Source organism: Rhinolophus hipposideros (assembly GCF_964194185.1).
Source record: "Rhinolophus hipposideros genome assembly, chromosome: 23".
NCBI lineage: Eukaryota > Metazoa > Chordata > Mammalia > Chiroptera > Rhinolophidae > Rhinolophus > Rhinolophus hipposideros.
This window is the reverse complement of record NC_138069.1, coordinates 40,778,470-40,849,477: the sequence shown is the minus strand read 5'-3', so window position 1 is coordinate 40,849,477 and position 71,008 is coordinate 40,778,470. Positions and strand designations below refer to the sequence as shown.

Here is a 71,008-nt window from a genome sequence, read left to right as displayed (position 1 = left end):
TTTCTTTCTCTTATATAAAGGCAGTGTGGAAGTCAGAAGCTCAGGGCCAGTGTCCTAAAGGACTCAGACTCCTGTTGTACTCTCGTTCTCAGCAGGCTTCCATCCTCACAGCTACCTCAGGGTCTGATATGGCTGCTAAGGCTCCAGCCATCACTTCTGTATTCTGAGCACCAGGAAGGAGAAAGGGAAACAGGACTCACTTCCTCCCTTTAGGAAAACTCCCAGGGAGTCCCACTCGACACTGTATTGCCCACACAATACCTCAGTCAGCGAGAACTTAGTCGTGTGGCCACACCGAAATGCAAACGAGTCTGGGAAGTGAGGCAGATGACAGCCAGATTAGACACTCAGACTGTGACTGGAATCCAGCCTGCAGATGGGATTTGCACGGCCTTGACAATTTTGAATTTTTGAAAACATGATCAGATATTTAAATATAAGCTTTGACTTTTTAAAAAATGCAGATTTCTGACTTCTTTTAAAAACTCAGGCTGTCTGACTGTCCTGGGCTCACATTCCACATTGGAACCTTCAGCTGGAACAGAAATGCTCACCCTTTAGACGGGGCCTTGGTCTCTGGTTTGCCCGACCCTGTCAGGCTGTTTACAGGGCCTGGGATTCCAACTCCAGCCTTTTGAAGGAAGACTGTCATGGGCCCAGGTCACCTGCTTTCAGAAGTGCTGTCCTGGGAGTAGTATCCAGTCCTGGCTCTTCGTGCTGGGCACAGGCTTACACCCCCAAACCTGTCTATTGCGGATGATCATTCATCTGCATTGGCGCCGTGGGGGCTCTCGCAGGACAGGCCCAGCTGCCGGAGCCTTGAGCTGCCCCTCACTGAGCACCGGCTGAATGCTGCATCTGTTGCGCTCCAATTCCCACGTTAGCTCAGTTTCTCAAAGTGCGGCCCAGCGGCCTCCTGCATCAGCACCGCCTGGGGAGCCTGTTTAAGTGTCAGCCTCTTGGTTGTGTTCCAGTACTGCGCGGTCCAGCTCTGTAGGCATGGGGCCAAGGCCTCTGCATTTCAGCAGCCCCCGGGGTTCTGACACTGCAGTTTCGGGATGACTGCTTTAGGCCTGGTCGGAGTCTGGAGCGTGGGCCAGGGATTGGGTCCTATGGCTGTCGGGGAGGCAGGGCTCAGGAGAAGCTCCTGGGTCAGGGGCCCTAGCCCTGCAGGCGTCTGGTATGAAAGGCAGGTGGAGGCAAAGGGGCACCTCCTGCCCGCAGGGCTCACCCTGGGCTGCACAGAGGGGTCTTCTCTGACTTTCTATTTCGTTTAGGTGAGGAGCCTGGGTTAGGGGAGAGGCACGGAGAAGAGAAGGCATCACACCAGGTGCCACCCTGGGCCAGTCCTGTCTCTCCTTGAGGCCTGCTTCCTCCCCTGTGACATGTTGGGTGGTAGCTGTTTGCATGTTTTCTAAATGCTGTCAATTTTCACGTTATCTATTCTGCTATCATCACTTCCCCCTTTACTGGAGGGAGGTTTCTTCACGTGCAGTGTGTGTAGTATGGGGTGTCGCCCGCCACACCCCCAGCACCAGCACAGGTCACTGAGAACCAAAACCGGGACTGTAGCTGAAACCATTGGGAAGAGACACTTTCTCCTCCTTGGCTGGGAGCCGTGGGCTGGTGGCCAGCTGGTCCCCACAAAGGGCAGTTCTGCCTGGGAAGGAAGCCAGTGTGGGGGAAAGCAGGGTTGAGAGAAGAGAGGCGAAGAAAACGTCAGATGATCTCCTGTAACCCCTGGAAAGTCAGGCCCATTCCCACGTGCACGTGCCCGTGGGCTCCTTTCTTGTGTAAGGAAACCTGAGTTGGTTTTTTTTTAAAACTGAAGGAGTGACAGAAGGCCTGACACGATAAGCAGCAACCACCTCTGAGCCTGTGTTTGTGGCTAAGTGTTGAATCACTGTTCCGCAGTCAGCACGTGGGCTCTGTTTTGTCTCTTCTTTGGCTTTCTCATAATTTGTGCTAGATATTTGCCCTTTTCCCCTTATTTCACTCTTTGCCGCTTGACCCGTGGTGAGAGCTGATAGTCAAACGCTTGTGCAGGAAAAGACATGCAGCGTTCACCCACCCAGGACTCTTTTCTAATTGGCTGCCTGGAGTTCAGGGTTAAGGAATCCGTGGGACGCAGTGCGGGGTTTGATTAGCAATGTCTGCCCTGGGAGCCGTAATCCAGTGGAGTGCGCGTGTTGCACCCTTGCCAGCATGAATAACTCTTTCATTAATGTTAGTTTTTCCAAACCAATAGGAGGGAATTATAATGGCTGTGTGCGCCATGATTTCCCAAACTGATGTCAATTCTCAGCTCAATTTAGAAAGGGGAGTGTGGGAAGATTTGTGGCCAGAGGTGAGTGAGGCACCTGTGCTGGAGGGGAATGCACCAAGGACTCGGGCGCGTGGCCAGAGGCTGCATTCAGCCTCTGCCACTTGCAGGGTGATCCTGGCCCAATCACGTCCCCTCCCTGGGCACCAGTGACTGAATCTGCAATGACAGGGAGTTGAACTAGGAGGAGTCTCTGTGACTTGTGCGAGAGGCCCTGCCCTGTAGTGTCATCCCCTGTACTTAATGCTCGGTGACATCGGCCTACTTGTCATTCCCCTAACACGCTTTGCCTCTGTGCCTTTGAGGACGTTTGTCCCCCGTGAAGTGCCACCCTCATGCACTCCTCATTGTTCTTCAGTGGCCTGCTCACATGTCCCCTCGTCCTCGGGCAGAGGGCCTCAGAGCCTGCACTTGGGTTGTTGTTGTGCTGTGAGCTGCTTGAAGGCAGGTCTGATTGGGCGTGTGCCTCCCAGCAAGTGTTTAGACAAGGTTTGTTGAATGAATTAGTGATCCCTTTTCAGAGGCATGAAGCTGCTGAGAAATGGAGGGAAAGACCAAAAATCCCAAGGAGTTTCGCCTGTTTTTCCTCTCTCCCTCTTTCTCTCTCTCTTCCTCCCTCCACTCGCTTCTCTCATCGCCCATAGAATTTCCAAGCACAAGGGCCTGCCTCTGGGGGTGAAACCCTGACTTGTGGGGTGGGCCTGGGCCAGAGGGGCCGGAGGGGATGGAGGCACCCGGCGCCCTATCTGGCCCCACCTGGGAGGCGGTGCAGATGGACTCCAGAGTCCATCAGGGGCGCTGTTTACGTGCGAAGAAAGCCTATTTTCCTTTGAACTTCCTGCAAATTGGACTGAATGTGCTAAATACATAATGAATCTGCTCCACTCTTTAATGCTCTTGCGGTCTGTATTGATTTCCTCTTTGATTACAGATAATTTGCTGAACTGATTTGGCTGTGAGTTGAAAGGCATTTGGGAGAGATCTCTGTAATTTGTCACTCAACTCACCCGAGACTTAAAAATGAATGCAGAATGATGCATTAAAAAGAGTTTCAGGGTCGTGATCCAGATTATCTTTAAGTGATGGCACCACATTAGATGCAGACAGTTTTTCACCAAGTTCCTGCTGGGGTTTCACTGGTGAATAGGAGTGTGTCTCTGACCTTGGTGAGCTCAAGGTCTAAAGGGGGGAGGGGGGAGAGAAAGGCCCACAAGTGCTTACAGTTCAGACAGTGGGAGCCCAGAGGAGGAACATGTGATTCGTTTGTGAAGGTCAAAGAAATCTTCAGAGAGAATCCAACCTCTGAGCTAGGTGAAGAAAGCGGCTGGCCAGGTACACAACCGCTTGTCTGCTCAGCTTCCCTCCTCCCTTCTCTGACAACCGCACCCAAGTTTTCTTTGAGAACTCCCCTCCCCCACTGCTCATCCCACGAGGAGGGCCTGTGGGCCCCAGGTGTGCCCCCACCCCACCCCACAGCCAGGATGTGGGTCCTTCAGACCGGAAGTCCTGGCACTCTCACAAGATCACAGGCATCCCAGAAACATCCTTGAATTTCTTCTGCTGAGCGTCCTGAGCTCCTTGAAGACACGGACTGAGTCTGTTTTTATCTCAGTATCCACAGTACCCAGCAGATAGCTAGCACACAGTAGGTGTTTGATGAATACGTGTTAAAAGAATTCAAAAGTAAATGGCATTCATGGCAGAGGGAACGGGATAGGGAAAACCGTGGAGGCTGGATCTGTGTTAAGCGGAGTCACATACCCATTCTTGGAGAAGCACTGAGCACTGCTATTTTTAGAGTACTAGGAGTGTGTGTGCAGACACACATGCAGTGCTTCTGGGAACAGGTGAGGCAACAGAGTTCCATCTGATAAAATCTTTACAACAAACCCTCTCTTCTCACACAAAACAGCAGAATAGCAGTTATTTCCACGTATCAGAGTTCACAGGGTAAAAACGATGGAAGTCAGGGATTTCCATGAGAGGAGAAGGGTGAGAGGGCAAGTGGAGGCTCTGATAAGCGTCCAGGCTTTGTAAAATTACAGGGTTAAAAGGACTTGATGTCCTTCTAAGTCCAAGGCTCTCAGAAGGTAGAAAGCATTAGAATCCCCTGGAGATTGCAATAAAGGGGCAGGGTCCTGGGGCCCATCCCCAGAGATTCTGATTCCATAGGTCTGGGCTGCCGTTTAGGTCTGTGAATCTGTATTTTGACAATCACACCCTGGCGATTCTGACACAAGGGGCCATCGACCCCCAGGCCAGAGAAAACCTGAGTTGAACCAAACCCTATCTGATGCCTTGTATTCTCACTGTAACATCTTCTCCGAGTGCCTTTGATCTTGCCTGTGATACCTCTAGTGATGGGAACCCACTTTGGACACCTAAGGCTGTGAGGAACTTGTACTATTGTGGATGGGTGATGGGGGGAAGAATGCCATTTGAGGCTGAAAGTACAGCATATACAAAAGCTTCTAAGAAGGAGAATTGCTGGTTTGTTGCTGAAGGGAGAGTGATGTGAAGCAGATGGAGCATTGGATTACAGGAGGATGTGCAGAGCCTGGAAGCTGAAACTGCGGGCAGAAGCCACATCAGAGAGGCCTAGATGCCAAATGGTGAGGTTTGGACCTTATTAACAGATTTTTGTTGAAGATTTTTCAGCAGAGAGCATCTTAAACCAGCAAAAGTGGAATATGATTATTCTTTGGCATGGCTTCATCTAGGACCCAGTTTCTTTCTCTCCCTTTCTCTTGGCTCTGCTTCCTTAGTGTGAATTCCCATTATCAGGCCTCATGTCACATTATGGCTGCAGCAGCTCCAGCCCTTTCACCTTCTCTCTCTCATTCCTCCCTAGGTAGAAAGAGCCACAGTATATCTCTTTAATCCACAGGAAGGGTATAGGGCATCTCATTGGCTTTGATTGTGTCAGATGCTCAATCTCAATCACCGTGACTAAAGGAATAGGATATTCTGATTGGCCAGGCTTAAGTCACGTGTCTGTGGAAGGTGCAGAGTAAACTCTACTGGAAACAAACGGACTGCCTGTGGAGGGTGGGTGTTCCCCGGAAAGAGATTTGATGAGTCAATTTAGAATGATTTATTGTCTATCCACAGAGACCTGCTCTGCTCTTAGCTGTGTGTGTTTGGTGAGGCAGAGGTGGAAGCCGCCTGTGTGGTGGGGGCCCAGGTGCTGGCCAAGGGGCGGTGCAGTGTAAGACAGTGGAGCAGCAGAGGAGGAATGTTTTGGGGGAGACAGACGCGAGGGCACAATGCTTAGAGGGGAAGTCCTGGCTCATCCATGGACTTCCTGAGTGGCCTTGGGCATGCTACTCATTTCTTTGACCCTCATTCTTCTTCCCTGAAGTAGTACAGGAAATGCCTCCTTCAGAGACTTGCGTAGGAAGTTAATGAACTTATGTACAGTCTCTACCGCATAATAACTACTCAATAAAAAATCAGCAATTAACAGTATTTTCTAGATTCTGTGACAGCGTTGATTGTAGATGAATCCTTGATTTCAGAAATGTTAAAATGCGCGTGGGGGGGCAGTGTTTTTGACCTGAGGAAATGGACAATTATGACGGTGGTGATGATAACATGATATGGTAATGATTGGGGAGCAGGCGGTCAGGGGGTAAGAGCACAGTCACGGAGTCGACAGGATTGCCCGTAAATCCTGGTTTTGGCGCCGACCAGCTGCCCAGGGTTGAGATATGTGAACCATAAAAGGACTCAACACGTTGCACCTTCCTCTCCTTGCCTTCTCAGTGCCTCAGTTTCCCTTTGGACTCTCCTGCCCTATAAAGCCACACTTCATGATTTTTACCTTCCTTACGTGTATTTATATTCACCTACTTTTCTACATTTTAAAAAATAATCAGATTGTTTTGATAATTTGGGAAAATTTCTTCATGAAAATTATAAGGAAACGTCATCCACATTTTTTTATTCCCTTCCCCTGAAGATGACTCTTTACCATTTTATTGTATTTTTCTGTATATAAGGCTTTGCTATTGTCACACTTGTAACCATCCTGTCCTTTCCGTTCTGTGCCCTGTTCTTCTCCTGCTTATTATCGACTCTCCCTAAATAGAATCTTAATGATCGTAATATATTTCATCATGTGTCTGGAATTGGTTTACTTAATTATTTTCTATTTTTGAATGCTGTGTAGTTTCACAGTTTTCACCAGCGTTGATCACATAGGGATGAAACATTTTCTGAGTAAACTTACTTCATATTTCTGATAACATTATGAGGAAACAACCTTAGATGTAGAAATATTGGGACAAGAGTTGGGAACACATTTTCTTTCGGTCCTTGGTTGCCAATATGTTTTTCAAAATAATTTTAACAGTCGACAAACTTGTAGATGTCGAAAGGCCTATTTGAAATGCTTGGCGTGTCCACAAATGCACCTGCACAAACACACTTGTGTGTACACATTTAACACTTAGCCATGAGTCGCCCCTAGAACTAGGAAGGGTAGGTCTATGCAACCGGGAAAATGGCCCTTCAAAACCCTTTCACCCCCAGCTCAGTGTTAAAAGAACCCAAAGAGGCTGACCATGCAGGTGCCCCTTACCTTCCCCTTCTGGCTCAGACACTAAATTTTGGCTTTAACCCTAGGACTTCCATCTTAAATAGGACGTGGCCGCCAAAGCCCACGCTGTCTTTCCTCCCTTCCTGCCCAGTACAAAGCCCCTGGGCAGTTTCCTTAGGGCTTAAGTGACTATTTCCCTTCTCTGCTTCTCATCTAGCAGACTCTCTACTGGGTCCCAGGAGGGTACACTAACCAGAGAAATTGGCTCCAGAAATACCTCTCAGTCTGCAGGAAAGCCCAGTGGGATGTGAGAATAAACATTAGAAGTGCTCATCTTTTTAAAACCTTTTTTGGGGTGAAAAGTAATACACATGGAGAAAAGTACATGCAATGCAAATGTACAGCTTCATGAATTGTTCTAAAACAAATATCCGTGTAGCCACCACCCAGGTCAAAAAATATACCATGGTTGGTGCCCCGCAAAGCCTCAATTACACCCCTCTCCATCCCTGCCAAAGGTAACCATTGTCCTGACTCGCTCATCGTGATCACGCGGTTAATGTTTTTCCTAGCTACCTAGCTGTACATCGCTACACACTCTACTTTCATTTTCCCTGCTTTTGAGTTTTCTATAATAGCATCAAAAGTATGTATCTTCTTGTATCTGACTTCTTTAGCTCAGAAAATATGCTTTTAAGAGTCATCCATGTTATTGTGTAGTATTTTTGCTGCTGAATATTATTCCATTGTATGACTGTAACACAATTTATATAATCATTCTACCAGGGGCCTGCAAATGACAGCCTGTGGGCCAACTCCAACCCCACGCCTGTTCTTTGTAAATAAAGTTTTATTAGAACACAGCCATGTCCATTCATTTATATATTGTCTCTGGCTGCTTTTGCTCTCAGGCAGAGTTGAGTAGCTGTGGCACAGAATGTACAGTCTGCAAAGCCCAAATATTTACCATCTGGCCTTTTGCAGGAAAAGGTTGCTGACTGCTCCCTTCTACGGTTGATGGACAGTTAGTTGGTTTTCCAGTTTGGGGTTATCGCAATTATTCTGTGTACCTATCAGTACCTCTCTCCTGGTATGTAGGTGCCCAGGATTTTCTGGGGTAGACACGTAAGGGTGGAATTGTTGGTTCACATGGCATACATATCTTCACATTTTCCAGATAGTGCCAAACAGTTCCGAAGTGGTCATACTAGTCTGTACTCTTCACCTGGGCATGAGCACACCTGTTGCTTCACATTTTCTGAACACTTGTATGGCCAGACTTTGAAATTTTGCCAATCTGACGGGAGCGAAGTAGTATCTTGCTTTAATTTACACCTCCCTGCAACAAATGAAGCTGAGCGTTTTTTCACTTGTGTTTTGGCTTTCTGTTTCCTCTTCTGTGATTTTTTTTGTTCATTTTGCCCGTTTTTTGTTTTCTTCTCCTTGATTTATAGGAATTCTTTACAGTATTCTGTTTACCAGTCTTTTTATTTTATTTTTATTTTTATTTTTTTAGGGAGGGCACAGCTCACAGTGGCCCATGTGGGGATCGAACCGGCAACCTTGGTGTTATCAGCACCACGTTCTAACCAACTGAACTAACCAGCCAACCTTATGGATCTTATTTTGTTGGTTATGTGTATTGCAAACACCTTCTTCCTGCCTTTGACCAATCCTTTCACTTTGTGTTTGGTCATGTTTACTCAGAAGTCTAAAATTTTAGGCAAATCAACTCCTTTCACTTGTGGTTTGTGCTTTTTATATCTTATCTGGAACAGTTTTTCCTATCCTGATATTGAAGAAGATTTTCCTATAATTTCTTCTAACTTGTTTTCTGTGGGCGTTATGATAGACCTGCCTTAGTCCTTTCGACAGTGCTGTGGAGTGGAGCTTTATGTCCCCAGTTTAGATGAGGAGAGAGGTTCAGAGAGGTTAGTGAGCTGCCCGAGCGGCACAGCTGATGAATGGAGTCGGATGTAGGCGTGGCTGCCACACTTCAGGACACAGCCGTGAGTCCTTCCTCAGCAGAGGAAGGTGAAGCTCTGAGAGGGGAAGTGGGTTCAGGTGACTTGCTCAGGGTCACCCGGTCAGTGAGAAGCACCCACCTGTGTTTTTAAGGGGTAGGCGGCCACCAGGCTGCAGATTGCTGAAGCTCCCCAGTCACCCTGCTTCCTCTGGGCTGGCCTCCTGACAGCAGTGCTGTTTCTAGGTGCTGGCCGGAGGGGCCTGGCCTCAGAGCTTCTCGGGCTCAGCTGCAGACACTGTGGTCCCTGTTTTCCCATGGTGGGGCTACGAAGGTGGACGCTTTCCAAACGGTCCCTTTCTTTTCCCAGAAGTGGAAACCCTGCCTTCCTGCCTGCCTGGTCTAGGCAAGAGAATTCACAGCCAAGTGTGGGACACGCTTCCAGGAAGCCTTGTGCAGCCTTCCCGACTTCCCGGGGAGGACCCGTTTTTGAGTGGCCACTGGGGAAACGGGCCTTGAGGGCTGGGCCTGGGCCTGGCTCTCAGTGGTTCTGCCAGAACATGGACATGAATCAGGGGTGTTTTCCGCCTGCGATACCACCCTCCTTGGGTTATGACTTATGAGGCAATACCGAGTCCACAAGTGACAGAGTCTTTGATTTGGGGAACTGAAATATAAAATGTCCTATGGGAGTCCCTCCAGTATCAAATATTCTCCTCCAAGTATGGAAAAAATCCTACTTGGACATCTTACCCGACTGGGCTTTCCAGGCGTCATCTCACCAAGTTCCCACAACTGGTCCTGTGACGTCCCATTCTACAGATGAGGAAACAGAGGCTCAGGGCAGGGAGGTGACCTGACAAGGGCCCCCAGAAAGGTGCACGATGCCGCGTTTACTCATTTGTCACGTACTGTTGAGATCCTACTACGTGCCAAGTACTGTGCTAGATTCCTGTTCTCAGGGAGCGTACGTTCTAGAGGTGGAGAGAGGTACGTAATGAGTCCACGCGGTGCACAAGGTAAATGCAGGCTGTGACGGTGCCATGGAGGAGGTGGGAGGGCGAGGACGTCCACTCAGACAGGCTGCTCAGGGGGCGTGTCTGAGCAGGTGACATGGGAGCTGAGGCCTGAAGGAGGGGCCGGCCATGCGAGCTCTGTGGGAACGGTCACCTTGGCAGAGAGAACAGCACGTGAAAGGACCCAAAGGGGGAACAAGCCTGGGAGCTGGAGGAACAGAGAGTTTGCCTGGACCACAGTGATGGGGAAGTGGGGTGAGGTGAGGTCAGAGGTAGGCCACAGAGGATCGGATGGGATTCCAAGAGCACCGGGAAGCCCCTGGAGAGCTCTATCTTAGGGCGGACACGGCGTGACTGGCACTTTGACAGGAGCACCCTGGGAGCTCTGTGGGGCACAGGGGGAGCAGCAGTCTCGTCCCTGGGCATGCCTTCAGTTCAGGGGTGACAGCCAGCACTAGAGGGGCGCAGTGGAAGTGGAGAGAGAGAGAGTGCTCCGGCATCTCCCATGTTCTTTTTTTTTTAAATAGATTTTTAGTATATTCACAAGATGACTTTTAGTATAGTCACCGGTTGATTTTCAGTATAGTCACAAGATTGTGTAACTATCACCGCTAATTCCAGAAACTTTCCATCGTCCCCAAAAGAAACTTGTTACCCATGAGCAGTCACTCCCATTTCCTTCTTTCCCTACCCTCTGATAAGCAGTAATCACCAGAGACTTGTCTATTCTGGGTACTCCATGTAAATGACATCATACGGCACGTGACCCTTTGTGTCTGGCTTCTTTCGGCAAGCATCATGTTTTCAGGTGTTCCATGCGGTCGCGTGAATCAGCACTTCGTTTCTTTTTATTGCCAAATAATAACCCACTGGATGGCTGGACCCCATTTTGTTTATCTGTTCACCTGTTGATGGATACTTGGGTTGTTTCCACTTCTTGGCTACCATAAATAATATCGCTGTGAACATTCATGTTCACGGCTTTGTGTGGACATATGTTTTCAGTCCTCCTGAGCATACTCGTAGGAGGAGGATTGCTGGGTCATGTGGTGACTCTATATTTAAATTTTTGAGAAACTGCCAGACTGTTTCCTGAAGCAGCTGCAGCATTTTACACTCTCACCAGCAGTGTGTGAGAGTTCCAAGCGTCCACACCCTCACGAGCCAACACTCATTGTTCATCGTTTTCATTCTAGCCATCCTAGTGGGTGTGAAGTGGTATTTCGTTGTGGTTTTGACTTGCGTTTCTCGGACTGATGACGCTGGGCATGCTTTCGTGTGCTTATTCACCACTTGTATGTCTTCTTTGGAGAAATGTCTGTTCAAGGCCTTTGCCCATGTTTTAATAGGGCTATTTGTGTTTTTATTATTGAGTTGTAAGAGTTCTTTATGTACAAGTCCCTAAATACAAGTCCCTTCTCGGATATAAGACTTGCAGATGTTTTCTCCAAGCCTGTGGGTTGTCGTTTTACTTTCTTGATAATAGCCTTTGAAGCACAAAAGTGTATACTTTTAATGAAGTCCGATGTATCTATTTTGGTTTTGTTGCCTGTGTCGTTGTGTCGTAGCCAATATCACAGATATTTATCCCTATGTTTTCTTCTGAGAGTTTTATAGTTTTAGCTCTTTTAGTTAGGTCTCTGATCTGTTTTGGGGTTAATTTTGTATATGGTGTGAGGTAGGGCTCCAACTTGATTCTTTTCCGTAGGGACATCTAGTTGTCCCAGCACAATCTGTAGAAAAGACTATTCTTTCCCTATATCCCAGGGTCCTTGAGAGGACCTGGTGAAAAAACAAGAGAGGAAAGTGGGGCCCAGAGGGAGCTTCCCCAGGATAGCCCATCTTAGGAAGCTGCACGTCATCTTGCACACTCCTGGCCTCTCTCACTTCCTGGGGAGAGTACAGTTGACTAGAGAAATGGACTCAAGATTCCACAGAACGTTCCTCGATTCCTCAGGGCCCCAGAATGATGTCCCCAAAGACGGGGACAGGAAGACCTGCCAAGTCCAACAGCCTTGCTTCACTGGGGAAGCATCGAGGCTCAGAGTGAGTCGCCCAAGGTCACAGCCAGTTAGCGTAGCTGGGCCCAGAGCTACTTCTGCAGCCCTCAGGTTGTGATCTCTAAGTAAGCACTGATCCCCTGCAGACCCAGAGTGTCCCTAGGGCGTGGGGCTACCTCTGAAGACTCTAGAAGAAAGAGCTGCTTCTTTGGCATACACTCAGCAGGCAACGGAATAACTAAACACTAATTGCAACATGAAAACTAATCATGGCTTTTAGCAATGCAAATGTTTAAGTCTTCTCTCTCTCTAGGAGTCGGAAGCAGCTCTCCCTCCCAGCGCTCCCTGCACCCCCTCACCCCACCCTCAGGCCTTGGCATGGCTGGTGCTACTGGCCACTCAGAAACATCCCCTAGGGAGGGGAGAGGCCCAGTGGTGGGTGGCATCAAAGGCTTCCTGGAAGAGAGGGTTTAGACAACCCTGTGCTTGCCAAGAAGAGAAAGGGGAAGGCCTGTTGGTGAGGAGAACAGCAAAGGGGGAAGGCAGAGATGGTTCTTCCAGATACGTCACTAGTCTGAGACTCAGTTTCCTCTTCTGTAAAATGGGGTGTGTCCATTGAGGTGCTTTTGGCTGCAACTAACAAAACACCAACAACACTGGGATTTATTACCTCCTTACTTGACAAAAAGCCTGGAGGTTGATGGTTTCAGACTTGATGGTCGGGATTTCCAGGTGTCACTCTGGGATCTCTTTTCTTCTCCTCGTGGCTGTGAGATGGCAGCCATTGTTCCCAGCCTAGTCGGGGGAGACAGGCCACAGACTGGAAAGCAAGCACATGATGGACGTGACGTGGACTAAGTGCCATGAAAATGGGCACAGCCCAGTGACACAGAATAACAGTGGGGGGTCCACTTACCTAGGGTGCCAGAGGAGATGTCACTGAATGTTCACGTCATGGCTAAGACCCGAAGTAAGAGAAGGAGCCAGACGTGAGAATGGCTGTGGGAAGAGAGATCAGACATTTAAACCAGCACATGCAACGGCCTGACCCAGGAGGAGCTCAGTTTCTCAGCTTGTGACAACTGAAGTGGTGCCACTAGGGACCGTCATGGGCAACACACATCCAAGATGCTGGAGTCTGGTGTAGGTACCCGGTTCTAAATCGGCCATCCAGGAGGTCCACTGCGTTAATGTTTCAAGTGCAGTGAACAGCCTGGTGAGAGCAAGGGATCTGTGAGAGTAGAGTCTCTTGGAAACGTAAGTTCACCAGTCACCTCGCTTCTGCTCATGTCCCCCAACAGTTTATACTCCAACCAGAAACCAGAGAAATATTACAAAAATGTCAATGAGATAACGTCATTCCTTTGCTCAAGGACCACCCATGGCTTCCCATTGCACTAGGACTAAACCCAGAGTCCTTTCCTTGACTGGGGAAATCCTACGCCATCCAGCTCCTTGTTGTCTGTTTGATTCTGTCTCTTACCGCTCCCCTCTCACTCAGTTCTAGCCCTCCTGGCCTGTTTGCTGTTCCTGGAATCTGCCAAAGCACACCTGCCTCAGGCCCTTTGCACATGCTGCTCCCTCCACCTGGAATCCTATTCCCCAGATATCCACATGACTCACTTCTCACTTCAGCCAGGGCTCTGTGCCAAAGTCACCTCCTCAGAATCACTGTCCTCTTGCCCTGCTGTATCATGGACTTGCCTGTCTGTGTGTCGCCAGCTCCATCAGAGCAGAGACTGGCCTATTCTTGTGTTGCCAGCTCCCCGACCATGCCTGGCACACGGTAGACTCTCAGGAAGTATTTGTTAAATGACAATGTGAAAGAATGTAGACCCAAGTTTGAGATCATCCAGCTATTTCAGATCGCAACTTACAGTTTCTGAGCACGATGACCCTGTTCACAGTGACTTCAGGAGGGAGGAGTGTCAGAAGAAAGATGGCACTCCCGGTGGGAGCACTGTGAGGCTGAGGCATCCTGCCGGCCACGTGTAACCAGCAGGAGAGCAGGCTGGGCTGGGCTGGAGAGGGGGCTTTGGAGTCATTGGCACAGAGACCATAACACAAATAGTGGGACCTGCCTGTGGGAAGCTGTGCAAGGGGGAGGAGAAAGGGGGGGAGAAGAGGAGTGAGGAAAGAGCACCGAAACGGCCATTCCTGGGGGCGGAGAACCCAAGAGGCCCAGCGGCAGGTGTCACAGGGACACGGAGGAAGTGGAGGCCTGAGCAATGGTAGCGCTTTCAGGGACAGCGAGAGAAGGAGCCCTGGAAACACATTTCCAAAGTCGATCGTTGTTTTAGTCGTCCTTGGGAAAATAAACTGGCATTTCAAAAAGAGCCACAAGGTTTAAAACTAAGAACAGCTGAGTTAGTCCCAGAGCACTAAGGACAACTTTCAGTCAGAGCCCTGGGGTTGGGCATTTGTCTCCAACGTCCCAGACTGGGGGCTCACTAGTTAGACTGGATCCATACGGGGGCCCTGCCGGCTTCTTTTAAAATGCAGATTTTTAAAAATTGGAATTTTTTGCTAGAGTTTAAACACTGGGAGAGTTCACATAAAAATACAATTTCAAGTTTCTTTGAAAAACTGGAATCTCTGGAAAGAGTGGCTCCTGACTCCCACTCGGCATTAGTCAGCTAGCTGCCCTCTTTATTTTATGTTTAGTGGGAATGTTTGGTTAAGCAAATAATTTTCAAAAACCCTTTCATTATGAAAAATGTCCAACATACTAAGAAGTAGAGAAGACATTCATATACGGATACCGTTTGTTTTATCACCCAGTTTCGACCCTGAACATTGCGCCTTTCTTGTTTCCTCAATCTCTATCCTAAACTTTTTTTGGGGGGGGGCGGGGGTTGGGGGTACGGGTAGTGGCTGAAGCATTTTAAGTCAAAGTCGAGAGATCATACGATTCCACCCATAAATACAACAGTGTGACTTTCTAAGAGACGAAGACTTTTACAAATGATAACCGCATGCCATTGTCGCACTCAACAAAATTAATGCTAATTCCTTAATATTATCTAATATCCCAACTGTGTTCAGGACACTCACACATTGCCTTTTGTTGGTGTCCTCTAAATTTCTTTTAATCTGTAAGAGTTCCTTCTCCCTCTCCGTTTCCTCCCCCCCAACCCCCCCTCACCCCACCCCCACCCCAGCCCCCATTTGTTGAGGAAACTGGGTCATTTGTCTGGTAGAACTTTGCATATTTTGGATTTAACTGCTGGTTTCCTTTTTCTGTGTTTATCATGCTTGTCCTCCCTTGTATTTCCTGTAACCCAGTTAGAGCTGGAGACTTGAGTAGATTCAGATTCATTCTTTTGGTTTTTTTCTGCATGTCTTACTCCTCAGTAGTGCTGTTTACTTTCTATTGCCGTATGTCAGGAGGCCTGTAATGTCCAAAGATCCACATTTGTAATGAATGATTCCCGAGTTCAGATGGTGTCGGTAGATGTCGCCATGATAAAGTTCGCCCTCGAAGCATTGAGGTTATTGTCCAGATCCTATATTCTCAACTGGGGCGATAATGACTCCAACGAGGCAAAGGTCGGTTCTTAGAGGGGGGATAGAAAAAGTCTTATTCTTCTAATATATAAAGCATAGATACACATATAATACATAGGCATCTGTATATGTATATGTAGAGTGTATCTGTGGTATTAAAATTTCATGAGAGGTGTGATTCAAGAGAAAACAGTCTCCCATGGCTCCTGGGAGGCAGGGTGTGTGTAGTGAAAAGAAGCTTGAGAAACTCTACCATGGACGTATTCTTTCCTTGGGGATTGCCAATTGGTAATTTTCTCATGCTATCATTCCTTGGCTATTGTTCTTCCATAAAAAAGAACTTTTCTTTATCAACGATTTGATTTTCTTGAAACCCAGTCCATGCAGGGAAGGTGAGATACACGCTTGACTCTTATCCTTTATCAGTTTTCAGCACCATGAGCGGATGTCTAACGACTTCCAAAGAAACCAATGAGATTTTCTCTTGTATCATTTTGAATTTACAGATGTTACATAGTTTGTGTGATTTTTCAGTCTATTTAAGTGAATAGTCTTCTTGGTGCTCAAATTCGTCTTGCTCTGGCCATTGGCAGCCCCGGCAAAAGTCTGAGCGATTCTTGCTTTCAGTCATGACAAGATGTCCCAGATTTCTCTTTCACGTTTTTTGTACCAGACCTTCAAACACCCATTTTTCTGAGGAGCACTGGTTCCTTTTAGAGGGAAATGGTAGTTAGAGACCATACTCTGAATGCTGAGTGTTCACTGCCACTTGGTTGTCAGTGTTTCTAATTGTTTTCAGTGGACAGGAGTAGGAAAACATTTTTTAGAAAGGGAAAAAATAATGAATTCATGCAGTTATTTCCAAATCAAATGCAAAATCAGAGTTTATATTTAACAGTTTTTATATATTTTCATTTTTCCAATATGTGAATTATCTTGGCTTCTAATGAAATTAATATAATTATTTGCTTTATCCTACTATATACATATATAAGATATAATTATACACACATACATATATAGGTTTAACATAACAATACTAATCTTTTTACTAAATATCTGACTACTGAACACAGTTTAAAATATCTTTTTTTTGTTGTTACTTTTAGAAAGTAACGAGATAATTCTTCTGTGTCTAGTTATGCCACCAATTTTCTACACAGCTAGGTTTTCTCTGCTTGCTTTTCCTTACAGAGATTTTTTCCCTTTTGCTTTGATTTGAAAAAAAAAGTAAAACATCTACATGGTTACAGAATAAAAACTATAAAACATGGCACATTCAGAGAGGTCTAGCTTATATTCCTATTTCTTTTAGTACTTAGAAAGCTTTGTATTTTTATTGTAATGGTCATTCCTGAGCTTCTCTAATTCTGTTTTATGTTCTTTCTTACTTGTTGTGTTTTTTTGTTTGTTTGTTTTTTTAGTTTTCTAGCTCATTTTGAAATACTAGATTATATTTTTCTTCTTGGAGTGATTATATATATTTCTAATGTGCTACTATTTTTTGTAGATGTATTACTCTGATAATTATCCTGTTTTTTCTTATTTCTTGACCACAATCTTTTTCTGTTTGCTCGTATTTAAGTGAGATGGGTTTTTCATGTTTTCAGAAGAAATTCCTCTCGTTAAGGTAATTTTCGGAAACAGGTAAAGTCACGACTCTCATACAGATATAAATATGAACGCTTGTTAAACATTGTATTCTGTTTGTTAATCAGCAAGGGAACAAGTTCAAGGGAAAAGTCAGAAAAGCACAAATTCGGATGGAATAAAGGAATATTGAAATGAATTGCAAATGAAGGCAAACGTGTGTGTGTGTGTGTGTGTGTGTGTGTGTGTGTGTGTGTGTGTGTGTGTGGAAGGTGAGGGAAGTCAAGGAAACCTCTGTGAAACCGGTCAGACTCTTCCTGTCCATCAGCTGTGTAACCCGTCCAGACTAGTAACGCGCTCCCCCAGAATCAGAGTGAGTTAAGGCGTAGGGTGTGCTCTAGACATGGCGTAGTTACTGAGGTACAAGCCTTCTTTCTACCCGCCTGGAGGTGGACGTGAGCCAGTTCTCCTGGCTCCTGTGACTGTGGACTCCCCCAGGGCACAAAGGACTCGCCCACACTGGGCTAAGAGATGTGACCAAACGGTCACCTGGCTTCCACCCGCACTGGACCATGTCTCCAAAGGTGCCCTCAGCCCCCATGTTGAGTCTTTGCTCAAGAAAACACAACACGGCGACCATACAATGTGCATTGTCCCAACCCACACTGCCAAACCTTTTCCTGTAATTCTCCACTTACCTCCCTCTGTACTTTTCTGTTTGTCATGGCCCCTCTTTGTTCCCTCCTTGCCCTCCCTTGAAAACCCTCAGTCACTTTTGTCTCAGCCCAGAGGTGAGCTCCTTTGACACCAGAGTCTGTCTGCCTTAATGCCCTAGTCTGAATAAAATCTGTCTTGTTGCCTGAAGGATTGTCCGCTGCTATTTTTCTTTGTCACTTCATAGTTCTAAGGTCCTCTTTTCTGTTGCTTCCATAAAGTATTAAAAAATATGACCTTCCAGTGCAGCCTGGCCTTTCAAAGCACAATCTCCTCTGGCTGCCTCTCCCACAGGGACCCATACACATCCTGTCTGGTCGTTCTCTGTCCCCTCGGTGTTTTGGAGAGCCCCGAGGGTCCAGGGGGTCCTGTGCCAGCCCCTCCCAGTTCGGTGCTCAGACCACTTTCTCCAGGTGACTGAGAGTTGGCTGCTGCAGTTGCCAGCTCCTAGAACCTCTGGATGCCCTCCTCTTCCCTCCACCTGCTCTCACACTGCAGCCACCCAGGTGACCTTGCCGCCATCAGTGGTTTCACTGTAGTCTACTGTGTTCGGGGATCCTCAGTCACCTGGTTTTGTTAAATATGTCATCTGTGTCTTCTTTTGCTAGTCTACTTGTTCTGTACGCATAAGAGGAATTGGGGAGATCAGGAAACGACGCTCTCCACCATCTTTGGCTGCGTCCTTTTAGATGGACACAGGCTCTCCACAGCTGTAGGTCCCCCGCCCCAGGTGGCTTCACTTCTTTAGGACATTCTACCCCTCTGGCCCCTGGAGGTCCCTTTCCACACACCCTTTATTTTTCTGGGTCTCTTTTTCATGCTCAATTTCTGGTTCAGTGTGTGTCTCAGAATCTCTGCTTATATTTTTCTTTATATTTTCTTTGTATTTTATATTTTTCTCTTTATACCTAAGACGTTGTCCTCACCATTTCTTTGTTTGTTTCTCTTTTTTAAGTATTCCTTTTTGTCTTTTTCTATATTATTTTCTTTGCTTTGTACTAAAAAAAAAAAAAGAGATTCAATTCAGCCTCTCTATCAGGCACTTTCCAGGGACTTTCTTGAACTCACCGAACCCCACTTTCCTCATCTGTGAAATGGACACAATATAAATGCAAAAACTTTGAGAAGATTAAGTGTATGGTAGGTCCTCAATCAGTGCCTTTCCACCTCTCCAACTGGTTATAACATTCGAACTCAAGTACATTTCAACTGTTTTGTTTGCATTTATGAAACAGTTTTCCAGTTTGTTTTGTTTTTAAAAACAGATGTGTATTCAGAATGTTTTAAAATTCCTCTTTGAAGAAATACCCCCTGTTGGGGGCGAGGGGTGGGGAAGAAAAAGGAAACCAGGAGTTCAGTTCTTTTCCCTTTGCCCCTGTCAGTCACTGATTCCCCACTCCCGGGTCAGGGCCAGTCACAGGAAAAGAAAAAGAAAAAGGCTTTCCACCATGATTCAAATTAACCCCTTTTATGACATTTTTTCCCTCTGCATTGATATCTCCCTGTGCCACATTTTTTAGCCCTTTAAAAAACTGCCAGAACCGATTAGAATACAGAACAAAAGGATTGGGGAGTCTGGAAGGTAAGCACTCCAGGAGTTTGCATTCAATCACCCCTTTTATTATGCAAATGTGCCCCTTTGATTCTGCCTTCCCCGGGGGATGAAACGGAGCCTCTCTGAGGAGCAGGGGGCACAGACACAGAAGGAAAGGTTACTCGTCTCTCAGTCCCCTTTCCTCAGAAGCCAAATAACTCTCTTCTCCAAAGCCCCGTTGTTTGGTTTAGGACGTGCTCCATGTTTCCTGGGGGAAAATAAAATTTGCATTATTGTTCCCGACTAAGAGCTAAAAACAGAAACCAAGCCCCAATCCTCCGGTTTCCTAGAGCTGCCTCCATCATCCAGATTCAGACCTGGGTGGTGTTTCCTGCCTGCCAGAGGAAATAATGGCTCCCATTTGTCCTGAGCGCTCCCTGTGTGCCAGCACTGTGCCAAGCATTCTCTCCCTCCCTTATCTCCTTTCATCCTCCCCGCAGCTGCTCCAGGTGGGCACTTGCTCTCATTACCTTATCATGCTGATGAAGAGCCCCAGACTTACCCAGGTGAAGGCAGTCAGCTAGGAAGCACCAAAGCCAGGACGGAATCCCAGAGGCAAGTTTAAAGAGCTGGCACCACGGCACAAAGAGCACAGACTCCTGCGGGCTTCGGGGCGGGGGCCCAAGCCTGGTGTGGGGACAGGGCCAGGAGGGCAGTGTCCAGGTTCTCGGCCTCCCGTGGAAAGGTGCTGGCTCGGGTAGTAAATGGCCATCAGCTGTGATCAGATGGCCATCAGCTGTGGCTAGTTGGCCGTCAGCTGTAACCAGTGAGCCACTGGCCACTAATATAACTGCCCTGGCTACGCTAGCAGGAATTGGGGGCTAGCAAGAAGGTGGTGGCTGGCAAGCACTGACTGCAGTTAGCAAGGAGAGTCGGTCACTTGGCAGCAAAGCGGACAGCAGGTCGCACGTCGTGTGAATCCAGCCTCCAGTGAGACTATGGTGGTATGACTCCCCGACCTATGGCTCCGTGGGTGTTCCTTTTTGGCCTCACCACATCCGGTGTTCTGGTGTGGGGAGCAGGAGCTGAGACCCCGCAGGCCACCCCGCACGACATCTAGCTTTTGTGTCCTTCTAGTCCGTGAGCTTCCAGAACCACAGCCAAATAGGAGGACTCGCAAAATGTGCTCCAAAGAAAAGGAAAGAGCGAATGAGTGCCTGAATGAGAGAACGAATGGATGGATGCCAGACTAAGAACGATGCAGGAAGGCAGAGCAGAAAGAACGTGGGTTTGGAATTGGGCAGCTGGGTCCCAGTCTCAGGCTTCCCAGGGGCCTGCGGTGTGGCCTGTACAAGCTGTCTTGCGTCTCTGAGTCTCTCTTTGCTCATCTGTCAAAAGCTGCCAGAAACAGCTCCTTTGCAAGGTTGTGGGGAAGATAAAATAAAATAATCCACTGGGAAACTCTACTGTTAACTTGATAGTGTTTGGTAGAAGAAGACACACAATTTATTGTCCAAACCAGGGCAATTGAGAACGGAAGGGAGGGCTATTAACAATGACACCTAGTCAACCCATTGTCCTTCTAACTGCAAATTGTTAGCTGGGCTTCCCCAAGGACAGAACAAAAGTCCTTCAGGAGGAGGACCCTGAGAAGTGTCTACCAAGGTCCTTAACTCAGCCTTCTAGCACCTAACTTGGAGTACGCGTCTCTGTCCTACGCACTCACCAGGTCTCCAGATGCTTCATGGAAGTGTTCTGTTTTCAGGTGCATTCAGCAGAGGTTGACATTTTCTCTGAAGTCTTATTTTGTGCATTTGAATCCTATCGTGCCTCTTATAGGCTGTATGATCTTGGGAAGACATAACCTCTCTGTGCCTCAGTTTTGTTCCCTGTAAAATGGGGCTAGTTGTGCCCAAGTTGGCGAGCTGTGTGAGGGTTGGGTGCTGAGCACAGCCCCTGGCACACGGAAGCCCTCAGTAACTGGCAGTGTACCTCCTTCCCTGTACGTGAACCATGGAGCTTGTTCTAGTATTTATTGCTATTCAAGCATCACAGACGACAATGAAAATTAGATTGAGTTGGTTGTCATAGTCTGTTATGTTTCAGAGGTAGTGGAAGTAAAAATACCTGTTACACATACTCGTCACTGCTCATAATAATAACAGTAATTGTACAAGGATCAACGAACCCCGCTCTTCTCTAATCTACAGCATCTCTTAACGAGAATGAGGAAGATATGTATATATATATCCTTGAAAAACATCCATGGTTTATTTCTTAAGGGGAAAAATTGAGATTGTAGCATAGTATGTGTAATAGGATTGCATTTGTATAGATAAAGCCAAACCAAATACATTTACTAGTGAGCATATACATACGTTTGCATGAGCAGATACAAGGTCCGGGTAACACAAACCAAATTACACAGCAGTTATGGGGAGGTGGTGGTGTCGGGGTTGGGATTAGGACAGGGGAAGAGGGAAGTGATCCCTTTGTACGCTGCTGTGTTGTCTTAGTTTATTCTTATGAGCAGGCATTATGTTTGGCGCCAGAGCTTTTTGGTCAGAGAGGTTGAGGCATGAAAGCAGGCAGAGTGAGGAATGAGTCCATGGTAAGCAGGCCACGCTGGGGTGGGCCTGTGTGGAAGACGCAGCTGCACCCTGCAGGGCTCCAGAAGTGTCATCTTTCAAATTGCCAACTCTGCTCATACAGGAATCTGCAGAGCTGCGTTCTGCAGAACTCGGGAGCTGTGGTCTTGGGGACATCGGCCATTTGCTTTCAGGGCCAGTGCAGGCTCCTTGTGCCAGGTTGGTCTGAATGGAGTTGGGTTGTGGTTCCCTGGGCGTCAGAGGCTGGCTCCACCTTCTCCTGCAGATGGAAGGCTGGCTGAGGAGAGGGCCTGGGCAGCATGAGTTGGGCAGCGGGAGAACTGACCAGGAGGTGCCCAGGCTCAGATCTGCCTCTGCTGTGTATTAGCTGGCTGATATGGGGCACGTGGGAATAACCAGAGTGCTGTGAGAGAAAACGAGGTGATGACAGGGCAAAATAATGTCTCAGCAAACATTTATCATCACAGTCTCGTCGTGGTATCACCAGTGCTTGGATGGCTTTCCAGGAGATACTACGCGTCGGTACTTTTAGCTCTACTGGACGTCTCGTCACTGCAGTGATTAAAAACCCCACGAGGCAACCCCAGTCAGTAAATCACTTCAGAGTCCTCACCCCTGGCTGCACCTCAGAACCGTCTGGGGAGCTGAACATGCCGATTCCCACGCCACCCCAGGGATCGGGGTGCAGCTGGTTTAACCGGGCCTGAGCAGTAGGAATGGTGGGACCCTCCTTGGGAGATTGTGGAGTGAAGCCAGGCGGGAGAAACCCTGCTCTAGGCCACCAGGCGTGCCATCTAATGCCCAGCCGACTTCTAAGGATGGCATCTCCCCACTGCTGCCCCTCTCTGTGCCCCTGTCCCCAAACTGTCTCTACCCCACTCCCAGGCCCCAGACCTCCCCACCATCAGGCAGCTTTTCTGCCCACCGTCTCCTCGTCCTCCCTCCATTCATTGTCAGGATCTACGTAGCAGCCTGGGGGTTCTTTGTTTTGTTCCCCATTGTCCAGATTTTGCCTTCCCAAGGAGCGCTGGGAAGCTGGCCGTCCCCAGCGTGTCTCTGGTGGCAGCACCCTTTTCCTCCTCATCGGATTGTCATCACTGGACTTTGCGATGTGACTCAGCCCCTGGGGGGGAGGCCGGGTTGGGTGAAAACGTTCTGCTCCCTCTTCCCGCGCTTCCTGCGCCGTCAGCACCTGCACGCGTGCCCCGTGGGAAGGCCACCAGCACCCTGTGCCCGGCTGTCCCCTGCGTCACCTGACGACCCCCACTGGGGAAACGGTTCCCGGCACCTCCTCCCACATTCGGGATGGAAATTATTACTCAGAGTTTGTGTCACGGGGTTCCAGCCTTTCCTATTTCAAAATGGAGTTGACGTTTTTCATCTGTAATTGTAGCTTTTTGTTTTTTTTTTTCAATTGTTCTCTCCTGCTACCATCTTTTCTGGAGGCCGCACATGATTAAAATACATTTTCATTCTCCACGGGAATAAGAGGGCTGAACCTGTTTTTGATTGCAATCACACGTGATGAGCCGCTGTCCTGCCCCTGGGAACCAGCGGGGACCACTCCCCGGGACTACAGGCCGCAGGCGGTGGCCTTGGCCACCTGCTGTCAGCTCCCGGGAGCGCGGGGCCAGCGGCGCGGTGTGCAGGCAATGCTGCCCCCTGGCGGCGCCTCTGCACGCTGCTGCTCTCCGCCCGGCTGCGGCTCCCGAATCGCAGGGCCGGCGGCAGGCCTCGCAGTGCTCCTATGAAGCAGGTAAAGCTATGCCGGTCCTCAGAGCCTGAACGTGACGTTTCTCCGATTATCAAATGAGTGCAAGTGCATTCCAGAAAATCTGAGACCCAGAAAACTGTGAAGAAAATAAAGACATCTGGAAACCCAGGGATACCAACTGTTAACATTTTGGCATATATCCTCGTAATATGTCTTGTGTACCTATCAATGTTTTCATTATTAGAAAAAATTAAATTATCATCTGCAGAGGTTTCAAAAAATAGCATGCAATATGCCCTGAGTGCAGAAGCAGAAGAAAATCTGGAAAATCAGAAAAGCATAAAGAAGAAAAATTTTAAATTACTTACAATCCCACCATCCAGAGATAGTCTTTCTTCTCAATTCGGTTTGTATTTGTGAAAATCAACTGTTATTTATCCATATCTACCTATCTTGCAAGACTCTAAATCAGAAATTTAAAAACAAAATTCCCAAGGGAAAAAATTATTTTTATATCTTTGATTATCCCATAGTCATGTGCCCTTTCTGTTTCCCTGCCTGGCGATTGTTCTGGAAATACCTTCCAACCTCCCCCTTCCCCGTCACATTCCATCCATCCATGCATATGCTCCCCAGGGAGTAGCCAGGCCTTCTGCAAACCTGAGTGTACCCATCTGTGGGATTAATTCTTAGAGTGCAATGGCTTAAACGAAGGTATGTGGCTTTGTAAGTTTTGCTAGATACCACCAAACTGTCTTGCAGACAAATCATAGCAATGTACACGCCCACCAGCCGTCCCCAGAGGGCCGTTTCCCGGTAGGATCACCAGCGGTCCTGTCAAGCTGCTGGCCCTGGGATCCCACATCTGAAGGTTAGCCACCATGTACTGAATGTGCCCTGTGCCAAGCAGCAGGCCACGTGCCGTCTACTTACTGATACTAGATTCTTACAATGACCCCGAGGGAAGTAGAGTTAGCTTCATTTTACAGACGAGGAAACTGAGGTTTAGAGAGCGTCACCTGCCTCAGTTCACGCTGAGCCCAACACCAGCATTCCTCCAGTGGTTCTTATTCTCGAATGTATCAGGATCACTCAGGCGGCTTGTTGAAAACCTTCGGGCTTTCTGATTCGGTGGGTGTGGAAAGGGCCTGGGAACGTGCATTTCTAGTTCCTGTGGTGCGGTAGCTGCTGGCCTGGGGCCACACTTTGAAAACCATTGACCCTGTTATTCCAATAGGGACCTTCTGTGGACATGACCTCACTTGGACCTTTGTTGGATGCTCATTTGAACTGTATGTGTCCTACAAACCGTGTGTGTGTGAGTGTGAGAAAGACAGAGAGACATAGAGAGACATAGAGAGACAGAATCGACCTCATAGTCCTTTCCACAGTCCAGTTAGGATTGTGGCAAGTGATTTCACTTCTTCACGACCCTCCCCCACCTTTTTAATGGAAATGATGGAGAAGAACCCTTGGCGGCACTACAAGGAGTGATGGATGAAAACAACTTTATGCACTTTCAAAGCGAGTTCGTATTGTTGCTGTTGATGGGACGCTGTGAAATGCAGTGGGAAACACGCTGGAGCTGGACAGGCCTGGACTGAGCTGGTGTCTGGGCCACCGTGTGACATGGACAGGTCCGTCCACTTCTCTGAGACTCGAATTCCTTCTCTTTATAAATGAGGATATTATAGGCTCCTTAAGGATTAAATGAGCCCGTGTGTGTTTTTCTGGATGCTCCTCCAGCTCAAGGCCCCTGGGGCAGTGGTGGCCTTGGTGACAAAGTGCTGGCTCTGGACAATGGCCGTGACTTTTTTGCTCACAGCCATTTCCCCTTGCAATTAGCAGAGATCGTATTCATTTCCAGCTCTGTTCCCAGAAAATCTCATCCTCCCTGTTCCTTCCACATCCTGGCGATGATGACCTCTTTGTGATACAAAATGGATTCTTTTCCATGAAAGGAAATTGGAAACGTGAGGACACTTTTGCAGATTCCTGGAAAGAGCCCAGGTTGAACCCAATGACCACTGGCCCCTAAGCTGGTGCCAACAGTTCCAGATGCTGGAGACATGGCAGAGGACGAAACAGAAATCAATCCCCGCCCTTGTAAGCTTGTAGATGCTATGTCCCTAAGCATGCCAGCACTGAACCTGGGTGCTTTCTTGGAATCTGCTGAGGGGGGAATATGCAGCTCTGTGGAAAGTTACGAGTGGACCTGAAATAGACCCAGCGAAGCTCAGATCTCTGAGAACACCTGACGTGGGGATGTGTAGCCGCAATTCTTGAGCTTCGCCGTGTCTCAGGTGTGGGGTGGGGCCTGAGGACTTGCACATCTCACAAGCTTGGATGCTGCTGGTCTCGGACCACACAGTGAAAACTGAAGGTTTAAATGATACCTTTTAGCCATCAGCACCGCCAGATGTAACCTTGGTGTCCTTCAGCTTTCAGTGAAACTCTGTATTAGAGGAAAAGCTTGCCTTCATTAGAGTTGTTGACATTTTTGGACAAGGCTGTCGGTTGGGTGTCAGGTCTTGGCTCCCGCTCTGGTTTTCCAGGCACCAGGAGCAGCCTTGAGTAGCTCCCGGAAGCCCCAGTTTTCTCTTCTGTGAGCCTTGCCCTACCTGCCCCATTTAGGTAAAACCTTCATTGTTAGACAATGTAAAGGAATGGATTCAAGCATCTCCACTTAACGTTTTAATCTGATACTTTTAGTTAGGTTGAGTCATCTCTGGGGAGGTTGCCGGGGTCCTGAAATCTTACCAATGACATTGGTCTACTAGCATTTTGAGTGCATGTCCAGTGTCTCCAAGACAAATATATATCCGAGGGGCAACCATCCATTTGATGTTTACTATAAGCTGGGCAATAAGCGAGTTGCTGTGCAGGGATTATCTCCACGCGTGAAATTCAATGGTCCTCTCCACACAAACAAAACTGAGGGTCACAGACAAGGTCTGTAGCCCCAATGCATCTATTTTACAAGTAAGCACACCCAAGATCGTGCTGGCTGATGCCTTGACCCAAGTTCTTGAGTATATTTAAATCATTTAAGTGACGAACAGAGTTATGGTATCAAAACATGCAGAAACATGACCGAGAAGGTGAAAATGGTTCATCAACATTTCTTATCAAGTCTGTTAATAAGGCACTCCCCAATTTGGGGTTATTTAGATTTTTCTCTGTGAACTATGACAAATGCTAGTTCCCCGGGAGAACCTGACAAACGATATAAAAGCAAATTTCCCTCAGCCCCAGGTACCACGCTGTTTGTCATCAGGACCGGAAGCAGCATCAGCCCCCACCCCCACCCCGCCACGTGCTCATAATTAACGTTCCTGGAATTATACTGTGTGGGGCTGGGGTGGGCGGTTGCCTCTGTGCCGATGGGTGTTTCCGAAGGTGGAAGACTGGGAGACAAAACTAGAAACACAGTTCCTGCTCAAGGCATAACACAGAAATACCTCTCCATTCGCAGGTACTAATGGCACCCTCGTTACGAAGTTTGAATGGAAGGTACCGTTCGACTGTATCATAAAAACTGCATTATCCTTTACATACAAATAAAAGAGAGAATTTATTTTCATTCTGAGTTTATTTAACATTTCATCCAGGTGAATTGAAATAGCACATTGATTCCAATACTGGCAAGACAGAGCTAATACTGAAAAAAACTGCCAGTCAGTAAATACGTACAGTCATAATTCATTATATCGTGTCAGTAGAACTATGAATAACTATTTACCTTTACAAGCTTATTGCACTTCATGTGAACTTTTCTCTAGAAAAGGTATTTCTAAGAGATCAGCAAAGATTGGTTCATTTGTTCCTTTTTATCAACCACGATGAAATCATAGTTAAAATTTCTTTATAAAAGCATCAAGAGTCGGAAGCTTCCACAAATAACGTTTCAAAAGACACATCTCCATGTCCACTGCCCCTTTAATACAATGCTTTGGCCATAGCTTCCTGGCACATAAAACTTTGTTAGTTCGTCAATCTTCCAACACTCATTAATTTTTCAGTGAAGGTGAAGATTCTGACATGGAGCTACCAAGGAACTGGGGTGAGAATTCTGAGATTCTTGGGGCAGATGGGGCGGGCCCCAAATGCTCTGGTTTCCTTGTTAAAAGCACCTTTTAAACACCCCATAGAGCTCTGTCTCGAATTTCAGGCTTTTATCACTTTTTAGAGAGAAGTGTCTATGGCAACAAAACACATCCGAGGCCAGAATGCATCATAGGGAAGTTATTTTGCTTCAAATGGTTTGAGACAGGAAATCTAAATGGGAAAATTTTGGTGTCATAAAGGAAGGCTCGGAGTGGCCCAAAGCTTCAGACCCATCAATCCTTTCAGAGAAAAGAGAAACACACACACACAAGCCACACCAGTTTTTCTTTATGAGGAAATTCAGTCTGGTCACATGGTCAGGAAAAAATCTGCCAAAACTTGTTTCTACATTTTTTTCACGTACAAGTCTCTGGATTACAGCGGACTTGAGTGGTCTACAACCGCCTTGCACACGCCTTTGAACATCTACAGACTTGAAACATAATCTGTTACATTAAATATATTAAATGTGAAACTATTACAGACGATGTAAACAGTGGTCCATGGATTCCTAATTTTCAAACAGGGTGGAATGTAATATACAGCATTCAAGTAAAATTCATTTAGTCACTGATTCACATACGTGTTGTTTCTGCATCTTTCCGAAAGCCAAAGAGATCTATAAAGACGTCGAAAAAAGACGTGTAGGTAACTACAACTGCTTTCACTTCTAAAAAATACCCAAATGAACCAGATTCAACCCAGTCGTACAGCACCGCCATTGAATATCCTTCTAAAACTTGACACTTGACAATTATTTGATTATTTGATGTAAATAATGGAATGTGAAGTCAGTAAATATAACATCTTCCTAAGAATCTGAATCAGAATAAATTTAAAAGTCAACCCAAGAAATCCACCAGCAATACGAGGGCACAGAGTTGCAGAGAGCGGGGACAGTCGTCATGCTTGTGAGTTACTGTCACTTTTGGGAGGTATATGATGGCATTTTAATCACCTACAAATCCCCAGAATTCATCATCTACTTTGCGTTGCCCACTGCCCAAACTGGAGGCAAACTACCTTTAATATTTATGGGTCATTTTTTAAAGTTTAGCCTTAGAGTTGTTATGTTTTGCCAAATCACTACTGAGAGCTCCTTGATTTGAAATAACAGTAGGATAAACAGTCAATATTTTAACCGGATTTCCTTTTTACTGACTGATAGTCAATATTTATCAAGCATATTCTGAACATCTACTCTCTGCCTAGCAGTGCTTTTTAAAACTCTAGGTGAGGGCTGGGGTATTGTCTTTGAGAAAACAATTACTATAAAAGCTACAGGAAGGCTATTTCTGTCAATTATACCATGATTCAAATGTGAGGGAGCCAACAGGTGTCAGGTACCTGTGCTGGACGCAGCAGCCTGACTCTAAAAGGCTAATGTGGATCGTTCAGAGGTTTCTGTAATTGGGAGAACCACATGGAACAGGATTTTCCTCACCAAGGCTACCCCGGGTTTGACGTTGGTGGGGCAGAGGGCTCTTTCCCTACATTACAGTCCCTTGTTGAAGTACACACGTCGTAATTCAGGATGGGTCTCGCGGATCTTGGCTTGCAACTCAGACTCCAAGCTTGCCACAGACATGGAGCTGGAAGAAGGGAGAAGGGACAGTTATTCCACAGGCAGAGGTGGCAACTAGGCTCTGCTCTCCCCAAGGGGGGCTTGGCGACAAGCATCAAGGTGATGGAAGGTTCCCACTCCATAAGGCTTAATTCCCTGTTTAAGAATGGCGGGGGTCCAAGACAGAAGTGGAAGGATGGGTAAAAGGTGGAGTTGGCAGGACCTGATAAACTTCATTCTAGAACAGAACACTTTATCCAAAACCTGCTTTGAGGGCCGAGGGTGTTAGAGACTGGACGTTTGGGACCGGTTGGCCCATGAAGGGCATCACCAAGGCAGAAGCCTAGTAACACTTAACACGAAAGCAAAACAACAGAACACTGCGTCTCTATGCCTTGATGTGACACCAGGAGGCAGCTGAAGACTGAGATTTATACAAAGCTGATTTCACGCCTATCAATCAATCCAGTTCTTACATCAAAAGCAGGATTCATGGGCAGCTTGGGATAAAAATGCACAATAAGGCTTTTAAGGCAGAAAACTAAGTAGGAAGAAGGGAAACAAATATATCAGCCACCAAAGCTAAGTGCATATAATTGCTGTCCCTGCGGATGGAACTTAAATTTTAATACGTGTATTATGGACGCATTCACCAATGGATTGGATGGCGGTGAACCATATTTAAATTTTTATAAAAGCAAATTAGCACTAGAGTTAACCTGACTTACAAAAGAATAAAGCATTTTTCAAATGTAAAGGTAGTGGGTAGAAGAAAGCTGGGTAAAGAGAGTTTTGCAATGAAACAGATGTGTGGGTGAGTTCTGCCTCTGGCTCTTTGGAGACTTTGGCTTTCTTAATGTTTCTGAGTCTCAACTTTTCTACAAATGAAGCGGGGCAACAGCCCCTGCATCTGGTTTTTAGGACTAAAACTCATGATCATTCCAAGGAATGACAAATACATACCTTTTCTGAGGAAAAAGAGCGCAACACAGAGGTGTAGCAAATACCAAACTTAAAAAACAGAGAGAAAAGACAAATCAGATCATTTTGAAATAGTCAACTTTTCAGATGCTTTTTCTATTATACTTTTCTAACAATCCCCTTTCTTTCTTTCAAGCATTGTATCGCCTCACAAAAATATGCCGTTTGTATCATTTTTATTATACCAGGGATTGCCAAAATGATTTTTTTTAAAAAAATCAAAGAGATAACAGGAATTTTAAAAGGATCCTGCAAAGAGCCCCAAAAGTAGGCTTCTCTAAAGACAATTTACTTCTAGCTAATTATTGACTGTAAGCTCCAGGTGTGCTGGGGTGGTCTCATTTTCAAAACTGTCCCATGTGATCTATGCTCCCGCCCCCTCCGCTCCCCTTTCATACACTGCACATTTATCTATAAAAAATAAATTAATGGTATCAAAGGAATTCTACTCACCAGAAGCCAACCAAGCCAACTTGGATAGGTGCGCTCATCCATGGGAACCTCTGTGTTGAGAAATAAATGATTTTGAATACTTTTCATAAAAGCTCTTGGAGACCATTTCTTCTGCTGATTAACTGGAAGGAAGCTCTCCGCATCACAAGGTCCAAATGGAATTTGATTAGTGAAATCTGGGGGGGACACTGCAAGAAGCGTGCTTGTCCTGACTTCCTGCAGCCACCCTTAATCGGTCAGTAAGTACATGCACGTGCAGAGACCAATGGCTTCTCATTTCCTCCTTGCACATATAATCTCAGTGATGCTTGGCTGGATACAGGAGGTGGAGAAATTGCTATCGTTTAGTTCCAGTTTATCTCTTGGCTGGGAGGCTCTAGAACCTGGAGCCAAGGTTGGGAGACAAGCAAACCTGCTCTCAGGAGTCTGCCCTTCCTGGTGGTTCCCCACTGTCGGGGAAGGGCAGGCAGAGCCCAGGTTCTCCAAGCTTTGGTTTCCGTGTATGCCAAATGATCAGAACAGCTTCCTAAAAGCGTGTGAGTGAGGATACACCAGGTAACATTCCTAAAGCACCTAGGAAGTGCCTGGAACGGAGCAGAAACCCAACACCCGCTCCCCCCCACCCCTTCCCCACATCTTTCCGTTCTTGGTTTTAGTTACTGTCACTATGGTTAAAACTGGCTGGCATAAAACGGTTTTGCCTGTTATTTTCTTTTTTAATGGGAATGAATGAGTTGGTTGGTCTTTTGCAGAAAAAGGAGTTAGATTTTTAGTTTCCAGAATACACAATATAGAGAGCAATGAGATGTATGGTTATAGAAACAAGGTCACAGAAACAGCTGCGACCAAATTGTGAACTGGTTGGAATGAGATCAGCCAACGTAGTTAAGAGTCAACGCAAGCTGTGAAAAGAGCGATCCCAGAAGCTCGCGTGCGAGGCGTACCCTGGTCCCCGAGAAGACTCCACTGGTGAAAGGGTACATCCCACAGGTTAACGTGCAGGGAGAGGCGTGGGCTAGAGAGGAAGGGAGAGATGTCGTCAGGAGGGGACAGACCCACGGAGCTGACGCGGGCAGCCCCACCCCTCACAGAACAGCAGGAAAAGGAAATCCAGGATCTTGGGCAAATGGCTGTCTGATGATGAAGGATTTTCATGAGATGGCAAATCCTCCCCCTCATGCTTCCCAGACATGTGACATCTGCACATATCTGGGTGACGGCAAGACAAGCTAAGTACTGAATGAGATCTTGTGAAGGATGACCTCGGGCCCTTGCGAGCCCACGAGAGTCATTTCCAACGGACTCTGTCTGCAGCACACTGGCTAACCTGTTATCTCAGGGGGCAGCTGCCGAAATTCTCAAAGAACAGGTACCAATTAAAGGCGGACAGTCCCGATGGAAAGACTGTTGATAACGACGGGGATCCTGGAGGATTCTGACTTCGCCCGTGAAACCCAACCTGTGTGTCACCCCTTCTTCCGACGCCTTCTCGGGAACCCCATCCTGCCTAATTCACCCCTACTTCTGAAACAGAACTTCGAAGGGCTTTTGATGACGCAGCTTCTAGGGGGTCAGGGGACTGGATCTCCCCTGGGAACGCTCAATCACTACAGTGCTACGGCGTCACATTTCATATCCACATGTAAGACTGCTAGAAGAAGCTCAGGGAATATCATTCTTCCAAATGCCCAGTGCTTCCAGGATGGAATGTGAGAGTGGGTGCTGCAGTGAGGGTCCCCTTGCCCTCACACGGGGTCGGTGCCTCAACGGGTAACAACCACCATAAATCGGTCAGAGGAGACGCTCACCATTACTGTTTCTTCATAGCACTTTCTTGGCTCATTTTCCTAAGGACCTACTTATAGTCAAAGAGTAAGAAGTGTTCACATGGTGTAGACCATGGCTTTCCATCTGGGGCGCCCAGGGAGTACACAGGTCAATGGACATTCCTGTGGGACCTTCAGAATTCTCCCAATCCCTGAAATCGTTCAGGGAGTGTTCCGTCTGGGAACTGTGTCCTTTCTTCAGAGCTGTGTAGGGCCCCCCCCCCGCCCCCCGCCCAATGTTACAATTCTGTTTCTAAGACCCAGAATAATGTACCCCAACACATCTGCTCCTCCAGTGTGGAGCCTGACCCATTCCTGGCAGATTTAATGGGATCCCTTTCCACATAGCATGAGCCAAATAGGTCACCCGGTCGCACTGTCTCCTACTCGTAAGAACTGGAAAGTAAGGAGAAGCAGAACACTCACTACAACATTCAATCATGAAACTACAAAAAGACTATATGAGGCGCACTGAGATTTCTTGGTTAGTTTCAGACCCTGATGGGAGGCAGCTGATAGATTAATAAATTATTAGATACGATCTCCAAAGAAAACTAAACCAGGGCTCTCAATACAGTGTTCCATGAAGCTACCACTTCAGATTATCTTTTCCACGTCTGACTGGCAGTAGGGGCATGGACTCATAAACATATCATTCGAAAGGCACACCATCTCATGTTCACTGCTGCCTCGCTCGGCATCCACTTGACAACTAAGATGAAGTGTGTAATTGATTTATAACCTCTCAAGAGACAGGGGTCTTCATTTACGAGAGCTTTTTCAAATGTCTGAGATGAGACATAAAATGTTCCTGGAAACATCCTTCTATTGACAGAAGTGCCCATGTGTTCCTGGCCTTCCGGGTCTTTACTCACTGTTTATGTAGGAAATATTCTGTGTGGCTGGAAGTCTGAAAAGGGACGGAAAGCATGGAAACAATGACAAACAGAACTGGGGCTTGCTTACCTTTAGAAAGGCTTTCTTTTCCAACGTGTTCATGATAAACGGAGGGATGGCTGGAAGTAAAGACAGACCCATTTACATCTTTATTTCATGTCTATTTTTAGCTCTTCCCCCCCACCAACAATTTGACAAAAGGCTTATATCACTTTTAGGCTATTTTCTTACTGGCAGAGTGAAACTGTTTGTAATAATTTCTTGAAATACTTTGTATTGAAAACAATCCACTGTTCCATTCTCTAGATTTTTGAAAAATAATGTAATGCTCTTTGCCAGCCAGAAAATTCTAAAATCTTGAAGAGATTTAACTTTTCACGTTAAATATCCAACAGCACTGACATCAGGAACCTTGGCCTCCTGTATCGTAAGATAAATCCAGCCTACCCCAGGGCCTCTCTGTGTAGAAGAAAGGCTCCTGCCTTCAGTCAGGCAGATCACTTGCTCTCTGGGTGATCCTGGACGAGTCACTTCACTTCTCTGAGCCTCAGTTTTCTGTTTTACTCATCTATGAAATGGGGAGAAATGCACCAACAGGCTGCGATGCTTAGATGCAATAATGCCCGTAAAACGTTGGATAGCATTAGTTCATTTACTCAATTTTTATCAGACTAAACTGTCATGTCAACTACTTCAGTGTGTCAATTACCTTTGTAGATCTCACAGGGATAGGAAGATTGTTTCTTCTCTGTGGACTGAATAATGTTTAAAATACTTAGAATATTAGGAAAAATCTGGAAACAGATTTATTTGGCTGGCTGAACTCCAAGTGGGGGGAACTCGTATTTCAAAATGGGAAAGAACAAACCCAGGGTAGAGGCAGGACTGGCAACCTTGACTGTGGCGAATCTGGAAATCTGGGTTTAGCAGGTGTTTGGGGAGGGGGCTCCCCAGCCTCCAGCAGATTAGTGACAGCGTGCCGGTCCCAGACTCAGGGGGCTCAGACTACCTTTCATGTCTAGTTTCCAGCGTACCCCACCCCACGGTACACCCCACCATCTCGCGAGGGCACTGAGGGGCTCCTTTAGTAAATCAGTTAGCGGTGGGTAATTCAGATCATCCCAATTAGCTGGGGTGCGAACATCCAGGCACACCCCGTTTTACTACTCTTCGCAGACAGTGAGTTTTTCACAAACTGAAGGTAAGACCTTCCACCAGTAAAAGGTTTACGCCTCGCTGGAGGCTCAGGTGATGGTTTGCATTTTTTAGCAATAATGTATTTTTAATTAAGGTATGTGCATTATTTTGTTTTGTTTTTTCAGACTTAATGCTATTGCATAATGCTATTGCACGCTAATGGACTCTAGTGTAAACATAATCATAATGTGCCTCGCTTTATTGCCATTCGCTTTATTGCGTCGGTCTGGAGCCGAATCCACCCATCTCTGAGGTCTACCTGTGATGCTCCCCAAAGCTTTCCCTGGTGTACTTTCCTCCAGCTCTTGCTGCCCACTCTCCTTGTCTTCTGATGTGCATTCCCAGCGACCAGCGGAATTTAAAGTCAGCAAAAAACATTGGTGGGGAAACTGGATAGCAGTTGATTAAGCATGCTTCCTTTGGGAGCTGAGTTAATAGCCAGGTGCTCCTTGCATTTAGGTTAGATGCTGAAATGTAGCCTAGTCATTTCTGTTTTGTTTCTACAAAGAGTACTATGTATCTATCCCAGGCCCTCTGGTTTCTGAGTAAGTCTGCGAACCTTCCGAACCTTCCGTAGGCTGAGGGGAGCTCCAAAAAACCTTAGGAGTAGACCAGAGATTCTCAAAGGAATAAAATACATGGCTTTTCTGCTTTTGGTCACATTGACTCTAAGACCTGTGGACGACTGACTAGTAGCTCTTCATAGCTGCTGGAAGAACCCAGCTTGGTCCGTGTTCCAAGGAGGGGAGCTCCAAAAAACCTTAGGAGTAGACCAGAGATTCTCAAAGGAATAAAATACATGGCTTTTCTGCTTTTGGTCACGTTGACTCTAAGACCTGTGGACGACTGACTAGTAGCTCTTCATAGCTGCTGGAAGAACCCAGCTTGGTCCGTGTTCCAAGGGGCTCCAGCTGATACAAATAAATCTTCAGTTGAAATTATTCCTACTCAAGAACTCTTGGAAGTTTCCTTTCAAGATTCACAAAGATCGCATTCTTTCCCGTCAGTTCTCCTTACCTCTCTGTCACTTTCTGAGTCCCGCCCGCCCCCATCTCTTGCTGCGACAGCTTCCTGACCAGTCTCCAACCGTCATTCTGTCCCCACTTCAGTCGAGCATGCGTGGATGATGCCACCCCCTGGCTCAACACCCTCCAAGGCTTCCTACCCCACAGGCAACAAGCCTGGCCTTCAAACGCCCAGGGCCATCCACGTTCTGCTCTCTGGGGCCTCGCTCATTCCATGCCACTGTTCCCACCTCCCTCTCCTCCAGCTGCACCTGCCTCCTGGGTGTTTCCAGCTCCCCTGGAAGCTCCTGCTGTTCCGTCTGCCCGGAACATTCGACCCTGATGCCCACTTGGCTGTCTCCCTCACCTCTGCCCAGTCGTTCTCCCTCGCCGTCCAGGCTGCGTCCACCCCAAGACCTCCGATCCTCCTTTTCCCTTAGCCCTTGTCACCATCTCACATAGTATATATATTTATTTGGTTTATTCTCTGCCTCCCTCCTCAGAAAGCCAGTTCCACCAAGGGAAGCGTTTTTTGGGTTCACTGATTCATAAATGCTTGTTCGATCTGTATTTGTTGACTAAACGAATGGAAAACGAAGCTCTACTAACCCATGCCGGGGGCTGCCATGAGGATCCTGGAGATGACCACCTGTGTGATGGCTTGTCTCGCGGCCTGTGCCGACTCGCCCAAGCGGTTCCCATTCTCATCTGTGACAGGAATGCCAACTTTGAGTTCCCTAGAGAGCAAAACACACGCACAGTTCACAGCTGCTTTCATGAAACGGCTAGAAAGAGTACGACCTGTCGGTCAAGTCTCCACGTAAGCCCAGCACCGACTCAAGTGTTATTTTGGCACAAACAAGTCTATTTTTAAATGTCCTGAACATGTTTAATCCTTGTGTGATAAGCACAAAAGCAAAATAACACAGTAAACTTTGTAAAAAAAAAAAAAGGGGGGCGGGATAGCATTTTTAATAAAAATATGCCTCAAAGGGTAACTGTGCTAACGTAAAAGATAAGAGTAATTTTTGTGCCTATGTGCAAATTTGAGCAGCCTTCCAAATGAGAGACAGGTATGATACACGGCGTCACGAATAAGCTGACAGTGACACAGGCGTCGCCAGCACATGGCCACCCTGGACACTTGGTAATTACGGTTACCACCATTATAACTCCTAGTGTTACCCTGTTTCGTTATCCATTCCACAATGCTTTCTCTCGTTCTTTCTTCTCCTTTAATTTTTGCCAGTTCTAAAAAATACTTCCAAAGACATCCATTAATGTTATTTTAAACTGAAAAAGAAAATTCTGGGGGGAAAAAAGGACCTGTTTCAAAGGATGCACTGTCTGTGCGTAGACCGTTGCCCAGCCCTGGCACAGCTAACGCTAAGTTTGAGCTATATTCTCTTAAACTTTTCGTCATACAGAAGTAGAAAGAGTTCGGACCCCATGTTCTCCTCAGCAATTAGCAACTCGGTGGGAAGCTGGTGTCGTCAGTGGACCCGTCCTCACCCCACTCCAGATTATTCTAAGTATTCTACGCAGACCCCAGATCTCATCCAATTTCATCTGTAAATGTCAGAGTAAGTTTGTAAACGTTTCCGCAGAGCTGATTCTTACAAGAGACTTACGACTGCTGACTTACCTTTGCCTCATTAACGGGATGTTAATGCAGTTAGCAGCAGCTACGGCAGCAAAGGGAACAAAACGGCCTATGAGCGGTGAGACATGCTGCGGAAGAGAGAATTCCAGAACATCATCTTACTTTTTCCTGTATTCCTGAATGGGAACACTTCTTTCTTCTTAAACACTGCAAAGTCCTATCTGTATAGAAACTCAGGCCGAGAGTACTTTCAAAGCCTGTTTCCTGGTGGAATTTTGTATCTCCCGCCTGGGCGTCTCACTGGGACAGTGCGACTTTGACAGCTTGGTGTGGCTGATGGACAGGGCCTCTGGCATCCCAAAGCCTGGCTCCTCCCCCTCTTCAGAGGTGTGGCCTGAGGCCCCTGCCACACACAGCCTCTGGTGGGCTGTTTTGGTGGGTAAGCGTTTAGCACTTAATTTAGCCCTTAAAATACAATTTCACTCATACGTGGGATATAAAACTGAAAGCAACAAACAAACAAACAAAAACTCACAGACACAGACAACAATATGGTGGTTACAGAGGGAAAGGGGGGAGGGAAGATGGTAGAAAAGGATAAAGCCGGCGGGAGGGGGTCACGTATGGTGACAGAAGATTTGACTTTGGGTGGTGAACACAATGCAATATACAGATGCTGTATTATAGAATTGTCCACTTGAAACATAATTTTATTAATCCATGTCACTCCACTAAATTTAATCAAATTAGAAAAAGAAAAAACCCCACAGTGTCAGGCACAGACCAGGGGCGTGGCAGATGTTATGGGTGACATCCCTTCCCAAGCTTTTCGGAAGATATAATTAAAATACAGCCAATGAGAACAACCATAATAAGAAAGTCTTAGGACGTAAACTGTTTTGAGAAATAACAGCGCGACTCAGAGCCAGGCAGGTGAGAACACATTCAAAAGCTTTGCTATCGAAACAAAAACCTGTACCTTCGTTAGTGCATTGAGTCCCAGCGCTGTCACCACGGCACCAGTTGTTGCTGACACATAAGCTGTGCCCAGTTCACTGAAAAGTAAAAGAACAGTACATGTGATAACGTTGTATGTCAGACACTCCATTACTTTTATTAAGAAATGAGGGGGAAATGTGAAAGGCTGAGACTAAGATCGGAGAGTCCACAGAACAACCTTCCTTACACCCTACAAGTAGCGAAATCTCGGGAGAAGGCAAGTAGACCCGTAACACGATTCTTTACATAGAACGGAGCTACAACCCAAACAAGCCAACACGTACATAGAATAGGTACCAGTTGGGGTAGGGTGGGGAAGGAAGGGAGCCGAGAATGCACAAGTGACAAGTGTGGGAAAATACATAGGAGGCTAAACGTGTGGGGCACATTTTCTTAAATAAAACAACTTTTCAAAGTATTAACATACATACTAAAAGTAAAAAGGCAATGCTGCTGTTCCGAAAATGGTATCTCACAGTAGAAAAATTCTGAAAGTCTCATCTTCGAAATACAACTCGGTCCAAGCAATTCTCTCTTATTTGAAAATAAATTTTAATTCAAGGAGTGAATGAAAGGAAGGTGCTAAACAACGCTGGCTGCAGACTTCACACCTTTGTTCCGTATGATGACAGTAGAATATGGACTGTCAACAGCCATTTAAAGTGATAAAACAAAAAAGAAACACTGAAGCATTACCCAAGTGCTGCTCAAAGTTTTGGCTAGCTCATCCCTTGGGTCTATCTAAAAATTTTTTCACAAAAAATTAAAAACCCATTCACTTGCTTTTTGGCTCCAAAGATGACCTATTTTCAAGACAAATCAGATATAAAAGTCCCCTCGATCTGCAGAGATCACTGTTGATGCCACTACTTTTGACATTGGTGTCTGTTTGCACACGCAGGCCCGATGGGGTACAGCTTGTCACTGTGACAGGCCAGCCCTGAGCTGCTGCTGCGAGTTCTGCAGGGGTCTGAGCCCGAGGGCATGGAAGACCTACCTTCCTACCGGAGCCACGAACAGCGGGAGTGATGTCTAAGAAGGCAGGCTGGACAAAACAGTTGTCTTGATAGAAAGGAAAGGACCACTCCTGGGAAACATGCTCCCTAATGTTCTCAGTAATATAAACAATTTGCACAAATACACTTTTTTAACTAGGAGAGCATCACCACTGAGTGAATGAACCCTGGAGAAGTACCGAGGGCGGCTACGTCCTCATCTTACTTGACAGTCAGGGGAGCGTCTCCACTTCTGTTGGTGTAATTGACCACGGCATTGAAAGACTGGTTAACCCACTGCCAGAACAGCACCGCCGGTGTGGTCCTGAAACAGAGCGATTGTCACACACCCGCCATGGTCACACGCCCGCCGTGGTCACACGCCCACTGTGGTCACACACCTGCCATAGTCACACGCCCGCCGTGGTCACACACCCATCGTCATCACACACCTGCCGTCCATCGTCGTCACACACCAGCCGTTGTCACACACCCGCCATGGTCACACGCCCGCCGTCATCACACCATCATGGTCACACACCCGCCATCGTCACACACCCATCGTCATCACACACCCGCCGTCCATCGTCGTCACACACCAGCCGTTGTCACACACCCGCCATGGTCACACGCCCGCTGTCATCACACCACCATGGTCACACACCCGCTATGGTCACACACCCACCATCGCGTGTGGCCCAGCCGCTGTGCGGGGCAGAAAGTGTGGACAACAGTTAACTGGGGAGGAGAGAGGCTGGAGACAGGGATGCTGGGCCAAAGGCTCAGGACCCAGGTGTCTGGGCAGCTTTCTGTCCTCCCTGCTTCTCAGTGTCTTCGTTCACTAGATGTGGGTGACACCAAGCTCATTGGGCAATGGTCAGGATGGAGTTAACTTAAGTTTTACCTTAAATTTGTAGAGAGCTTGGCACTGAGTAGACATGTAAGAAATGTCGGGTCCCATTTCTTAGGGGGAAATGAAGCCATTTGTAGGCTGAGTAGTTCTGGTCTCTCCTAACGTCACGTGTGACCTAAATGTCTCTGTCACCTCCTTCTCCACCCACCTAGACTTACACCTCTAGTATACGAATGGATTACAAAGGGAATCTGCTTACTCTTATTTATGTTCCTTCTCCATCTCATTTTCTTTTGGGCCTGAGATGGAGGGAGAGTTCAACCTTCTTTTAAATAATAAAGAGAAATCTTTAGCAGAGGGAAAAGGTACAACAGCCCCGTAGACTCACATCTATCATCTATACAGAACGGAACTCAACGTGGAGTCACCTTTATTCAGTAATATTATTTGCATACAAAAGTCTACTCTAAGCTTCTGTAATACAAAACCAACTGTTGTTACAGTTCCAGAACTTACCTGTAAAATGTCATCATACAACCTGTGATGGTCATGTTCATGGGAACCTGAGCGGACATTCTTCCTATCAAAATCATCTTTTCACCAGTGTCGGGGTGAAAAGCTGAATCGTAGATGTACTTCGCTCTCCATAATTCATTTTCTGTAAGACCTGGAGGAACAATTCCTTGTCTAGGAAAACAACAACAAATAACACAACAATTGCTCATTTCAAATACCTCACCAGCACTCTAGAGACAGGTAGCGGGAAGGTTTTCTAGCTCACACTTACCTAAAACAACTGTGCCCAGACAGAGTGGCAAGTCTGGCTCTTACATAGTCAGTGAATGTCAATAATGCAAAGGACAATGACACTTAAAATGAACACTTCAAAGCCACATACCTCAAATTACCTATAATTGGGATCAACAAAAACTTACTTTGTAGAATAGGGAAGTAGTCAACTTTGAAACAGTCTTTGTTTTAAATGACATATTTAAAAATGTATTTTGAACTTGGCAAACTCTAAAATATTTTTAACCAATTAAGCAAAAACTGTGGCAATCAGGAATATTAATTCATTTTTATATCGACAGTTTAAAAAACACAGGTTATTAATAGAAAGTCTCATTCTTTTTTCTCCGTATCAAAGAAACACATACTCATGTCTAGAAATGTAGAAAATACAGAAATTCATTACATTAATTAGAATCATTCAAGACTTTACATTATTCCTAAATAGATGTATAATTTTTCCTTCCTTTGGGAACCTATCAGGATGTGGCTTTTCTGCTTTGATGTGATAAATTATATTGACAAATGTCCTAAAATCACATCACCTTTGTATTCTTAGAACAAATGCTACTCATTCATGTTTTAACATAAGGTTGGATTTGATGTGCTGGTATTTTATTTTGGATCTCGGCATTGAGAATTTGTGAGATGGGCCATTGCTTTCTTTCAAGTGTACTTTTGTCATTTAGAGTATCAGGGTTGCAGATGAATTAGGACACATCTCCTTTTCTCCTATGCTCCCATAACATTAAAAAACAATTAAATATGCTTTATTATGGTATAATGTAAATACAATAAAAGCCAGTAAGTGTACAATTTGATGAGTTTTGAAAAATGGACACAGTGGTGTAACCATCTCCAGAATCACGTTATAGAATATTTTCATCTCCCCAGTGAGATGACTCCTCAGGCCCGTTGGGAGTCATTCCACTTCCGGGCACCCTGCGTACTGCTTTCTAGCACGACAGTGCCCCTCTGAGAATGTCGGGCACATGCAGTCATACGGTGAGCAGAACTTCATGGCCATCTCCACGTCACGTAACACTTTGACTGCTTTGTTGCTGTATCAGTAGCTGGTTAACCGCGTTCCATTCCAGGAATGAACCTCTGTCACTGATCAGTTCTCTTTTCAGCTCTGCGAATAGGTACGAAGTGCTCTCTCATGTGGCTTTCATTTGCATTTCCTTAAAAACTCCTGATGCTGAGCAGCTTTCCAGGAGCTTATTTGCTATTCCTGTATTTTCTTTGGTAAAGTGCCGTCAATCTACTCAAGTCTTTTGACCATTTAAAAAAATTGGGTGGGAATTGAGAGTTCTTTTACATCTTCTGGACATAAATCCTTGAGGAGATACCGTTTTGAAAATATTTTCTTCCCGTCTGTGAATTGCATTTTTGTTTTCTGAACCCCGGTGGCGACTTGACTGTTCAAGCTTAGGTCCTACCTAAGAAATCTTTGCCTATGCCAAAATCATAAAGATTTTCTCCTGTTTTCTTGTAGGAGTTTTGTAGTGTTAGTTTGTATATGGAGGTCTAGCATTCATTTCAAGTTAAATTTTGTCTATGGTGTGAGATAAGGATTGATATTCATTTTTTATATGAAGGTCCAATTTTTCCAGAACAATTCATTGAACAGGATATCCTTTGTCCGTTGAATTATTTTGGCACCTTTCTATAAAATCAACTGACTATATATGTTCGAGTCTATTTCAGGATTCTCTATTCTGTCCCGTTGACCTACGTCAATCCTTACACCAATGCTACACTCTCCTGATTTCTAGAGCTTTCTAGTAAGTCTTGAAATTAGGTAGTGTGAGTCCCTCAACTTGTTCTTTTTTCCAAATTGTTTCGAACAGTCCAGCTCTCTTCTATTCCCATACACATATTATTAGCTTTAGCTTGGCAATTTCTACAAAAATCTCTGCTGAGATTTAGATGATTACATTCAATCTACATATCAATTTGGGAAGAGATAACATTTTAAAATGATTGGGTCCTCCAATCCATGAACTGTATCTCTCTCCATTTAAAGTGCTTAAAGCAGTACTGGCACAAGCAAGTGCTACGCAGCGGTTGCTATTTTTCTTTTTAATTATTTTGTGTTGCTCTTTGGTTTTCTTTACGCCTACACCATGTTTTATAACTAGAAATGCACCAAATATTTCTACTTTAACAGGTTTCAGTATTCATCCCTAGGCTGTTTACATTATGGCTTTCTTATTTTTTTATTTTTTAAGTTGTGGTAAAATCTGGGTAACACAAAATTTACCATTTTAACCATTTCCAAGTGTCCAGTTCCGTGGCATTAAGCACATTCACACTGCTGTGCCACCATCACCACTGCCATCTCCAGAACTTTCTCATCTTCCCCAAATGGAAACTACTCATTCAACAGTAACTCCTCATTCTCTCCTCCCCCAGCCCCTGGCAACCACAATTCTGTTTTCTGTCTCTATGGAGTTGTCTACTCTAGGGACCTCGTATAAGTGGAATTGTACACTATTTGTCCTTTTGTGACTGGCTTACTCACTTCGCATAGTGTTTTCAAGGTTCATCCACGTTGTGGCATGCATCTATTCTGATGAATTTCCTTCTTTTCAAGGCTGAATAGTGTTCTAGTAAATGTAGAGACCACATTTTGCTTATCCATTCATCTTCATTGGTCCACGAACCCTTGGGTTGCTTCGACCTTTCGGCTATAGTGAATAATGGTGCTATGAGGAAGGGTGTACAAATATCTGTTTAGACCATGTTTTCAATTCTTTGGGGTAAATACCCAGAAGCAGAATTTCTGAATCATATGGTAGTGCTATTTTTAATTGTTTGAGGAACCTCCACCTATTATGGGTTTCTTATTTTTGAACTCAATTTTGCTATATCTCCCGATCACTCAAGAAGGATTTCTTAGAACCTTACTTTTGATGCTATTACATATTTTTCCATTGCCTTTGTAAATAAAGATAATCTGGTATAGATTCCTGGGTCACAGTGCTTTCTCCTGAAATCTTTGTTTCACTGTCTTCTGGCCTTCAGTGTACATGAAAAGATTGATAACTCTGACATTTTTTTCTTTTTTAATAACTTTTCCCCCTGTTCTTGGATGCTGATGGAAGTTTTAAAAGTTTCTTTGTAGAAAAAAAAAAAGCAAGTGCATTCATTTGTAGGTATGTTTTTCCTCAGGGGAATTCCTTTCTTTTATATACTTAGTATAACTTCTTTTACATTTTTCCGTTTCTTCTTTAGAAGTATCAATTTGCTCTCCATTCTCTATTCCCCTTAAATAGTACATTTTTTTCCACATTCTCATATAATTTTTTCACATTTCTCATATTATCAGGAGATGACAAACTACAGCCTGGCCTGTTTCTGAATGGTCTGTGAACTCAGAATGGCTTTTACACTTTTAAAGGGTCATAAAAAAAAATAAATAAAAGCAACCACAAAGGAGACAAAATGCATGGCCTGCAAAGCCTCATATATTTACCTTCTGGCTCTTTACAGTAAAAGCTTGCCCACCTCTGATCCCCTTCCTTGGAGAGAGTCTCGGGCTTATTCTCCGCATCTATTTCTCCCCTTTCACCATGTGGTTTCACATCGACCACTGCGTCCAGTGAGAGTTTTACTTTACTCTTATAGGTTTCAGTTCTTTGCAGTCTTCCTGGTATCTTCTTTTCAGCTCTTCTAGCTGTCTTTTCATATCAACCTCTCCTCTTTTTATGGCTTTTGTTCCATATTCATGGAACATTTACTTTCGTGAATTTCTGCTGTCTTCCTCGGCCTCATCCTTCCTTTCTCACTCTCAGGCTCCACCGTGCCGTTTTCAGGGTACCCCCTCTCCCTGCTTGCTGGCACAGGGTTGATGTGGCCAGACCCAGTGTTCGACAACACAGATTATGACTGCCCTTGGTTTCCTTCCTAACTACCTACGTGGCAGCAAATAATTCTTTTACATGTGTTACGTGTTAACCTTTTTAAAAGGATTATTAATAAAGAAACAAACGCCAAACCTCCCAAACTAGGAATATGCTGCAGAAACCCTTCATGATCCACAAAGCCTGAAATGGTTCTCTCAGGTCTTTTATGGAGAAAGCTGTGACCACAGCTGGGAGTACCTGTCTTCTCTTACCTCCTGCCTGGCTCTCACATCGGATGGAGAGCACCCCAAACCTGCAAACCCTACGATAGCATGCTTCCTGCCTGAGCTCCACTGCTGGGGTTCATTCACTGGGGCTTTATCTCGTAAGCAACCAGCCTACCCTCCTTCTTGGCAATTTGCCTTCTGCATGATGCCGTCTCCATCTGGACAGAAAGGTGCTGGGGTGGCTATGGATACAGGCGGTGACTGTATTGGAGAGGAAGGCTGGGCACCGTGCAAAGGGGAACTCACATGTTGGTACGGCTGAGTTGGAGGAACGGCTGTCTTATTTTCAGGTTATTCTGAACCCTGGACATCTGTGTTAAGGGTCAGCAGTGGCGGATAAAACACGTCTTTCTAGTTCTTTTTTTTTTTTTTTTTTTTTTTGTACGAAGGAATCCATTGCAAAAAAACAGTTGTAAAATCACTAAGTGAGGGTTTAGAGACAACAGGCTAACACAATGCCCTGTGGTTAAGCCAAAAGGCACAATCACTAATGTTACCTGTAATCGTGCACAATTTTTCTTGCATTCTCTAGTTGTTCGTTGGTTAATAGGATATTCCTGGGATCAGTCACAGTGAAGAAATGATTGGCTCGTCCAACAAAAGTGCTTTGATCCCATCGAGGTTCTTTGATGTTAATGTTTGGTGGGAGTTCTCCAGACATCGTCTTGGACTGGGGAGGGTCCAAAAGACAGGTCCAGTTAAGACTTACAATGACGCTACCCATTTAGAAACTTTATCGTCTCTCTAATCTTCAAGTAGGGATGTATGTATATTCCTATTCACAAAAATAGTTTTGCTTTAAGTGGCAGAAAGATCTAAATCCAAAGCTACCTTTGCCCATAAATCTCAATTGATCTTAACCAAATTTCAATAATTTCCCACATAGTTCTCTTTATAAGTCCATGGTATTTCATCATTCCTTACTCTTGGAAACCTAGAAATACTCTAGAGAAAACAGAAATAGAAAAAATTAAAAATAATATCAACAGTAATAAGATTTCATGTTTGAAACTTTTGTCCTGGGTGAAACAATCAACGTCAAACAACCACTGCACGTCGAACTCATTTTATTTCTACCAGTAAAGTGACTAAATCACTGTCATGGGCAGGAAGTGAAGTCCCTCGGGTGGAGGGGGGGAAGGAAGGGATTTGGTGCCCTTGTAGACTGTTTTCCGCAGAAAGAGCACAGCGGTCCCCGGCTTGGAGTCCCGGACTTGCCCCAACCTGCCAGCCACGTCCCAACAAAGGTTGAAATTGGTCAAAGATCAGATGCCTTTGTAGAGAGGTGTTCTTAAGTACCTCGTACTTCTGACAGTATTTCATGATATTGAATGGTGACCGTTGTTAAGTAACAAGTCAGTTGAGTAAATGTGAAGATCTAATTGGCTTTATTAGGCCATTCATGAACCCAGTAGCATCCCATCTGGCAATGGTAGAGCAGCTCCAAGGAGCTGTACAAAGCCAAAGACATTATAGGCAGAAGAGTGGGGGATGAGGAAAGAAAGGATCAACTCATCTTCTCTGGGGGATGGAAAGGAGGCTATATAGCAGATGACCTATGTGCTAACCAGAAAATTCCAGCCTGACCAGTTAGGATTACATTCCTGGGGAAGGTCAAACCGGCAATTAGGTCAGGTATCAAGTTTTGGTCTGGTGTCCTGGGCTTAGCCCAAGGGATTTCATTTTGGACCCACTGCTTCTTTTCAACACAGTTTTACAACAGGTGCTTCTCAACTAGGAATTTCTGCCTGGTCGGCCGGGGAAGCGGTTCTGTGGCCCAGCTTCACAGTGTTACTGGGGACAACATGAATGATTGTGAAGCCACAGTGGGTCAAAGGAAAGTATCAGAGAACCGGCTATCCATGTTCCCAGGCAGATGTGGCAGAGTTAAGGAACAAGGCCATACCTCAAAGGGACAGACTGTACAGGACACCAAAGAATGTGGTCAGGAAAGTGCAAGCGAGCTCATTAGCTTTACAACTCCAGAAGCAAGTGGAAGGTGCCACTGAGGGAGTCAGAAACATCAGCGGGGAGGCTGTTCTCTCAGCCGCGTTTACCCGACGTTCTGACAGTTGTGCAGGACCGGAGACAGCTTCAGAAATTCAGAGAGGCTGCGAAAGAGAGCCAGGAATACACAGCCAGAGGTGGACGAAGTGAAGAGCTTCCCCAGAGCAGCTTACTGCTCGGTTACCAATGGGTTTAATCATTGCAGATGGTCAACAGCAAAACGCTATGGTTTACACAGCATATGGGCCGATTTCTGATTTTCAACAAGTTTAATTTTCATGATCTGAAGAAATGATGGCCTGGGGGTATACAGGAGCCAAAGAGGCGGAGAGATTCCAGATCAGAGACATTAGCAGGAAATGACTGGTGGAAGGAGGTCTCTCTGATAATTAAGTAAGGCAGACCTCTATGTAGATACTTGGATTTTTTTTATTTTATTACAAATTGAAGGTTTGTGGCAACCTTGCATGGAGCAAGTCTGGGGGCACTTTTCCAACAGCATCTGCTCACTTCGTATCTCTGTGTCACATTTTGGTAATTCTCGCAATATTTCAAACTTTCTCATTATTATGGTGTTTGTTATGAAGAGCTGTGATCAGTGATCTTTGGTGTTATTATCGTAACTATTTTGGGGCATCACAAACCACACAGGATTGCGAACTTAATAAATGTATGTGAGCTGACGGCTCCGCAGACTGGCCGGGCCCCCTCCACCCCCTCCTCCCTCTCCTCCGGCCTCCCTATTCCCTGAGACACAACGATACTGAAATTAGATCCATTGATAACTTACAATGTCCTCTAAGTGTTCAAGTGAAAGGAAGAGTAGAAGGTCTCTCACTATAACTCAAAAGCTAGAAATGATCGCTTCACCGACTGGTTTAAGAGTTGTGAGTGAGCTGGGACTTTTCCCCAGTTACTGTTTAAATTAGATCACAATCTTCATGAGCCATTCTGGGAGGGCTTGAGCACCTCCCTTTTAGTTTAGATGTCACACCCTCAGTGTGCAGCCATTCCAGGGTGCGGACCACCCGGGCTTCGCCGCCGGCACCACCACCCACCCCACGGAAGCCTCGGTGGCTGCTGAGCAGTCTGCTCCAATCAGGCAATGGTGATCTGTTAAGTTTCCGGAACCAGCTGGTTAGCGGAACTGGAATTCCTGCTCCACGCCACACCTCCCTAACTGCCCTGTGACTCGGAGTCTTGGATGGCGGTGATGAGGGGAGGGGTGTGCAATGGAGACAACACAGCTGAGTTCAAATCCCAGCTCCACCCACAACTCTGTGACCTCGTAGAGGTTAGCCCACCGCTTCAAGATCCTGCGTCTTTATCAGCAAAGTTATGAAGCAGCCTGACAATGGCCACTAACGTTTAATGACCACTATTCTAAGAGCTTGCCTCGTAGGAGCCCATCCAGCCCTCCTAACAGTCCCTTTACAAGGGTGGTTAGCTAACTGGCTCGAGTACGTGGGTGCCACAATGTGAACCTAAGTTGTCTCGCTCCAGAAGGTCGGCTCCCTGGAGAGGTGGTTGTGACCAGAAAAGCATCTCCCTAGAAATCCTGATTCAATAGAGCCGAGGTGGGGCCTAGGAATCTGATTTTTAAGAAGTCTACCAGGGGTATCCCGTGATTAGTTAAGTTTGGGCAACGCTATGTTTGGAAGAATATAAAAATTATAAATAAATAATAACCAAATGCCCTGCTAGTTAAGGGAAGAGTCTTACCCCGTTGCGGGGGCAGCATACATATTTAGGTGACTCCATGGTGATTCACGTTGGCTGCTGGGCCTGCTCCTTCTGTACGGCTCCCAGTTTCCATGGAGGGCTCCCGGCCCTTGGCCCTGTGCCCTGAGTGCCGGCCCTGATGACCCATGGCATCAGAACTGGACTGTAACTACCGCAATCTGGACTGGAATCCTGATTCCCCTGCTGGCATGTCACTGGCTGAGTCACTCCCATCTCTGAGTCTCTATTTTCTTATCTGGAAGATGGGATCAGAGTTGGCTCCCAGAGTTGGTGGGAATCGCAAGCTGAAGTGTACACAGGGCTTTATGAACCTTGAGTCATTGTGAGGGGCCAAACAAAAGTAGGATCATTGCTAACAGGCCAGGTCAACATGAGGCAGTGGCTACTGGTGGGAGTGGGAGTGGGGGTGGGAGGGGTGAGGGGAGAATATACAGGAGCTTTGCTGCTGACGGACAATCAGAAATGTCTAAGAAAAAGACCTTTTCTCTAAGATAAACTTTATTTCAAACTTTTACCACCAGTTTTTGCCAAGAAACCGCTTACCACTAGAAAAGAAGAATTGTCCCAAATTTCACGGAAAACAAGGTAGCATGGAATGTGCTTCATCAGTAGCCTCCTAACAAAGACCTTTCATCCCGGCTAAAGATTAACAACGATAATTAAGGAATTAAACTGGATACTTGTCAGTTCAAACCACTGTCGTTCTGGAGCTAAGGAGTCCGGTTGCCCTGGTGATTTAGTTAGGGCCAGGCAGGTGTGACCCGCTGTCAAAGTCACCGTGTGGGGACATGATGAGGACCCCATACGTGCCAGACCCTGGGTTTGCCATGCATTATTAGACTGCTCAATCCTCATTCCAGCGTTTCACAAAATTTCCCCTATTTTGTAGCGTTCCTCAGAGAAATCAACGCCATGCCCCAGATGACACAGGCTGGAAGCGGCGGTTCTGACTTTATTCCACACTCCTCACCCTTGGGGGCCAGAGGTGACCTGTCTGTAAGGCAGTCTCCCTAACTCAGAAAGTCTGAACAGCAAGTTCACTTCTCTGTCTGCCTCTGAGCCACACACAGAACATTCCTTCTTCTGGGCATCGCCACCCAGGAGTTCAAATTATAGACCAGAAAGTTGAACCCTGTGTAAAGTATGATCTTTCAAAGGGCATTTGCACTCAGCATGGCTTTCTGTTGCACCCGCTCCTCTGTTCCAGGGCTAGGTCTGTATGGGGACGTGGGTCCTGTCCCTGAATCAGGAAAATGTGGAGAAGTACTGCCTTCTGCCCGTCTCCCCCCACCCCCTTCCCAGCCATAGCCAGTGACAACACGATCCTTATTCACGGTCCAGTCCTCAAGACCAACTTTGGGTTTGGGTTTCTTAATCAATGTCTTAGGATGGGTGAAGGTCTTCCATTAAAAAAAACAAAATATCCTATTGGTTTCTACTTGAGGTGGTGGCATCAGCTTGTAAGAATGATGAAATACTAACAATCTGTAATATGTCAGACATATTCAGTTAAGTAATTTACCCACTTCAAAGAATCAACTCACAGATTATATGTTCTATATGCTAACTTAATTTTTCACTTCCTAGGCTAACTTTCCTAGTCAGTCTTTTTTTTTCTTTACTTACTGCTGCTGATTTCTTACCTTTAACCCCAAGTGAAGGAAGGGTTCCACCCATGATTACACTCCAATTAAGTGCATCGGTCACTGCGTGCACAGGAGGATGTAGATGTCATATGTCATTCTAAGGCATCAGAGAGCAAAGAGGGTGGACGGTGGATCTGCTTTAAAGGTCACTGTGCTCTGGTTGTCCTCTCTGCTTCCTTTAGCGGAAGTGAGGAGGGGGAAGGGACATCCCTCCCAGCTGGCACCTTTCCATACTCACCCACATGGGACTTCAGAAGATTTTTACAGAATATTAAGAGCATTCTAAATAGTTCACTGACTTGGAATTATAGCCAGCCCGTGCTATACAGGTTCCTCTCTGACAACTGCAACCACAGAAGCTGTCCCTTTCCTGAAGGCCCATGGGGCCCAAAAGCCTGCACACTCCATCTAACCTTTGGATACATACTTAGAGCAATTATATATGGTAGAGAGCTGGGTAGGAACGGACAGATCTTCTCTCCAAAATCAACACTTTTGCAAAGCTAGACACCTGCAGTCCTGAGGAGCGAAGGGACTTGCTGGAGATCCCAGAACTTGTGGAACTTCCTCTCACGCTCCCAGAGTTCCCTCTTATCTTGTATGTTTCATATGTCAAGTCTGAGTCCAGCACCGTAAGAGCTGCAAAGCCCCCTTACTTATCCGCATACCCCGCTTGCACCTGTTATTGCAATGCCTGGCACATGGAAGGAAGAAGTTCGGTAAACTGGGGGCGGACAAAGGAAGAGAAAAATGAGAGGCCCCCAAGTTAAAATCTAGAAGGCGAGGCAGAGGAGAGATCAGGGCTTTGAGAAAAGCACAGACAAAATGCCAAGGGGCTCAGAAGGCAGCTGCCCATGGAGTGGTTAAGTGCCTGGGCTCTGAAGTCACTCTGAGCTAGGCTTTCTCTTTCAGACACTCAACAAATATTCAGTGAGGGTCCACCTGGTACAGACAATGCTGGATGCACAGGATAGATGAGTGGGCAAGACAAACAGGCCTGATCACAAGGAGGGAATAAAGCAAGCAAGTAAACACACTCTCCGTTTCAATTGCTAATACAGGCTATTAAAGGAAAAAGAGGGGAAATCTAACAAAGGATGTGTACGTGAAGCGGGTAATTTTAGACAACACAGCCAAGGAAAAGCATCTGTGAGGGAACATTTAAGCTGAGACTCAGATGGTCTTGCTCTACACATGGCCAGCTGTGTGACCTTGGGCAGATCACTCAGCCTCTCTGATCCCCAGCTTTCTCATCTGGATTAGGAAGGCAATGCCCAGTACCTCCTAGGCTGGAAGAATGTGAAGTGAAGGCACCTAAATCACCTGCACACACTTAGCAGATAATGTGGTTAGGGTCCTTCTGGCAAAGTTGGAGACCTGTGACACGAGGACAAGAGCAGGAGAGCACAGAAACGTGAGGTCCGCCCAGGGCCACGACCATTGCCCATCTCTTCGCTAGTTATAGACAGCGCGTTCTGGGACGGGTCCAGGTGGCCTGTGACCCCCAGCCCTGCTCTGCGCCAGGAGAGGCCAAGCGCTAGCAGGCGCGTGGGGGGCGTGGGGTCGGTGCCACCTGGTCCCGCTGGCATTCGCTCGCGCCCCTGTGTGCGGTGGCCTGACCCCGCGGCAGCCATCTTGGGTGTCCCCGCTGCGGCGAGTTCCGTCACGCTGCCGCGGGGGACAGCGTGGCAGGGCGCGCGCGGGCGCGGATGGGGGAGCCCCGTCCCACTGGGGAGCTCAGCGGGAGCTCAGGCGGCTGCGCGTGCGGAACTGCCAGCAGCGGGGTGGCAAGGCCCCCGAGGTCCAGGGCACGGCGAGGGGACTTCTGCTCTCCGAAACCCCGGTGTCCCTGCAGCCGGCACGCGGGCGCGCGCCCCCGTCCCCGTCCCCGTCCCCGTCCCCGTCCCCGCCCCCGCCCCCGCCCGCGCCCCTCCACCGGCTCTCCGCGCCTTTCCCACCCATCGCGTCCGCGCCCGCCGGCCGCGACTCACCGCTCCCCCGGGCCGCCGCGCGCCGCTGCTCGCAGGACCCGCTTGGCACCGCCTCTGCCGCCACCGGAAGAGCTTCTCCCGCCACGGCGGTCCCGCGCGCCGCCGCCCGGAGCGCGCCCCCGGAGCGCGTCCCCGCGCGGAGCCCCGAGGCCGGGCTGGGCGGCCCGCGGCCGCGCGCGGGAGGCCGGACCCGCCCCGAGCCGCCCGGCAGCCCTGCCCCGCGGGCCGGAGTCCAGGCGCGGTCCCCAGGCCGCGCGGCGCCTGGGCTTCTGGCTGCTCGCCCAGCTCCCTGTCTGCGTCCTGGCCTCCCAAGTTCATCCTCACCGGGGAGTGGGGCGCTGCTCAGGCCAACGCCGTGGTTTCTATTTGGGTTTCCCTGGGGGACGACCCCTTGCGTCGATTTCTTTATTCCTAGGGTCTTGCATATTCAGTATCCATCCACTCATCCCCTCATTGATTCATTTAAGCCAGTGTTCCTAAAGAGTGGCTTTTCCACCACCCGTGCGACAGGGCAGTTTTAGGTGGTACCCGTGCCACGACCTGATTTGTGTCTTGAAAAGCATCAGTCTGGTTGCTGTGTGGCGAATAGGCCGCAGGGGTTGACTGGAGACAGAGGCCGGCAGGCAGGGACCCTGGTGGCTTGGACCAGGTTTGTACCGGGAGGTGGCCAGGATTATTGGGCTCTGGGTATATTTCGGAAGCAGATGAAATCAAATAAGTGATGAATTACATCATGCTCATGGATAGGCAGATTCCATTTTTAAAGTCATACATTCTCCCCAAATTAGCCTATGAATATAATGCAATTCCAAACAAAATTCTGACAACTTTAGTGTGTGTGTGTGTGTGTGTGTGTGTGTGTGTGTGTGTGTGTATGTAACTAGACAAAGTGGCTGGGAAAATGTATATGGAAAAATAACAAGCCAGAAATAGCCAAAACAATTTTGAAGAAAAAGAGCAAAATAGAGTGACTCCCCCTATAAATACAGAGAGGTAGTATGTTTGTGTAAAGATCAACAGATAGCTTAGTGCAGCCAGACATACGAGAAATAGACCCTGCACATCTAGAAAAAAACCTGCTATGAGCTGGCATTCCAGGTCAGGGGGAAGGTTAGATATTTGTTAAGTGATACTGGGAAACTGAATCTCTATACCACATACGCAGTGTGTCCCCAGGTATGCATTTAACCACAGACTGATTCAAGACCCAAATATGAAAAACAAAACTCCCAAAATTTTAGCAGACAATATAGAAGGGTTTATTTATGACCCTGGGATAAGGAGGCATTGTGAAATAAACACAAAAAGAAAAATACAAAGGAAAGATGGAAAAGTTAAGCCTCATTAAAACTAAAACATTCATGCTCATTAATGACACCATAATAGAAGTGAAACATTTCACAGACTGAGAAGAAATATTTTCAACACATAGATCTGGTGAAAAATACATAATCTAGGAAATATAAAAAACATTCGCAAATTAATAAGAAATAAAAACAACACAATAGAAAAACATACAAAAACATAAATACATTCAATTCACAGAGAAAGAAAAACACAAATGGCCCGATACATAAGAAAAGATATTCAACTTGGCTGGCAATTCAGGCACCTGACATGGATCTCACAGATAGCTTTTTGGTGGCATACCTAATCCTCAGAATTCCTATGAATAAGTTTAGTTAGTTTCTGTTCTTTGTTATACCCGTGCCAGATGTTGGGCTCAAAAAGATTAAAGAAAAGAAAGTTCCTCCCTCAGAGAGCTTATTGGCAAAGAGACAGACATATAAACAAGTAATTGCAATTTAATATAAAAATTTCAACAGTATAATGTGGGCTATATAACTAACTGCTGTGGAAGTGGGAGGTGGGGTGGGGGGTGGGGTTGACTAACTCTCCATGCAGAATGGAGATGCAAGAGAGATGTAGTAGATACAGAGTGTATCAGTTATCTGTCGCCCCAATAATGCCAAAGCACAACCACAAAACCTCAGGAGTATGCAACAGTGAACACTGATTTTGTTCCCCAGCCTGAGCTGAGCTCTCGGGGTTATTCATGTGTCCATAGTCAGCTTGGGCTGTTGGTGGCTTTACTGATCTTCGCAGGGTTTTCTCATGTGTGGGAGGCCTCAGCTGGGACAACTGACTTGGCTCTGTTCCACGTCTCACTCCTCCAGCTGTCTAATATGGGCATGTTCTCATGGGGGTGGGTGTGGGGAGACGGAGAGAGAGAAACTCAAGGCCTCTGGAGGTCAAGGCTTGGAACTGGCAAACTTTAATTTCTGCTTTATCTTGTTGCTCAAACCAAGTCTCAAGACCAGACCAGATTCCGGGAGAAACAGACTTTGTATCTAGATGGCAGGGCTGCCAAGTGACATCAAGTAAATAGGTATAGATATACAGACAGGTGGAAAATTGAAGACATCATTTTTCAAAATCTCTGGGGTTTTTTGTTGTTTGTTTGTTTGTTTGCTTTCCCAGCATCTCAGTTTTCTTTTGGGGAGCTCCCCTCGCCCACTTCATTTGATCCTGTTCAGATTGTCAATAATGGGACTTTATCTTCTCATGGGTAGTGACCCAAGCTGGGCCAAATAGAATCCTGTCCTGAATTGATATTGACAGACGCTGGCAAAGAGAAACCATCCCTGTCCCGGCCCTGTCGGTTGCTGAGCTGGGAGAATGGGGGTCAGGTGGTGCAAGGGCCGCTCTTTAGAAGTGAAACTAAGCTGAAAGCCCCAAGAGAGACAGAGATCAGATGACATCATTTCAGGCCCTGGGCTCAGCCAATCTAGAAGCTAGACCTGCCTCCTGGGCTTCCAGTGACAGGAGGCAATAAATTCATCCACATACACCTTTTTTTTTTTCAACCATAGCTCTTTTGAGTTGCATTTCTGTCCCTAACTGACTGTGGAGCGAAGGGTGGAGGAGGGGTGTCACAGAGGTGGTGACACCTGAGCTAAATGCAACTACATTTGAAAAAGTAGGGGAAAAAGAGGCAGAGGAAGACATGAGCTGAGGTTTTTTAAGAATAAAAAACAACTTGTGTTTCCACCATTGTTTTTAAAGAAACAGCTTTCAGAAACAGCTTCCATGGAAGCTAAAATGTGTTTTTCAGCATTTTTCGTGCTGCGGAATTCTTGCTATGCTTGCCTGGACAAAGGTTGCAAAACCTTTGCATTTTAATTCGGACTTTGAACCGTTCAGGGCATGGCAGAAACAGGACAGAGCTTCAGTCAGCAGACGGGGCGTTTCTGAGCTGGTGAAAGTCAGCGGACTGAAGAGAGACCTTGCTGAGTATATCACAAAATGAAGGCTTCCTCCTGGTGGAACAGGGAGTTCATTGAGAATCAGTGTTTTTCTCTAAAATGAACGTTTAAATGAAAACTTTACGTTGCTCGTTATATTAGCAAAGTCACTTATAGTGACAAAAGAAATATATAATCACATGAATTTGAAAAGTACGGGAAGTTCATGTACACACTCCATGCTATTCCCCAGCACTCTCCCTCACAGATTTTTAATGTTTTCTTCCAGTATTTTCTTTTTTTTTCTGACCCATCACACTTCTGTTTGTCTTGTGCTTGGGTTTCAGCTATCTGTCTGTATGACCCACAAGCGTGTGGCCCAGGGCTTAAGGACACCGTTTCTGGAGGCAGACCCACTGAGCCTCTGATTGGCTAGGAGACACTAAACAAATGATTCCTTAGCCTCTGATTGGCTATGAGACCCTAAACAAATGATTCCTTAGCTTCTGATTGGCTATGAGACCCTAAACAAATGATTCCTTAGCCTCTCTGTGCCTTGGCTTCTCTATCTATAAGGTAGAGATAAGGCTCACACCTGCCTCATGGGGGCTGTTAGGAAGATTACCTGAAATGATGTATGTTCCGGATTCACAGGACACCTGGCCCACAGTGAGTGTCTGTGATTGACAGCTGTTGTTATTAGTGTTCCAGTTTCATGGCTCCCACAGCGCTTCATATGTCTCTCTGCGAGCTCTCACCTCGTGGCATTTAACTTTAGTTTTACAGTCCTGTCTTCTCTAAACTGTGAACCCTTTAAAATACGGAATGCGGTCTTATTCAACTTTGTACCCCCGTGTCTGGCACCGTGCAGGACGCATGGTGGATTATATACCGGGGTGCCCAAAAATTGTACATACATTTTAAGAGATGTTAACACTTTGGTCAACGTTGCTCAAGCAGTAGTTCACCATAATCAGAGGTGTCTGGACGCTAATTGGAACCACTTTGAGCACCTCTTGTCATTGCAGAAGTCAAAAGTGACTTGTATTCATCTTTTGTTATCGGTATATGTTGAGCATTACAATTTTAATACAGTTTTCCTTTCTTAAAATGTGTCTACATTTTTTGGTACCCTCTGTATAGATACAAATATATGTACGTATGTTTTTGCTAACTATGTGGTGAGACTCATGATGCACATACTTTACGATATGCCTTCTTCACTGAAAGTCACATTTCATAAACGTTTTCTCAGTTTCCATTCTCGTCATTCGTTGCATTCATGCTTTTATTCCATAAATGCTATTGCACACCGATTATACATTAGTAATTAACCCCCTGTCCCGATGCAATGGGCGTCCTAGGAGAGGGAGACAGACAGTGAACATGGTGAAGGAGTATATAGTGGTGATAAGAGTAGAGGGGTGGAAGGAAGTGTGGTCAGGGCAGACCGCTGGGGAAATGGTTCTTTCTGATTTGAATGACTGTAGAACATTCCACTGAGCTCTGCCACCATCTAATCAACATGTATTGAGACTCTGTCCACTCAGATACATTGTGTGTGTGTGTGTGTGTGTGTGTGTGTGTGTGTGTGTGTGTGTGTGTTTTCTCAGGTCAGGGCAAGACTGCAGATTCTGGTCTAGCAACTCAGCAGAGCCTTGTAGAAAAAGGGAGGTAGAGGAATGCCAGTAACTGAGTGCCTACTGTGAGCTGGCACAGAGTAGTCACTTTCACAGTCACCTTCTCTGGTCCCCACAGAGACCCTGAGGGCTTAACTACTTGTATTAGTTAGGGTTCACTAGAAAAACAGGACCAATAGGAAGGGTATCTGTCTATCTCTATCTATCTATCTATCTATCTATCTATCTCTATCTATCTATCTATCATCTATTTATCTATTATCTCTATCTGTCATCTATCATCTATATAGAGAGAGCTGTCTAGGAAGGAATTGGCTCACACTGGCCCAAACAAGCCTTTGTTCTATTTGGCAGCCTCAGTTCTTTCTTGTTGGACAGTGTGCTGGTTCTGTCCCCACGTTCTCTGATGCCATGTGGGTTAGGACACAGAAGGGCCCTGCGGCCACTGCCGTGAGTTACGCAGTCCTATTGGCAAGACACTCGGGGCCCAGGGAGCAGCAAGCACACCACAGGCAGAGCCAGGGGGTCTAAGCAACAGACACGGACCCCAGAGGAGGGACCAACTGACCCGTTCTGGGTGTGTGTCCGGGAAGAGTTCCAGGCAGAGGTGATAGATGAACCAAGGCGGAAGAGACAAGCAGGAGAAAGCCAAGTAACGAAGTGGGACAGAACATTCTTTGCAGAGGGAACAGTATGTGCGGCAGCAGAATTGGGTGGGTGGGGGGAGCTGCGGCTCACGTGGGGAGTTGAGGGCGCAGGGTGAGCCTGGAGATAGCTCTCAAGGGGTGTGATGGGTGGAGAAGGGCCTGGGGGAGGCCTCTCCCACCCAGACAGGGTGTGTATGTAGGAAATCCGTCTGGGATGGGGGCTGAGGTCCAAGCTGGATGCAGTGTCCTCACGGGGTCCTTCACTGAAGAGGCTAGGGAGAGAACCGGCCAGGGCCAGGCACCAGCAAAGCAAAGAGAAAAATGTGCAACTGTAGGGAAGGAAAAATAATTTTCCTTTTGCCCTTCTAAGTTCCTCTGGCTGGTTGAATAATTCAAAAACCATTCAGCAGGTGAACAGAAGATCAGATTTTAATATGTGCACATGGGGAATTCACATCAGCATGAAAGTCCCGAAAACAGGAAGGCAAAATGAGGTATATATGTCATTTTAGACTAAGGAGGGGGAAGGAAGGCTATTCACAGAGAGATGAAAAGAGCCATTGCTTACAAAACAAATGTGAAAGAGGCCGTCTTGAAACAACGAGACACAGCCAGATGGCCATTGCTGGGTCCCCCATCCATCACAGCCAGTTCGTATTAAAATATGGTCATTTCTGGTGATAGCTCCTTTCTTGGATTAAGTCTTCTGCCCAAATTCTTTCAGGCGGTGAGGGAGGAGTTCAGTCTTTTGTTTCTTAAAATAACCAGCCTAGAATAACCAATATCCCCCCGAAAGGGCATATATTTGGGTGACAAACTCTGTTGCCCCTCACAACCTAGGGTATCTCTCCAGGCAGAGTGCAGGTGGTAGTGGGGTTTCATGGTGGTGTTACAAAGGCCGTGAGTTCGATGCCCGCGGCTGACAAAGAAGTCACAAGTCTGGGGCAGCAGGTTTTTCAAGAGCAAAAGGAGGTGTATTCATCAGGCCAGCCCAACGAGGAGACCAGACAAGGCTCCTGTTAGGCTCCCCAAACAAAAGCTTGGGATCAATTTCAAGAGGTGAGGGTGGGGAGAGCTTATAAATATCTGGAAATTCTAATTCAGGGGGTCTGATTGGGTGGTCTCAGAGCTAAGCCAACTAAGGATAGGGTTGTGGAAGGGGCGACAGAGAACAGAGAACGTCCCACCCGGCAGAGTTTGATCAATCAGTCCTCTGTGTGCCCCAGTTCTGTCCCTGCGCCAACCTTCCTGAACGATGGATCCCTCGCTCCTTAATGGGCTCCGGGGGGTACTTGAGTTCTGCAGATCTTGGTTCCGTTATGCTTTCGAGGTCAGCTTAGGGGGATTTCGCTGCTCACGGTGCCCGCTCCAGCCTCTGGGGCCAGCCTGATCCGGCTTGGTCTGCTGGCCGCCCGAGTGCTGTGAGGAGGCCTGCGATTAGCTCCTGAAAGACACTTAAAAACTAGGAAAAAACCCAAAAACTTCTAGGGTCTGGTTTCAGTGTTAGGGCCTGGTTTCAACTGCAGACCATAATCCTAAAAACATTCTTGTTTGGGAGCAAAAGCTCCGTGTGTCTCACATGCAAGACATCCGTAAACCACATGAATTGGCTCTTTGTCTAAAAATAAAGCAACACGAAGTATCGCTAAGCCAGTTCCCTCTTGCATAGGTCCTGGTGACTAAACACAATGCTGATGCCTCTGGGAGAGCTGAGTCACACATCCTGGGTATAAGGAACTGGCTCATTAGTCAAATTAATCCTAACATAATAGAATAGGGCAGAAATAAGGAAGAAAAAATAAAACTTCACCTTTTTTTTTCTCTCTCCGGTTGAGCACTCGCTGTCTTTTAACTCTCCTGTTAAGAATGTGATGCCCAGCGGGCTCTCTAGGGCCAATCCATCCATTCATCCTGCATCCACCTACTGAGTGTCTCTACTTGTACCAGCTCAGACATCACCAGTAAGTGACCGCGTCCTCCCCACCCAGCCACCCCTCTTACCCCCCCACCCCCCACCCCAGAGTTTACATTCCCATGGGGGAGTCGGCAATAAACCAATCAATACAGGAATTCAGGGGATGAGAAGTGGAATGAAGAAAGCTGGATAAGAGGATAGAGCAAAGTAAGCATGGGGGGCGGGGCAGTAGTTTAGAGGGCATGTTTAAAGAAGGTTTCTCTGTGGAGGTGACATTGGAGCACAGACCTGAACAAAGGACGGGAAGGAGCTTTGGTCCATCCAGTGTTCTAATACCTGTGTAAACAATTCCTAAGATGAAATCCTCTCTGTTACAGTAAGTTTTCCTGACTGAGACCCTGACTAATAGAATGTGTGTAGTGGACGTTCATGGATGGCCTCTCAAGATCCATTATCCTCCCTCTGCTGAGAACACCCAGACTTGGAGCTGTCACCTCTGCCCCATTTCATAGCAGCCATTTGGTTTAGGTGGGATTGAGCCAGATTTCAGCTCCAAGGTGATTGGTTTCATCCTATCTGCCTCTTTTTAGTTTGCAATCGGGGGCAAATGAACGACTATTACGGGGCTTCAGGTTCTTCCGAGTTAAAATAAGCCTCATAAAACTTTCACCAGAGTTGGCCCATAGATGGCACTAAAAAGCATTAGTTTCATTCCCGCCTGGTTGCTCTAGTAGCTAAAGCACACACTTGGTGTGTGTTTCATTTTAGTACACAGAGCATGAACATGACCGTTACTGTATTGCAACAAACACAAAACAACATGTTCACACTGGCTCTGACTCAGAACCCTCACTCCTTGGCATTGGCTGCGTTTTATGACAATTTAACCTAAGTGGTCTTCTGTGATCTCCCATTGCATCTCGTATTTGCTGGTTAGCCGCTAGCTCTGACTTTAAAAAAGTGACATCTGTTAATATATATTGTCTGCTTTGTTTCAATTTATGTATTTGTTTCTCATGCCTTTAAGTAGTTAAAGAAATCTAATTTTTTATAATGATAATGAGTCCTCATCGGAAACCAATGAATGTGAGGTAGAGAGCTATCCTTGGCTCTTTGTTCCTGATGCAATGATTATCTCCAATATACAGAACAGCAGCTGTCCTCCACCCAACATATAGAGATGATGGTCTTTAGAGTCAGACAGGCCTTGCAAGCCTCTTGTTCCACCATCTTACTCATTATGTGGCTTTGGATAATCACTTCCCCTCTCTGAGCCTCCAGGTCTGTGGAGTAAAATGCAGGTTAATGGAGTAAAATGTCTGAACAGTCTCCTCCTGCAGGCAGGATAGATGGATGACTATTACGTCGTGGGGGAAGGAAACAATAATTTTTCTTCTCCCCTCAGAAAGTTCTTCTGGCTGGACTTAGAATGGAAACATGACACATAAGAAAATGACCAAAGTTAATACGTATGTACATGTGGGGGTTCCGTAAGAAAGAGACCTGAAGACAGATGGCCAGTCCAGGCTTAGAAGCCATCTTGAGCTAAGGAGCAGGGGGTGGGGGGTGGTTTGGGACTTCAGGGGCTGGAAGGCAATTCACATGGAGCTAGAAAAGCAAATGTTTGGCCAATGAGTGTTTGCTGGGCCCTCTCTAAGAGTGGGACACAGAGAAGACTTAGAACCAATGAGCCTTGCTCGGTTCCTCCCGTCTGTCACACTTACTTCATGTTAAACTGTAGTTACCTGTGATGACAGCTCCTTCCTGGAGCAAGGCCTCTATCTAAAGGTTTTTTCCTGAGTCTTTCATTACTTAAAAATAACCAGCTTAAAATAGTCAGTATCCTAAAAAGGCACATGTTGGGGTGGCAAACTCTGCTCCCGCTCCATGTCACGCCCAAGAATAAGGCAGTTCAGATGAGTTTTTTCTGGCACATGGGCTGTGGTGGGAGTCACATGTGCAAGGGGTGGGGTGGGGGATAGAATATTGGAGAGAAACCAAAACAAAAACCTGAGTGACCTGGGGACTTACACTCCAGTCTGCAAAGCCTGGATGAGCAAGGTGACCCCAGGGTCAAGTGACAGGCACTGGTGAAAACAGAGTGCATGACAGATTCTCAGTGAAGGGCCGATATTCCTCACTCCGCAGGATAAAAGAGGGATGCTGCCTCAGGCAGAGAGCTGCGCTTACTTTTTGTACAATGCTAGCATTTTGGCTAATGTCCTTTGACCAAAAGAAACCTGCCGTGGCTGACTTAGGCCCAAAGACGGATTCGCTGTAAGGATAATAGGGAGTTCGCAGCCTGGAAAGGAGGGCTGGTCTACCTCACCAGGGGAGGTTCAGGGGAGCACTGGGTCTTCAACAGCAGAGGCTTACAAACCGCCCCCCCCCAAGGCTACTATCTGATGGCTCAGCATTGCCCTCCTTTCCTTTTTGTTGTGGTAAAATACAAATAATATAAAATTTGCCATCTTAGCCATTTTAAAATGTGCAGTTCAGTGGCACTAAGTACACTCACACTGTTGTGCAACCATCACCACCATCCGTCTCCTCTTCCTCACCTGAAACTCCGTCCCTATTCAACACTCACTCCCCATTCCCCTTTCCCCACAGCCTCTGGCAACCACCCTTCTACTTTCTGTCTTTATGTATCTGACTACTCTTGGTACCTCGTGTAAGTGAAACCATAGTGTTGGTCCTTTTGTGCCCCGCTTACTCCACTCAACATAACGTCCTCAAGGTTTATCCATGTTGTAGGCTGTGTCAGAATTTCCTTCCTTTTTAAGGCTGAATAATATTCCATTGCCTGTACGGACCACATTGTGTTTATCCGTTCATCTGTCTGTGGACACTTGTGTTGCTTCCACCTTTTGCCTGTTGTGAATAATGTAATTATGATAATGTAAGTATCTGAGTCCATGTTTTCAATTTTGGGGGGGGTACATACCCCAAACTGAAATTGTTGGGTCATATGGTAATTCTATTTTTAATTTTTTGAGGAACTGCCGTACTATTTTCCATAGTGGTTGCACCATTTTACATTTCTAGCAATACACAGGGATCCAATTTCTTTCCACATCTTGGCCAACACTTCTCATTTTTTGATAAAAAAAAAAAAGCCATCCTAATGGGTGTGAATGGGTATCTCATTGTGATTTTGATTTATATTTTCCTAAAGATTAGTATACAGGCCATTTGTATATCATTTTTGGAAAAATGTCTAATCAAGTTTTTCTGTCCATTTTTTTTTGAGTTGTAGAAGTTCTTTATATAGTCTAGACAAAAAATGAACTTCTAGAGATAAAAACTACAAAATGTGAAATGAAAAATACACTGGATGTGATTAACAACAGATTAGACCTTGAAGAAGAAAAATATTAGTGAATTAGATATTAAATATTAGACAGAGCAATAGAAACTATCCAAAATGAAATACAGAGAGAAAAGAGAGTAAATAAAAGAGAATAGAATCAGCGAGTTTAGGCTAACCCAAAGAAGCCTAATGTATATATGTAATTGAAGAACCTGAAGTGAAAAAGAGGGAGAAAAATTTTTTTTGAAAAAATAGCTAAATTTCTTCCAAAATTGACAAAAACTATAAACCCACATATCTAAGAAACTCAATGAATCTCAAGCACACCAGTAGTGTAGTTTGAAGAAAACTACACTAAAGTACATCTTGATTAAATTAATCAAAACCAGTGATAAAGAAAAAAAATCTTTTAAAAAGCAGCCCAAGGTAAAAAGGACATCATGCTACGTGCAGAGGGACAAACATAAAGGTGATGACAGATATCTCAGTGGAAACAATGCAAGTAAGATGCCGGTGGGCCAACCTCTTAAAGCACTAAAAGGAAAAAATCTGTCAATCTAGAATTCTATCCCTAGCAAAATGTCTTTCAAAAAAATGAAGGCAAAATGAAATCTTTTCAGAGACACAAAAGCTGAAAGAGTAAGTCACCAGCAGACCTGCCCTGTAAGAAAAGTTAAAGGTCATCCTGCAAGCAGAAAGATGCTATCCGGTAAAAATATGGATTTTCACGCAAAAATGAAGAGCATCAGAAATAGTAGATGTATAAATGTATGGGTAGATATTTAATATTTTCTTCTTATTATTTAAATATCTTTACAAGATCATTGGCTGTTTACAGAAAAATTTTAACAATGTGTTGTGGGATTTATATAGTGTATAGAAATAAAATGTATGAGAACAGCAGCCTAAAGATTGGGAGGGAAGACATGGCAGGTTCTTAACTGTACACGAAATGAATAATATCCCTTGAAGATAGGCTATGCAAAGTTGCATAAGATATAGATATAAGACATACCTGTATCTTATATTGATATATAATATATATCATATACTATATAAGATATAGACATCAGATATATAGATAGCTACATCATCTGTCATACATCTTATCACATATATGATGTAAACTCCAAAGCAACTATGAAAATAACAAATCACAAAAGTATAGAAAAATAAGACAATAAAAGAGATAAAACGGAATCTTAAAAATTATTCAGTTAAGTCTGTCGACAGCAGAAAAAGAGGAAAAGGAAACCAAGACCAGATGTAACAATAGAAAACATGTTATGTGCACTGAACTACCTCTCAACCACTACCCAAAGTGATATTTGTTGATCTTTAAATTTTTAAGTGTTGATTTTTGAAATGGATAATAACTATGGGTGAAGACAATATGACATGGGATTAGGAATTTCAGAGAAGCTGTATTTTATGGTCTAAAACAAGCATCGTAGTTACTTAGTCAAAATCAGCCACGCTTTACCTCTTTTCACTGACATTATAAGCAATTGTTGTGGGTATAAAATCGGATTTAATAATCCTAGAGCTTTCCAAATATATAGCATTTGTTATACTTGACAGTTCAGTTGTTTTATTTATTATGAGATTAAGTACCCCCTGTGGTAGCGTGCCTTTTGTATTCATTTACTTTTACAAGCTCCAAATAAAAATTGGTTGAAAAGCATCATTTTAACTTCTTCCTCCCTGCAGGGCATAAATCACAGTGGAGCTTAAAAGACATGCCCACGTGAGAAACAAAGATGCCTTTGTGTTTAGATTTACATTTCCAGCAGTATCTAATTATTCTAATACCTGCTTGCATTTATATTCACATGCTTACTGTTTGGGGGGGATACTTTTATAGAATAAAACTGAAGCCTTGGTTTCATCTTGCCTTCAAGAGGGAAAAAAAACAGAAGGAAAAAAAAAAGACCCAGACCCCTAGCCAAATGGTAAGTGCCTCTGAAATTCACACTCTGTGCAAAGTGTAAAGAACCCTGAGATTCAGGCTGCATTTTACTCTTCCCTGTTCCCTCAGCAACGGTGCTCAAAAATCAGTGACCTCAATCTGCTAGAAAGGAATCTCAGATGTCTGTCTTAGAATCATGAGAAACTGTTCAACTCTCTTGTTTTCCTGGTGACAGGATACGATGCTCCCCCCTTCAGTGTTCACAGGTTCTTCCTTCCTCTCCACCTGAGCCTTTCTGTGTTGTAAGGAGATTTGATTCTATGACAGTGAAAACGGCCCAAGTTGACTAGTGAGCGAGAAACATCCTCTCCACCACTATAAAAGTCATAGATGTTGATTGGATCACCTAGGCCTGTCTGGTGAATGAGCTGGGAGAAAAAGACGTGGGTCATGTGGGGTAGTAGCTTGGAAAGATGTAGCGGATTTTTCAAGCGAAGGAAGAGAGGTTCTTTGGGAGCAGCTGCCGAGCTTGAGAGAAATGAAGATATAAACAAGTACGTTGTGAATGTCATTTGTTTGCAACAAGTTTTTGGTTCAGATTTTGATTTCACACCAATTTTTTTTTTTTTTTTTTTTTGGCAGTAGAACTGGTGTTTCATTGAAGGTGATGGCACCAGAGACCAGACCAGTTGCCCCGGGGCTTTACATCGACAGGCCCCTTGAAGCCTGGCTGGTTTGGCTGTGGTCCTTATTTTCATGTAAAGAGCAGTGGGCACTGCCAGGGTATTGGCTCGGGGGCAGTGGTCACAGCAGTCAGCAGACAAAAATTTTACCCCTCTCAGGGGCCTCATCCTGACCTCTAGCCCCTTTCCTTCCGTCTTGGCAGTGTGTTCTTTTGGGATTTCTTTCCATGTGGGAAATCCTAGGGAGTCCTCCCTCCTGCAGGCTAATCCCATCTGCCCTTTATCCTGGACAAAAGGTCCCCACCCTTTCCTGCCTCCTCAGGTTAATGCTGAATGTCCCCTCCCAGTGTATTTCTGGGTAATTGCAGTGGCAACCTTTCCGGATAGGGTGGTTAGAAAGGGGAGTTAAACATCCAGGCTCTGGTAACTGCTTTGAACCAGGAGCATGTCTTTCCATTTGTGTTGGTTAGTACAATGGAAAAAACGATGAAATAAAGTCAGGAAGCGTGCGGAAGGGCTGTCTTAGGCAGATGATCTGGAAGCGCTATGTCAAGTTTGCCTCAAGACTCTACAAGAATGTGGTACTTTGGGTATGTGTGTGGCAAAAATTGTGTCTGTGACCACAGCTCATGACTCCTGGAGTCCGTGTGTGACAGTGAGGCTGGGGGAGGACAAAGCAGGGAGCAGAGGCTCAGGAGGGGCTGCGTCAGTAATGCAGTCCTTTCACTGCCAACCAAGGTGGGGTTAGTAGTGGCTAATTGACTAGAATTACTGTTTAGATTCAAGATTCTTACAGATAATTGGAGGGTCCATTGTGATGCATGGTTCTCACGGAGATAAGGCTGTGGGAGGTTTTTGTTTGTTTGTTTTTTTAAGATTTTATTGGGGAAGGGGAACAGGACTTTATTTGGGAACAGTGTGTACTTCCAGGACTTTTTTCCAAGTCAAGTTGTTGTCCTTTCAGTCTTAGTTGTGGAGGGTGCAGCTCAGCTCCAGGTCCAGTTGCCATTGCTAGTTGCAGGGGGTGCAGCCCACCATCCCTTGTGCAAGTCGAACCGACAGCCTTGTGGTTGAGAGCCCACTGGCCCATGTGGGAATGGAACTAGCAGCCTTCGGAGTTAGGAGCACGGAGCTCCAACCGCTGGAGCCACAGGCCGGCCCAAGGCTGTGGGTTTTTTAATGAGCCCTCAGGGCTTCCTGCCCAGGGAGGGCTGACTAGGTCCTCTGCTCAGCCCCAGGCCCTCAGCAAACATCATCTCATTTAATACTAACCAGCCTGTTGTGTCATCACTATTTTACAGAGGAAGCCAAGCTTGGGGAGGGGAGAGGGCGAGGGCAGGGGAGGGGAGGGACCGGAAGCCAGGCAATCTGCCATGGAAACGCCTTACGTATCCTCCCTACACTCAGGAAGGCACAGGAAGGCAGTGATGTTGCCATTTAGGCACAGTGTGAAATCTGACCTGTGAGTCACTGCCCAGGGCAGCTGGGGAGGGGCTCAGGGCCATGCTTCTCCACCAGGCCCTCTGGCCTCCGTCTTGCCCTTCCCTCTGTTTCAGCCCTGTGGCTTCCAAGGTGGACCTGGAGCTCCCTGTAAGCAGTCACGTGTAAATGAAAAGAACACAAGAACACGCAGGCAGGGGACAGGCAGCCAGCACCCTCATTTGCCCCGCGATTTTGAGCACCTTTCTGAACCTGGTTTTCCACTCAGGCGCAGTGGAGATGAGCAGGTCTAGGACGAGGGGTTGTTTTAAGGGCTGAATGACACACAAGCCGCTCGGTAAATGCCAGTTCTCTCTGGTCTTTAAGGCATGCCTCTTGCTTCCCCTGTCGCCCCTGCTCTTGGAACATAGTGAGCTCTCAGGAAAATATATTGGTTCATTGAATGCAGTGCCAACAAAAGGGATTTTTCTCCCTGGTCAGTTTTTAAGGGTATTTTAAGCAGAGGAGTCCCCTTTCTGGCAGTCATGGACAGGAAAGAGCGGGTCCAGGAGCAGGTCCAGCGTGGATGCTGGCGCGGGTGCAGGTGAGGTCCGTACCTGTCAGGGCAAAGCTGGGGCGCAGGAAGTCGCGGCCGCCGGCAGAGGGCGCCCCGGGACCGCTGAGCGTGTGGCGCTGGGGTTGGGGCGTTCGCGGGGCGCGGGGCTCCCGCCGCAGTCCAGCACTGACCGCAGCCCTGGACGTGCCGCGATGCCCGCGGAGCGCGAAGGGAGCGCACTCGCCGGCCCGTGGAGCGCAGGGCCAGGCGCGCCGCTGCGCCGAGCCCTGCCCGCGTGCGGTGAGTGCAGGCGCCCGCGGGGACTTGTCACCCGAGTCGGGGGCACCTGGAGGCACGCAGCTCCGAGGGAGGCGGGCTGGTCCAGGGCTTGGCGTGCGTGGGGAAGGGAGCATGGTCCGGGTTCGCGCTGGTCTTTGGGAAGGGCTTGAGGTCAACCCCAAGAGGCTCTGGATGTCGGGACGAGCGTGGCTTTCAGGAACTTGAGGTTCTAACGTCGGGATTTGTCTCGCGGGACCCGTCGCGTGCTGGCCATTAGTCTGGGGGCGCTGGGGTGGCAGAGGAACCCAGGGCCGGCCAGCGCTCACCTGGGCGTCCCCACCCCTGTCACCAGCAGCACCATCCAGGGGAACCACGTGCGGCTGTCACCCGCAACTCTTCCTGTCAAGCGAAGCCCGCCCCCAGGGCAGGGGAGGGGACGCGGGGGTGGGTGGGCTGTGCCCCGCGGGCCACCTCGGCTCTCTCTGCTTCGCGTCCCCAGGGGCTCTTGGGAGGCAGCGGGCATTGCCGCAGGAAGGCGCAGGGCCCTGCCGGGAGGGGCCACAGGCCGCCCCAGGGGCGCCCGGGCACTGGGCTCTCGGGAGGAGGGAAGCAAAGGCAAGACGCTGCCCGAGTGACCAGTTATGGAGGTGCCCTCTCCCAAGGCGGCGCCAAGCTTCCGGGAGCCCTTTTCCCGAGTCCCCTCCGCCGTGAACCATCTCTAACCCTTCGAGGCAGTGGGGCGGCGCCGGCTCTCTGGGGGCCTGGCCCGGGATTTCTCCCCCAAACCCGCCCGAGCTATTTTTGCGCGTCGAGCCGCGACCCCCGGGTGCGCGCGCGGGGCAGGACTCAGGCGCGCCGCCTGGGCGCTGTGGGGCGGCGGCGCCTCGCGAAGCCCGCTCTCCGAGCTCCAGGGGCTTTAAGAGAGACAGCGCCAAGCAAGGTAGGTGGCTCGGACGGAGTCGCTTTGGGCTTGACCTGAGTGAAACTGCCATCTGCTCGTCTTGGCGACCTTTGCTTTCTCTTTGCTTTTAGGGTGTTTGGGGAGCTGCTGTGGAGCCAGGGGTTTGGAGGAGCGAGGCATGTATTTTCAGCTGCGCCTCAGCTCTGAAATGTGACTCCAATTGACTAGCTCGGCAGAGGCCTCCAGTCTCTGGATTGATACTTTAGAATATGCTAAGGAGCCGATGCTTTCCATGGGGAATCGAAGGGCCAGCTGGTCGCAGTGACCGTGACCTGGAGCGAGGGAGTTGGAAGACAGTGGTAGAAAGCCAGAGGGACCTTCCAAGGGGCTGACTTGGACCGCTGCGGCCAGGCTCCTGCCACGCAATTGCTGCAGCCCTCCGATGGAGCGCTGCTGAGGTCCTCCACGCGGTGGGCCAGGGGGCTGTGCAAAGGGCTGCTGGTGAGTGAGGACTGACCCCTGACCTCTGCTGAGGACCTTGGGGGCTGTCAGAGCCCCCTATGCACCCTCCCTCGGGAACATGAGGACTCTGAACACATCCACCATGGACAGGGCCGGGCTGGTGGTGGAAAGGGACTTCTCCTTCCGTGTCCTCACAGCCTGTTTCCTGTCACTGCTCATCCTGTCCACCCTCCTGGGGAACACGCTGGTCTGTGCCGCTGTCATCAGGTTCCGACACCTGCGTTCCAAGGTGACCAACTTCTTCGTCATCTCCTTGGCTGTCTCAGACCTCTTGGTGGCTGTGTTGGTCATGCCCTGGAAAGCGGTGGCCGAGATCGCTGGCTTCTGGCCCTTTGGGTCTTTCTGTAACATCTGGGTGGCCTTTGACATCATGTGCTCCACCGCGTCCATCCTGAACCTCTGTGTGATCAGCGTAGACAGGTACTGGGCCATCTCGAGCCCCTTCCGGTATGAGAGGAAGATGACCCCCAAGGCAGCATTCATTCTGATCAGTGTGGCGTGGACTCTGTCTGTTCTCATCTCCTTCATCCCAGTGCAGCTCAGCTGGCACAAGGCGAAACCCACCAGCCCCTCTGACGGAAATGCCACTTCCCTGGGCGAGGCCACTGACAACTGTGATTCCAGCTTGAGCAGGACATACGCCATTTCATCCTCCCTGATCAGCTTTTACATCCCCGTGGCAATCATGATTGTCACCTACACCCGGATCTATAGGATCGCCCAGAAACAGATCCGGCGCATTTCGGCCCTGGAGAGGGCAGCCGTCCACGCCAAGAACTGCCAGACCACTGCAGGGAATGGAAACCCCGTGGAGTGTTCTCAACCAGAAAGCTCCTTTAAGATGTCCTTCAAAAGAGAGACTAAGGTTCTGAAGACACTGTCGGTGATCATGGGGGTGTTTGTGTGCTGCTGGCTCCCTTTCTTCATCTTGAACTGTATGGTGCCCTTTTGTGGGTCTGGGGAGACGCAGCCCTTCTGCATAGACTCCATCACCTTTGACGTGTTCGTGTGGTTTGGGTGGGCTAATTCCTCCTTGAACCCCATCATTTATGCCTTTAATGCTGATTTTCGGAAGGCATTTTCAACCCTCTTAGGATGCTACAAACTTTGCCCGACGTCGAATAACGCCATCGAGACGGTGAGCGTCAATAATAACGGGGGCGTTGTGTTTTCCAGCCATCACGAGCCACGGGGCTCCGTCTCCAAGGACTGCAACCTGCTGTACCTGATCCCGCACGCCCTGGGCTCCTCCGAGGACCTGAAGAAGGAGGAGGCAGGTGCCATAGTCAAACCCTTGGAGAAGCTGTCCCCGGCCCTGTCTGTCATTTTGGACCATGACACTGATGTCTCTCTAGAAAAGATCCAACCCATCACACAAAATGGACAGCACCCGACCTGAGCTCCAAGGTGTATCCTGCCAGCCACGCTCACCCTCAAAGCTAGAGATCCCTCTGGGGCTTGCTGTTAAGGAACCACGGTGTGGGGAGACGCCGAGGTGTCCGGCGAGCCCGGCTCTGCTGCTTTCCCTCAACACACAACTAAGTCTATTTGAAAACCCATTCCAGTGTGTTTTCTGTGTTGTGCATAGTGAATCAGAGAGGCACACATCAAGTGAGTGTTACAAGGGACTTGTCTTTGGCTCCAAGATTATTTTTAGAAACTGATTCTTAGGACTT

The 71,008-nt window shown here is 46.8% G+C and overlaps 2 protein-coding genes across 10 annotated transcripts in view; one reads left to right on the top strand and one right to left on the bottom strand.

Moving 5' to 3' along the window:
• Positions 1 to 27,066: 27,066 nt before the first annotated feature.
• Positions 27,067 to 52,435, bottom strand: SFXN1 (sideroflexin 1). Of its 7 annotated transcripts, none has more exons than XM_081035704.1 (11): positions 52,304 to 52,435; positions 45,414 to 45,586; positions 40,506 to 40,656; positions 39,363 to 39,461; positions 38,122 to 38,197; positions 37,185 to 37,270; positions 36,149 to 36,276; positions 33,408 to 33,457; positions 30,616 to 30,665; positions 30,145 to 30,192; positions 27,067 to 29,209 (listed from the first exon to the last, which is right to left on the bottom strand). In XM_081035704.1, the coding sequence occupies exons 2-11, from the start codon at positions 45,439 to 45,441 to the stop codon at positions 29,113 to 29,115; spliced, it is 813 nt and encodes a 270-aa protein (XP_080891830.1). In that variant the 5' UTR covers positions 45,442 to 45,586; positions 52,304 to 52,435; the 3' UTR covers positions 27,067 to 29,112. The 7 variants fall into 7 exon arrangements, 5 of the variants coding, with proteins under 5 accessions (XP_080891830.1, XP_080891826.1, XP_080891828.1 ...); XM_081035700.1 differs by having other exon boundaries at positions 40,506 to 40,676; positions 52,304 to 52,431; XM_081035702.1 differs by lacking the exon at positions 52,304 to 52,435 and adding an exon at positions 50,310 to 50,470 and having other exon boundaries at positions 40,506 to 40,676.
• A 15,376-nt stretch (positions 52,436 to 67,811) lies between these two features.
• The window catches only part of DRD1 (dopamine receptor D1), a 4,623-nt gene continuing 1,426 nt past the window's right edge, over positions 67,812 to 71,008 (top strand). The window contains exons 1-2 of one of the 3 annotated variants that reach the window (XM_081035916.1): positions 67,812 to 67,930; positions 68,942 to 71,008. The exon at positions 68,942 to 71,008 is cut by the window's right edge and continues 1,426 nt beyond it. In XM_081035916.1, the coding sequence (XP_080892042.1) occupies positions 69,391 to 70,731 (1,341 nt within the window). In that variant the 5' untranslated portion in view covers positions 67,812 to 67,930; positions 68,942 to 69,390 and the 3' untranslated portion in view covers positions 70,732 to 71,008. Of the gene's footprint in view, positions 67,931 to 68,419 lie in introns of those variants that run through there. The other 2 variants (XM_081035917.1, XR_013992413.1) reach the window with 2 other exon arrangements.

Coding starts and splice junctions, on each gene's coding strand:
- SFXN1 (XM_081035700.1), bottom strand. CDS start 45,577: ATGTCTGGAGAACTCCCACCAAACATTAACATCAAAGAACCTCGATGG. Junction 39,462..40,505: donor TGTATGATGACATTTTACAG/GTAAGTTCTGGA, acceptor GCTCTGTTTCAG/GACCACACCGGCGGTGCTGT. Junction 36,277..37,184: donor ATCCCGTTAATGAGGCAAAG/GTAAGTCAGCAG, acceptor TTTGCTCTCTAG/GGAACTCAAAGTTGGCATTC.